Source organism: Grammomys surdaster, unplaced genomic scaffold (assembly GCF_004785775.1).
Source record: "Grammomys surdaster isolate TR1022 unplaced genomic scaffold, NIH_TR_1.0 126086, whole genome shotgun sequence".
Classification (NCBI taxonomy): Eukaryota; Metazoa; Chordata; class Mammalia; order Rodentia; family Muridae; genus Grammomys; species Grammomys surdaster.
Genome location: NW_021620894.1, coordinates 2,945,489 through 3,017,577, shown reverse-complemented (window position 1 = coordinate 3,017,577; position 72,089 = coordinate 2,945,489). Strand labels below are relative to the sequence as shown.

The window sequence follows — 72,089 nt, the reverse complement described above, 5'->3', positions numbered from 1 at the left end:
GGTGATAGCTACATTTATCTGACAAGGGTGACTCATGAACCATGAATTATTTTCCTAATTGGGCTAACTGAGGTGGAAAGACCCACCCTGAGTGTAGGAAGCACCATTTGATGGTCTTGGCCCTAGTCTGAATGAAAGGGATAGGGCCAACAGAGCACTGGCGTGCATTAATTCATTGGGAGCATTGGTCTTGACTGTGGATGTAAAGTAACCAACTCTCTCAAGCTCCATCGGCTGTGATTTCTCTGCCACAATAGGCTATAACCTGGAACTGTAAGCTAAAGAAACCCTTCCCCCCTGTATTGTCAAGCTATTTTATCAGAACAATAGAAAAAAAATAATAAGACACCATAGTAGACCCAGATTTCCCCAACAGCTGTGTGGCCAGCACCAGTCAAACACAACCCCCCCCCCAAACTGAAAGGAGACAAAAGGAGGGACCTATGTTCAGGTCTTTTGAGACCATAGCAAGACTTTCTTCAAGTTTTGCACTTCTAAAAGTCCTTGTAAAAGAATGTGACTATGTCTGATATTTTGCAAAGGGATAGTGATGGACAAACTATGTCACACCAAGAGCCCCTGAAGTATGTAGCTGTCAGTTCCTTCCTCATGCTTCAGACCCATTTTTCCCTTCCCACCATGATGACAACCCTCCCCACAGCTCCAATTACACACATATCTACTTTTGCCTGACAACCTTATAACTGGTTGTCTGTGATATCTTCTCAGAAGCAAAGATTTGCCTTCAGATTCCCACATGGACACATGAGAATTCACTAATGCTTTCCCCACAACACACAATGGTAGAGACAGACTCACCTTTTCTATGTCTGTATCCCTTAGGGAGTGGCACCAGGACTCACTCACCTTCTCAATGATGGAGGAACCTGCACAGGAGAACTGAAACGAGAAACTTAACTACTGTTTTCCTCTGGATAAAGAAATACTGAATTTAAAAAAAAAAGATAATTTTCATTCATGTTTGTTTCATTCATGTAAACCCTAGTAAAATTCTTAAAAATAAATAAAATTAAAGATGTTCATAGTCTACAGTGAGACTATGACATCAACAGTGAGAAGATGGAATATTCATCAGTAACTATGAAGACAAATAGATTAAACAGAAGATACATAGGACCAGGGAACAGGAAAGTTACACCCCCAGAATGCATAGTTTTATCCAAAACAGATCCTAAAACAAAGGCAGGATTTTGACAGGAAGTGTGATTCTAAAACCTAATGCTGTTTCCAGGAAAGTAGCATTAGCAGAATTGTATAGCAGGGGAAACGGGATCTGAGATGAGTGAGTGATTTATCTGAATGTGGCATACACAGTGAGAGAGATAAAGGTGGACTATGTTGGCAAAATAACTGGCCGTCAATGCCCATTTAAGGTTTGCTGGATAACGGGACTGAAAAATGATAGGAAAAATGACACGGTTACATGTATTTAGAAAAGTAGATCTGGAGAGAAATAGGGAAACCGGAATGGGAGAAAGAGAAATGACTGCAGTAGCAGTAGTGAGTGGGAAGTTGGGGACCAGTCAGTGTAGGATACAGGAAGCTGGAGAAATTTGATGTTGGAGGAATCATGAGGCTATCGTTCATTCAAGATGGTCACTGAGAAGATGTGCAGTAAAGGAGAAAGAGTCTGTCTCATTGTGGCAGGTTCAGGTGCAGCGAACATTCAATACTGACCACAGAGGACATTAGTTCATCACATATATGTCCTATCGAGATGATAGCTGGAGTGGGTTTGGGGTAAAAACATAAAGGTCTTGGGTATTATTTGGCATGATTTAGGTTTGAGATGCTGATGCTGCTCACGGCATTGTAACTGAAGTCATGGAAGTAGCGTTTATGAAAGAGACGAGGTTAGAGAAGATCTAAATTTAGTGGGGTAGAGGAAGAAATGGAGCCAATAACAGACTGATCAAAGTGATTGGAGATCAAAGCACTATGGCATCAGGGAGTAAGTTCAGAGAAGGTTCCCTGTCAACAGGAAGTGATGTAGCAAGGGGAAATTTGTAGACAAGATGCCTTAGTGACCTTAGTCACTCCCAAGTGACCTTAGGAGGAGTTGTGTAGGAGAAGCAGGAAGGAAGTACACAGTAAAGGCTAAACAAGAAGTGCTGGAACTGAACTCGTGGGTGCAAGTGGAGCTTTTCTATGTTCAGAACATTTGATAGAATAAGAAAAAGGACAAAGAAATGATTAGATCATAGGAGAAGTAAGGGATGACCGTATGGGCAAAACCGAGACAGAGAGGGAAAGATGGAAGATTCAAGAAAGAGAGAGCTGTTGGAAGGGCACAGTACTGGGTAAGGGACTTGGATCAAGAGCACCCACTGTGACTGGTAAGGCTCAGATTTAGGGATGGAGGAGGATCAGGAGGAGGAAGAACGATACACTGAGGTAGGAAGAGTTTGAAGTTACTCAAATGACAGAAAAAAAAATACGTCAGTGAAACCGTTGATAGAATCATCTGTCATGACAGGTGAGCAGGACAGAACTCAAAGAGAATGAGAATAAGATAGAAACCTTTCTGGAAAGTAGGAGGAGAGATTAATTAAAGGCCAATGAAGGTATTTATGAATCTCAGTAGACTCAATAGACAGATGGCTCTGGAGGTTCATCACCAACACTCAGGCACTACCCCTGAAGACCAGGGCAAACAAAGTAGGACACAACTTCAAAGTGTTGAAATAACCCAGGGTATTAGTAACTATATTTGTGAAGTAACTAGTGGTATTGAGCACCACAGAGATGATAGAAAAGGAGACTAGTGGGCTGAGGGACCTGGCTCAGTGGGTCAAACATTTAGTGTACAATAATGAGGACCTGCGTCCAGATTCCCAACACCCACATAAGAAGCTAGATTTGGTGACTCATGCCTAATCCCAGTAGTGTGAGGAGGAGGCAGAGGACCTCAGAGGCTCATTGGTCAGCCATTTTTGCCAATTGGCGACTCTAGGTTCAGTGAGAGATCCTGTTTCAAAATAGTGATTGATGATGGTGGTGGTGAAATAGAAAGTGGTAGATGGAAGAAGACATCACCCTGTATCACAGTTGCATAAAGAAATGTTTGGTATTGAAGGGTTAATAGAAATGTCACTTCTAGCAGACTAACAGTAGAAAGAGCCAGGAGAGCAGGTCGGCTAGTTCTAGGGCTTTGTGCTATAAGAACAAGAACTTGGCTGACCACAAAGTAGATGATGTAAATGATATGGTTGAATAAGACTGAGCCTTGAGAAAAAAAAAAAGACCTATACTTCCCCATGATTGTTCCCTGAACTCTGGCACTTTCCACAGTTACCCCTCCCCAATCCTCCTGGGTTGTGGTTTTTTTCCTTTAAATATCCTACTTTCCCTGAGCTGGGGGTCGAGCTCCTCTGCCCCTGGGTGGGGTATGGGGTCGCAGCCTCGGAGCGCTGATTAAAATATACCTCTTGCTGTTACATCAAGATCGGTGTCTCTGAGTCTTTTGAGTGGTTGTGAGTTCTCGTGGCTTGAGTGGGGGTCTCCCCTCCCCAGGGGGCCTTTCAGTATAAGGACAGTGAAGCTTCCATGAAGAATCTGTATGTGCACTTGTTCATCCATGTAAGTGCATATAAAGGCCAGAGGTTGATGCTGGGTGTCTCCCTCACTCACTTCTCTGCCTACTTTTTGAGGTAGACTCTCTCACTGAACCATTTTGGCTAGGTTGGCTGGGCCATGAGCCTTGGCCATTTTTATTTATTTATTTTTGTTCTTTTGTTGTTGTTGCTTTCTTTCTTGAAATTATAATATAATCACATCATTTGCCCCTTCCCTTTTCTCCCTCCAAACCTTTCCATATACCCATCAGTCTTAGTTAGGATTTCATTGCTGTGAAGAGACACCATGACAGTGGCAACTCTTATAAAAGAAAGCATTTAATTGGGCTAGCTTACAGCATGTATATAGAGAGATCTTTCTGAGTGGCTTTTGATCTCTTTTCTTCCTTTCTATCATCTCTGCTTCCCTTTCTTTTTCCCTCTTTCCCTCCCTCCCTCTCTTCTCTGGCCCCTCCCCTTTCTCCACTACTCCTTCTTCCTTGATGGCAGGAAGGAGGTAGAAAAACAGCTAGAAATCTATTCCAAGTGATGTAATCTATTTATCCTGCTTAGTGGCCTGTTGTTGATAAGCCCTGGCTTCCACTTCTCGACAGCCTGGCTCAGCTGCCTGGAAACCCCTAGCTCACCAACAGCTTTCCTGGAGTTTCCTGTCCAGGTGGCCTGGTGCTCATTCCAATGTAGTAAGGTAAGATGGGCATCACGAGAGCTGCCACATTGGAGGGCTTTATTTAGACTCCTTCTTTCTTCTTTCAATTCACATGACTTGCCTTGTCTCAAGAAAGGCTCCAGGCTGGCAAAAAATACTTGAGCTTTGAAACCAGGGCCACTGGTGGAGGGCATCTTTTTTTGACCCCATAACCACAATGATAAGACCCCAGCACCCCATCCTTCAGTATGACTGCTCCTCAGGAGGCTGTTGACAACACGTCATCAGACCTGGACACCTGCTACTTGTTTGACTTGGACCAGCTCTGGGTTCCTTTCTCCAGTACATTCCCATTCATGATGCCATCTGACCCTGACCTGGGCATTGCCTTTGTTAACCATCATAGAGGGAGGTAATTTGTTCTAGCATCTAGGATATGAAAGAGTCAATGTTGGCAGGTGACTATGATGCTCAGAGGCAGGAACAGTTGATCACCAATCATTTTCTTGTAGACATCAAAGCAAGAAGAAATGGATGGTAGACTATAAGCAAGTTTTTAACTCAGATACAATATAAAAACATTTGATTCTGAGAGCATTTTCAAAAGTTCAGCTTAATGTGTCTTGAGTGAGTGAAACCATAATCCTATGGCAAACGTTTCAAGGAACTTTTTTTCTGCTTTTTTTTTTTTAATTAAAAGAAAAACACGCATACTATTTTCTACACAAAAGAGCATGAAATTAGGGGAGAAAATACAATGATGACAGAGAAAACTATGGTGCACCCAAACTCTTTGCAGCCTGAAAAGTTATACTCTAAACATGTTTTATACATAAGCCTCATTTCTCCAGGGAGCAGCTGCATTTGGGCAACCGTGAAAAGGTCAAGGAGCTGAAGAGGGAGAGAGAGCATATTAATTCATTTTCCCATTTCTGTGAAAAATATATGACAAAAGCTTAAAGAAGAAAGAGCTTATTTCAGATCACAGTTGAAGGGTGCAATTCATCTTGGTGGGAAAGGTATGAGGGCATGGATTTGAGGTAACCGGTGACATTGCAGCCAGGAAGCAGAGACAGATGAGTGAGTACGCGTGGCTAGCATGCCCTCCCCCACCCCTAATCCCTCTATAGTGGTTTGAATAGGCGTGGCCTCTGATAGAGTCATGTGTTTGAATGCTTGGTCCATGAGGAGTGGCACTATTAAGAGGTGTGACCTTGTTGGAGTAGGTGTGGTCTTGTTGGAGGAAGTATGTCACTGTGGGATGGGCTTTGAGGTCTCATATATGCTCAAGCCATGTTGTCTTAGGGTTTTACTGCTGTGAACAGACACCATGACCAAGGCAACTCTTATAAGGACAACATTGAATTGGGCTGGCTTACAGGTTCAGAGGTTCAGCCCCATCAAGGAGGGGACATGGCAGCATCCAGGCAAGCATAGTACAGGAGGAGCTGAGGTTCTACATCTTCATCTGAAGTCTGCTAGCAGAATATTTACTTCCAGGCAGCTAAAATGAAGGTCTTAAAGCCCACAGCCACAATGAGACACCTATTCCAATAAGGCCACACATACTCCAACAGGACCACTCCTTTTATTAGTGCCACTCCCTTGGCCGAGCTTATACAAACCATCACACACGCCCAGTGTGGTTCATAGTCTCCTGCTGCCTTGAGATCAAGATGTAGACCTCTCAGCTCCTTCTCCAGCACCATGTTTGCCTGCACACTGTCATGCTTCCTGCCATGCTGATGATGGACTAAACTTCTGAAACTGTAAGCCTGTCCCAATGAAATGGTTTTCTTTGTAAGAGTTGCTGTCTTCATGTTGTCTCTTCACAGCAATGAAACCCTAAGACATTTTATCTCTTAAAAGAGTTTTTTAAATTTATGTGTAAGCATGTGTATCTCTGTGAATGTATGCTAAATGTGTTTGAGTGCCTGGAGGGACCTGTATAGGGTGTCAGATCTCTTGGAGATGAAGTTACAAGTATTTATGAACCATCTAACATAGGTTCTAGAAATAAAATTCAGTTCCTTTGCAAGAACAGTCAAAGTTCTTAGCTATTGAGCCATCTCTCCAGCTCTATTTTCTAATTTTAATGGAATGGTGTCCCCTTTTCATGAACCCAGTGTAGAAAATCCTTCACAGGCGTGCCCAGAGTTTTGTGTCCCTGGTAATTCTAGATTCTGTGAAGTTGGCAATCCATGTTAACCATTACAGAAGGAATGGGCACCACACTGTACATCCTGTACACTTCTCTTCACTCTTCAAGTTCCTAGGGAAAGTCTGTGTCAGTACTGTGAGTTGGGAAAAGTAGCTTTTCTTCCCCTTGAAGTGTAGGTTTGAAGAGACAAGTACAATGGGGCCCTAGTTTCATATGTCTGGACTAAACTTAAGAATAAATCTTCTTATGTATTCTAGACCCCAAGCTCAGACCCTGAAGGTGGATTATACAGCCCATGCTTCCAAACTCTTCATTACTTGCCAAAATATTTATCTCCTTAGGAACAAAGGAAGCTCGGCACTTCCTTATAATGGTTGCATTATTTCCAAAAATATTCCTATATATAGTGTTGAGTGGAATTTCCAGATGCACGGCAATGTTCCATTAGGCCACTTCGATGAGTTAATAGAAAGCAATAGTAGACACTTCACATATAAAATTTTTAAGTCAGTCTTTCATGACCCAATTAACTACAATCCATCCTATACTCTGTTCTGGGCAGTCGCTAACCACATTGATTTAGTAGTCACTACCATGGCTTGTGAAAGAGTTGTTTAAACTATGTTCCGTGTTCTCAAGGAACTTAGTAAAGACAACTTCAGCCGTTGCTTCTTAGATGCCACCTACCTTTTAAAAGACTGTTTTTAATTTATTCATTGACAAACAATCCATCTTCACCTCCCTCTGGGGTCCTCCTCCCACCTTCATGTCCTTTTCTGTTTTCAAAATTTTTATAGCCCCTAAAGTCTAATTAGTGATGCCTGGAGCAAGAGTAACCTACCAGCAGGACATGCCTGGGTGAAAATGGCTTCCTAAGCTAGGTGTGGTACCATTGCATTCATGAGCTCACAGTATCTATGATTACATGCACAAGACCCAAACAAGATCAAGCCAGTCCACAGTCTACTATGGATGTGGAAAAAGCTTACGATGCACTCTCCTCTCCCCTGCTCCCACACTGTAGCTTAGGTGTTACTGGTAACTGATGGCTTCACTCATCCTTCAATTCAAAATTTTTATACGCCCCTGCAAGACTGCATAGACAGCGTTTCTCAGCCTGTGGATCTCAACTCCTTTGGGGATCATATATCAAATAACCCGCATATCAGATATTTACATTAAAATTCATAATGGTAGCAACATTTACGTTATGAAGTAGCAATGAAGTAATTTGATGGTTGAGGGTGACCACAACACGAGAAACCGTATTAAAGGGTCACAGCACTAGGAAGGTTGGGAACCACTGGTTTACACCTTCCAGCACTTTGAAAACTAGCCATTAGGGAGGAAGCTTCCAGATTAGTTTAGTTTCATTTTTCTATTTCCTGTGTTGTGTCTTCAGCAATAAGGCCTTACTGTTCAGTTATTCTGGGCACTCAAGGACAACGGAAATAGATTTTATTGTTTTGCAGTCCTCTGGGCATCTCTGACCAACAACTCATAGGGAGGTAGCACACTCCAGCAACTGAGACTTTCATTTAATTATCCATGTCTTCCTGAAGTAGTGTCTAGTCAGACAAGCAACTCAGTTCAAACTACTACTATTTTTTCTTAGCCATATTTTTAAATTAGCTTAAAAAGTAGTTGGTTTCTATAAGGTTTTGACCCTACATCCTTAGTTATGGTTAACCTATTTCCTTACAGACAGGAGCCTAGTATAACTATCCTCTGAGAGGCTCCATCCAGCAGCTGAGAGAAGCATGCAGAGACCACAGCCAAATGTTGGATAGAGCTCTGGGAATCTTATGGAGGAGTTAAGGGAAAGATTGAGGGACCCAGAGGACATAGGAAGACACCACAGGAAGACCATCAGTGTCAACTAAAGCTGTTCCTTTTTAGGTTTCTCAGAGACTGAGCCACCAACCAAAGAGCATATACAGGCTGGACCTAGGGGTCCCCTCCACATATGTAGCAGATATGCAGCTCAGTCTTTATTTAAGTCCCCCAACAACTGGAGCAGGGACGGGACCCTAAATCTGTTGCCTGCCTGTGGATCCTGTTTCCCCTAACTGAGCCACCTTGTCTAGCCTCGGTGGGAGTGGATTTACCTAGTCCTGCAGACACTTGATGTGCCGGGCTGAGGGGAGACCCAGGGGTGGGGTCCATCCTTTCAGAGGAGAAGGGGAGGAGCGATGGGGGTGGTGAGACTGTGTGAGGAAGTGACTGAGAGATTGGACAATGATCAGGATGTAAAGTGAATAATAAATAAATTCACGGGGAAATATAAATTAATGGGGGAAAAATGGGTATCCATAAGGCTTTCGTTCATACATCCTTAGTTATGGTTAACCTATCTGCTCTCCTTCATCCTGTTAGTCCTCTTCTTCTTTTTTTTAAAGATAGTGTCTCTCCTGGCCTGTGACTTGCCAAATAGGATGGGCTGGCTGCCAGCAGGCCAAAGCTTTACCTGTCTCTGTCTCCCTGAGTTTCACACTCAAGCCATCCTGGTTTAACAAGGCAAGCTTATTACCAGCTGAATGGTCCCCACAGCCCCTAGGTATGTTTTTCTGTCCATGAGTATGTTGATCTTGCACAGGGCAATCTGGAAGTTCCGGAGGATTACTCAGAGCATAGGGATTTCTTAATGAGGAGCCTAGCTTCCTAGCCTCCTGGGTATCTGTCCTATTTGTACTAGGTCCCAGAGTTTCCATGGAGATTGAGATGCAAGTTCCGCAGAGGTGACTTTTCTCAACACACCCTTTATTGGCTTGATTTACTCCACTATCAATGAATAAGTTATGAATGCTCTAACTTGTTACAGGATTTGCTTTTCGGGGGTGGGGGGGGGACCCAAAGCACCTCACAGATATTGCCAACCTCCCCAGCTTCAATTCACACCAAGCCTTTCCTGCCCATTCGGCTCTCGTCCCCTTGTTCTCTGTGAGAGCTATTTTTCTCTTCTGTGTAGGATTAGCTCTTTCTGATCTTTCATGCTCATGCTTAAATGTCATTCCAAAGAGATTATCTTTCAGCGCCTCACTGAGAGCCGCTCTTCCACACTGCATCCTGGCTTTTGCATTCTTGGCATGGATTATCGTCTGTAACTGCGCGACTGTCTCTGTGTATAAGGACATGCGGTCTACTGCCTCCATGACCGTGAGCTCTCCAAATTAAGGAACGAATGCTCGTTTTTCCTACGATGCTTGCTTCATGTGGTACCTAAAGTACAGTTTGTAGTCAGTAAATATATGGGGAGTTGAATGAAGAAGCCTGAAACGCGAAATTGTTTGAGGACAGTATATTGGTCTCTTAAGTAGATTTTGGTAGCGTGAGAGTGGGAAAAAGAAAGACGTTCTAAAAGGATTTGTGTTGAGCTGCCCTCAGTCGTGAAGAATACACAGGATTTACTGAGGAAACAAGGCATCCACGGAGCTCTTGCTGTTTACCTGGCTTTGCTCCAGGAATTCTAGAGATGCGCACTGCATAAGGCAATGTCTGCAGCCTTGCAAGCTCGCAAAGATGGTTCTTTTTTTTTTTTTTAAATCGGAAGCACTATAAAGTCTAGACAGATTAAACATTGTTCCTGTGGTCACAAAGTTACTGATGAGGGTATTCTTCAGATCTAAGTCTTGCTTTTACTAAAAAAAAAAAAAAAAAAGAAAGTAAGAAAAAGAAAAAAAAACTCTTTTCAATAGTACCTCAAAATGTGTGTGCTGCTCACAGAAATGGTCAGGTGATGGAATCTGGACAAAGTGTAGCAGACTGTCAGGACTTCTGGGAAAGTCAGCCCCAGATCTGAAAGCTACAGTCGGCTACATAGTTTTCTATTACATCATTCTTGATGAACTGAAAGATCCCTGGGGATACCACAGTATCATAAACCCCAGAGACAACATTTCTGCTTCCATGAACATAGAAATTACGACACTTGCTTTCCTTAAGACTCAAATATGAAAAATCTGTCTGAGAGCACCTTATAAACTTCAAATTTCTTTTTTTAAATGCGATTTTAGCACAGAGTAGATATATTGGGTTTTATAAGACTGTACACATTAACATTTGCAAATAGTGTCTGTCAATGAGAAGTTTAATACTACAATAAAATCTTTCCATGGAACACAGAATACAGAGACGCTGCAGGACTAATCACTGAATAAACATTATCAAGAAAGCAGAATAGGAAAACTATACAATTGAAAAAAACAAGTCAGAGGCCTTGATTTTATCTTTTCTAATTTTATACCTAATTATAGATAAAAATAAAATAAAAACTACAATTGTTCACTAGCATACATAGAATATTTTTAAAACATCAATTTCTTTCATTTATTTATTTATTTATTTATTTATTTATTTATTTTTATTGTTTCCCAATCTGCTTTTATACCATTTTAATTACATGCAAGTATTAAGATCAGTTCTAGGTTGAGAAACTAACAATATAATAAATGCAAATAGTCAAGGAACAAGCAAGACAATGAACAAAGTTCCGTGATCATTCCCATGATCACTATTTCTAAGGGCTTATCAGGATAATCAAAATATCTGAGCCTACTTCCCTGTTCTAGCCCAACGTCATTTTCATGCCTGAAAGCCTACTTCTTTGTTCAAGCCTAAGATTTAGATTTCTGCTTGAAATTACTTCTTCTCAGAAGATAGAAAGATCTCCCATACTCATGGATTGGCAGGATTAATATAGTAAAAATGGCCATCTTGCCGAAAGCAATCTACAGATTCAAAGCAATCCCCATCAAAATTCAAACTCATTTCTTCATAGAGTTAGAAAGATCAATTTGCAAATTCATTTGGAATAACAATAAACCAGGATACTGAAAACTATTCTCAACAATAAAGAACTTCTGGAGGAATCACCATCCCCGACCTCAAGTTGTACTACTGAGCAATAGTAATAAAAACTGCATGGTATTGGTACAGACACGGGCAGGAAGATCGATGCAATAGAATTGAAGACCCAGAAATGAACCCACACTCCTATGCTCACTTGATCTTTGACAAAGGAGCCAAGGACAGCATTTTCAACAAATGGTCCTGGTTCAACTGGAGGTCAGCATGTAGAAGAATGCAAATTGAACCATTCTTATTTCCTTGTACAAAGCTCAAGTCCAAGTGGACCAAGGACCTCCACATAAAACCAGATACACTGAAACTAATAGAAGAGAAAGTGGGGAAAAGCCTGGAGCACATGGATACAGGGGAAAAGTTCCTGAACAGAACACCAATGGCTTATGCTCTGAGATCAAGAATTGATAAATGGGACCTCATAAAATTGCAAAGTTTCTGTAAGGCAAAGGACACTGTTAATAGGACAAAACAACAACTAACAAATTGGGAAAATATCTTTACCAATCATATATCTGATAGAGGGCCAATATCCAATATATACCAAGAACGCAAGAAATCAGACTCCAGACAACCAAATAACCCTATTAAAAATGGGGTACAGAGCTAAACAAAGAATTCTCAACTGAGGACAATCAAATAGTCGAAAAACACCTAGAGAAATGTTCAGCATCCTTAGTCATCAGGGAAATGCAAATCAAAACAACCCTGAGATTCCACCTCACACCGGTCAGAATGGCTAAGATCAAAAACTCAGGTGACAGCAGATGCTGGTGAGAATGTGGAGAAAGGAACACTCTTCCATTGTTGGTGGGATTGTAAGCTGGTACAACCACTCTGGAAGTTCAAAATTCTTTATAGACACAAATCATTACCACTGCTTTATCTTTGAGGATCGCTCACAACATTACCCTGCATGCATATGTATGAAGAAACACCCAGCATGTATCATATGAAGACAGAGCGGGGTAGAAGCTCCATGCCTTGAGAAACATCATAAAACAGGCATGGGAGGCCGGTGGTCATCACTTCATGTACTTGATGCTATCATTTTGGGAAGATCTACTAAAACCAACCCAGAAAGGCAAAGTTAAGACAATATCTAAAAGCCGGGTGGTGGTGGCACACGCCTTTAATCCCAGCACTTGGGAGGCAGAGACAGGCGGATTTCTGAGTTCGAGGCCAGCCTGGTCTACCGAGTGAGTTCCAGGACAGCCAGGGCTACACAGAGAAACCCTGTCTCGAAAAACCAAAAAAAAAAAAAAAAAAAAAAAAAACAAAACAAAACCCAAAAAACAAAAAAAAACCTTAATCTAGAAAATGTTTTAATATTAAATGATTTTACAGTAAAACAACCATGATAGCTGACAAAGATTGATGAAATTAATTTTAGTATCCCCCGGAGGAAGGCTTTTAGGGTGATCAGCTGAGTCATTAATTTTCATTTTCCTTTATTTCTTGATGAAATAAAGTGTAGGGACACAAAGTGTCTATGAATCTGTGAAAGTAAAACAGAAAGGGATGGCTCAGTTCCTAGTTTTACACATCTCTCAACATCGGCACCACAGGCCCAGCTGATCAGAGTACAGCTGACATGTCATGTTTTATTTAGTTCCTTGTCTCTGAGCATGTCTTAGGGCTCGCTGTATAGCTGCAGGCTCTTATGTGCGTTTGAATGTAACACTTCTTGCTTCCTCTTGCACACAGCTAGGAGATATGTTAGTGTTTAGTCAGGGAACTCTATTTTCCAGCGTTTCCTACCCCGTGTGGCAATTAGGTTTGTCCAAAAGAACCTGCGTCAAATGCAGGAGATCATGTGAATGAACAGCTCTTGCCCTAAGAAAAGCATCACAGAAATGTCATCTAGATGGAAAGGAAGGTTCCACTGGGGTCTCAGCTGGTTCTTTCTCACCTCTGACTGACCTGCATCCAGTTTATTTTTAGCCTACTGGCTCTGGTGAACAGCAGTAGCCCGATGCAGTAGCTGGTGTACTACTTCGCCTAACTCCTTCACGCATCTCTTCTCTGGTTCTCCCTCCTTCTGGACACAGCGTTTCCCTAGAATTCCCTGCAAGCTTTGACCTCCTCTGCTAGTGTGTTGACCTGCTGTGCCAGCTCCCTTCTTTAGTGGCTCTTTTTCACTCTTGATTCTTGAATGCTTCCTCTGACCCCACAGGTTTTATATTTTAAAGTACTATCTGCCAAGTTGGCTCAATCCATTGATTTGAGACATTCTGTATACAAGGTGATAATCACCATAATCAAATGGGCACTCCCTCTATCACTGATATGTTGGCTCTGTGTATTAGACCTTCAGTCTAATACAGGAACTCCTGTTACCTTTGGGTCATCTTGTTTACCCCAGAGCCCAGCTCCCTGTGACACTCTTTGAGTGACTTCCCTGCCTCCCTCCTCTTTTCTTCCCTTTCTCCTTCTCTCCTACTCTTTCCTTCCTTCTCTTTCTCCTTGCTCCATTGCGTTTTTCCCCCTCGTGATCATGAGAAATAAATTCAAAGCTTCACATATGCTGAGCATGCACTCTTGCTCAGATACACTCTCAGCTCTGTTTTAATCGATAAACTCTTTTCTGAAGGGAATGTTTAGTGTATTAAACTATGAGAATTTCATACGTGAGTACTGTGTTTACACCATTTTCACTTTATCCTTTCCCTTCCAACTCTTCTCATGTCCCTCATTGAACTCATGACTTCTTATTGTTATAAGTGTGTGTGTGTGTGTGCGTGTGTGTGTGTGTGTGTATTTTAGGGATGGCCATTTGGGATTGGATAGCCTATCAGGAGGCTTGTTTTTGGAGAAGATTGATTTCCCCTTTCTTAGCATCCATTAATTGCCTGTAGCTCTTCATTGAAGTTAGGATGGGTGATGGCCAGGCTGTTCGGGGACTTTCTTTTTGATGTATGGAGAAAGAATTTAACTCCTTGTCTAAGCCTGGCACATATTTGGAAAGTTCAGTAATGGCCTGGAACCAGGGTCTTGGGGGAGCTTCAGTTTTCCAGATCCTGAGAACTCAACCCTACTTTCCAGCTTGAAGGACTGTAGTTATCAATCCCAAGGTCACTGAACACTTGGTCTGAGATGCACTTGAGATATCGTGTGCTGCCTTGGTGCATCATTGCTTGATTAGGTCTCTGGGACTTCATGATTGTACAATAGCTTTTTGCTGTTTCATTCCTTCCCCTGAAAACCGTATATAAATTTTTCCTAAAGCTGTCCACAATCAAGAAAATGTCCCACAGGCCAATCTAGTGGGTACATTTTTTCCACTGAGGTTCCTTCTTCTCAAATGACTCTAGCTTGTGTCAAGTTGACATAAAACCAAGTAGCACACACTCTATGCCGAATACTGATACCTAGGAGGGTGATCCAAAACCAACCAACCAACCAACCCAACAAAAAACGAAAGCCAAACAACAACCAGAAACTAGTACTGTCTTCCATCCTTGAATACTGTATTCTTCCCAAACATCCAGGATCTTCCTGAGACTTGCAACTACGGAGTACGCTTTTGTAGGCAAGCTATTCAGGGTTTATGGGAAGGCCCCTATCCAGGTATAGAGAAGATGGATTATGGACTGAAGAGAGAGAGAGAGAAAGAGAGAGAGAGAGAGGGAGAGAGAGAGAGAGAGAGAGAGAGAGAGAGAGAGAGAGAGAGAGAGAAAAGGAGGGAGGATGGGAGGAAAACAAGAAAGATATGAGAGAGATGAAGGAAGCCAAAGGGCACTGATCTAATTATACTGACTAATGTAAAGCCCGTAAGTCCTCCCTTGTAGCTATACTTTATCACAAAAGCATTAGATGTGGTTAGAGATGACAAAAACATTCACACAAAAATAGAATTCCCCGGGGTAAAAGCACCTTATATAATAAGATGACAGAAAATGATTCCCAGTGGTAAGTGGAAGGGCTGTGACCACAAATCAAATGCATCGGTTTCCATGGTACTTGGAATTTGGAACTAGGTGACATTGCAGCTCAGCATAACAATCTAGAGCTGAATTTCCAGCTTTTCCCTCTCATTGATATGGGTTTTATACTCGGGCTAGTGACTACCACTCCCTGGGCTGATGTCTTCTTCTGACAGTTTGTCACTGTTTTACATGATTCTTTGATCCATCCCTTTCAAACATTCATTGAGTTAAGACATCAATCATCAAATATCTATGGAGCATTTGTGGTATGCCAGGCACTCTTCTTGGCTCTAATGACAAAGCAGTGTGGGTGACGATCTGCCCTCACCGGTGTGACTGTACACACCTCTGGTCAACACTCAGAAGGCAGGGGTAGGAGAATCACAAGTTTGAGGGCAGCCTGGGCTACATGACAAGACCTGACCTCATTCCTACCTTTGAAAAAACATGAGTAAATAAATAAAAAAAGCCATCTTTATTACTAGAGATACACCCTAATGAGGGTAGTATGTATGTTTTAAATACATCACAGTCTTAATGATGGAAACATTGCAGGGACTGTACAAGTTATAAGAGACCCGTGTTCTAGTCTCTGTTGTAAATCTGAGTTATTGCATCTCTTTTGTATTCAAAGATGCATACAGCCCAGGAATATTTATAAGACAATATATTCCAAATGAGAGACTGAATTCTGGAGAGAAAGAAGGATCTCAAAAGTGAGCTGCTCCCTCCAAAAGCTTTAGTCTGTAGGATTTATTTATTTATTTATTTATTTATTTATTTATTTATTTATTTGTGTGTGTGTGTGTGTGTGTGTGTGTGTGTGTGTGTGCTTGTCTCTCTGTCTGCCTGTCTGACTCTCTGCATGTCTGTATGTGGGGAAAATGTTCCCAGCAGGGCCCATTTTAAGCCTGCAGTGTGACGACTCTGAACATGGACTTGGGAAGAAACGCACATGTTGGTCTCAGGAAGCCAGCTCAGACATTTCACATACCATTGCTGCTATGGGTACCTCTAGCTATGACTGGGCTTCCAGGCCAGGCTCAAGGAAGCATCAGTGAAGTTCAGGGTTTGGGAATCAAAAGAGGTTTAACATTGTGTATTTGGACAGAAATCTGTTTGGGGGAACACTTGATATTTGTGGGGTACAGAGAATCTTGAAGGAGGGGAGGGGTAATGCTTTGTTTGGTCTGTGTACCACACCCCCATTCTCATCTTAGTGTGGCTGATCCATTTTAGTTCCTGCTTGTAGTCACAACATTATAAGGGGGAGGCGCTCTTTCTCCTGAAGGAGTTTCCATGGCAACCTCTTCCAGCAGGCAAAGAACAGCAGCTCTCTTAGCTTCAGCTCAAAGGTTGAGAGATAAAAATATACTCTCATTAATCCAGGATCCATGTATGGTTAAGACAGGAATTGCCTAAAAACGTCAAACCAGTTGGGGTGAATTTTGATATTTTCTTGTTTTTCTTAAGACACACAACAGCCCATCAAGGAAAGAGCTGGTGCTCTGCCTTCATTCAGCTCAGCTCCTTGGGAAGCTCCTTGGGAATGCTGCTTCCGCGAGGCTGGATTTTGCTGTTAGTGTTTCTCTCCGAAGATCTTGCCCCTGCACTTTCGTATTGCAAAAGATCCTGTGGCTTGGGTGTCAACCTGGCTGGACAGGAAAGCATGGAGTACAACTGGTAGTTCGGGGTTGATGATTATACTCTCACGACTCGAAATCAACCATTTAGCCACAAGCTTCACGACACCTCTGCATTTCTATTTTTTTTTTTTAGCTTTAAAACTCGACCTTCTCCGATGAACGTACAAACGAACAGTGAGGCTTAAATGAGGGCATAAATATGGAACATTTTTTGGGCCGTGGGGAAGCGTCTGTGGTAATGTACGTTGTGAGGAAGACTATGATTAATGTGCCTTGAGCCGGCTAAGGGAGAATGTGTGGGAACAGGCAGTGCTGCTCGCTCCTCTGTGTGGGAGGGGAAGCAGTTTTCCCTCACCAAAGGGATATTCGTTCTCAAACTGGCCCCGCTCACAAGGCAGAAATTACAGCCGCACCACCACCACCAGAAGTGCAGACTCTTTTCTGCCTGAAATCCAGATTAATTTTTCTCTTCACTCACCCACGCAGATGTGCTCCCTACTCCCCACATGGCACCCTCAGACCTTGGAATGTGTATTTCTTGTTTCCACACAAGCAGTCTCACCACACTACAGTGACCCTTGCTAGCGGTCAACCATCAGTAAGAAGTCTTTAACATCTTGGGAGATACCTCAGTTTAAAATTTTTATCTCATGCTGGAGAGATGGTTCAGCGGGCAAACGCTTGCCAGGAATGCCTGACCACCCGAGTTCAATTCAGGGAGCCCGTGACCTAGGAGAAAATCAACTCTTGAAAGTTGTCCTCTGCCGGGCAGTGGTGGCGCACGCCTTTAATCTCAGCACTTGGGAGGCAGAGGCAGGCGGATTTCTGAGTTCGAGGCCAGCCTGGTCTACAGAGTGAGTTCCAGGACTACACAGAGAAACCCTGTCTCGAAAAACCAAAAAAAAAAAAAAAAAGAAAGAAAGAAAGAAAGAAAGTTGTCCTCTGACTTCACACACCCAGTGAATACAATCACACTCACAAGCACCATTCACACAACAACAACAACAATAAATTAAAAGAAAAAAAAATCCCTCTTAATTTGGCCTTCAGTTTCTCTAACCTTTTAGAAACAATTCTCAGTTCTCTGGACTATATCCAAATATTGAGTCTGTGTGCTCTTTACCAGACTCCCAATGGGGACATCCTGGAAACTCAGGAAGACTGCTCTTGGTGCCAGTGTCAGCTATACTATGGACCTCATTCACTTGTCTTCATTTCTTCTTCTTGCATGCATGCATGCATGTATGGACTTGCCCATGCATGCATGCTTGTGTGGACTTGCCCATGCATGCATGCTTGTGTGGACTTGCCCATGTCTGCATCTGCAGGGGCTGAAGGCCAGGATTGGGGTTATCTTTCTTAATCCAACTTTCCAACGTAACTTCTTTAGGCAAATTGTCTCATTGACTGTGAAGCTCACTGGTTTGGTTAAACTGGTTGGCTGGGGAAGCTGTCTCTGCTTCCCCAGGACTGTGATTGCAAGCATATACCTTTTCCTTTGGAGTTTCCTATGGAGACAATGTCATTATTAAACTTAAACAATTTGTCTATTCCTTTCTCTTTTTTTATTGGATATTTTATTTATTTACATTTCAACTGTTATCACCTTTCCTGGTTACTCCTCTGTAAAACCCTTATCCCATCACCCCTCCCCCTGTTTTTATGAGGGTGCTCCCCCACCCACCCACCCACTCCCACCTCATGGCCCTAGCATTCCCCTACACTGGGGCATCGAGCCTTCATGGGACCAAGGGCCTTCCCTTCCTGTTGATTCCAGACAGTGCTATCTTCTGCTACCTATGCAGCTGGAGCCATAGATTCCTTCATGTATATTCTTTGGTTGATGGTTTAGTCTCTGGAAGCTCTGAGGGTCTGATTGGTTGATGTTGTCCTTCCTAAGGGGTTGCAAACCCCTTTAGCTCCTCCAGTCCTTTCCCTAACTCCTCTGTTGGGGTCCTTGCAAGCATCCGTATCTGTATCTGTATCTGTATCTGTATCTGTATCTGTATCTGTATCTGTATCTGTATCTGTATCTGTATCTGTATTGGTCAGGCTCTGGCAGAGCCTCTCAGGAGACAGCTATATCAGGCTCCTGTCAGCAAGTACTTCTTGGCATCAGCAATAGTGATTGGTTTGGTGGCTGCCTATGGGATGGATCCTCAGGTGGGGCTGTCTCTGGACAGCCTTTCTTTCAGTCTCTGCTCCACTCTTTGTCCCCATATTTCCTTTAGACAGGAGCAATTCTGGGTTAAAATTTTGGAGATGAGTCGGTGGCCCCATCCCTCAACCAAGGGCCTTGCTTAATTTTTGGATATGGTCTATACAGGTTCTCCCTCCCCTTCGTTGGGCATTTAGGCTAATATCATCCCCACTGGGTCCTGGAAGCCTCTTGTTTTCCTGGCATCTGGGACTTTCTGGTGGCTACCCCTAGTTCCCCACACCCCATTGCTACATACCTCTGTTCAGTTTCCTGATCCTCTGTATATTGCCCCTGTCTCCTGCCATACCTGATCATGCCCCCCTTTCCCTCCCCTTCCTGTCTTCCTCCCAAGTTCCTCCCACCCTCTACCTCCCATGAATATTTTGTTGCCCCTTCTAAGAAGGACTGAAGCATCCATACTTTGGTCTTCCTTCTACTTAAGCTTTATGTGGTCTGTGAGTTGTATCGTGGGTATTCTGAGCTTTTTTCCCCTAATATCCACTTATCAGTGAGTGACCGAGCCAGCTCAGTCAGTCAACAGGTTCTCCAGAACAGGAGAGAGGATTAAAAAGAAAAAAGACAATTAGACAACATTGTAGCATGACCCCAGCCAGTTCTGAGGCTGAAGCAGGATTGTTATTTTTCCAGTCTCCTCTTAAATCACTTTGAGCACATGCAAAATGCTAAGATCAGTTCTGGGTCAAGGAGCAAGCAAGGCAATAAACAAAATCACATAAACACTTTTCTAGGGGCTAATCAGGATGACCAAGACAAAAGGACTGCCACGAGTGCCTCAGCTGAGCGGGCTCTGAGTTTTGCATTAACTCAAATGTAAATGTTCTTAATCTGAGCCTATTTCCTGAGTCCTAGCCCAAAGTCAGATTCCCACTTTGAGCTTACTTAGTTGTCCTGGCCCGATGTCAAATTCCTGCCAAGTTTCTAGAAATGATCACAAAAAGCTCTCCTCATGTGAGTACATACCATGTGTGTTCTTTTGTGACTGGGTTACCTCACTCAGGATGATACTTTCTAGTTCCATCCATTTGCCTAAGAATTTCATGAAGTCATTGTTTTCAATAGCTGAGTAGTACTCCATTGTGTAACTGTACCACATTTTCTGTATCCATTCCTCTGTTGGACATCTGGGTTCTTTCCAGCTTCTGGCTATTATAAATAAGGCTGCTATGAACATAGCATGTGTCCTTGTTATATGTTCGAGCATCTTTTGGGTATATGCCCAGGAGTGGTATAGCTGGGTCCACAGGTAGTACTATGTCCAATTCTCTGAGGAACTGCCAGACTGATTTCCAGATGGTTGTACCAGCTTGCAATCCCACCAACAATGGAGGAGTGTTCCTCTTTCTCCACACCCTCGCCAGCATCTGCTGTCACCTGAGTTTTTGAACTTAGCCATTCTGACTGGTGTGAGGTGGAAATGAAGAGGTCAGCTCAGAGCCTTTGGAAAATTCTACCCACTCCCTTCCTGGGAGAGAGAGGTCAAAGAACAGGTAGGCATCCCTCCCCTCCGGAAAGGAGAGGATAATTAACATTCCTCAGACCATGGCTGGGGGGGGTGGGCTGATGGTCACCTGTGGGTAAGGGAGGCCCAGAGCATGTGGACACATTCTGCAGGACAAACCAACCATTGGCCACCTATACCTATAGACCAGGGAAGTCCTTGTTACCTCATTCCCTAAGGACCAATCAGTTTAAAAGTCACACTGTTCTGCCAATCACATTGTACCTAATGGCTGCTGCTCTGAAAACTGTATAAAAACTCGCCCACCCGCTGAGTGGGGTTGCCGCTTCTCTTTCGGGTGCAGGACAATGTGTTGGAACAATAATCGTCTTTTGATTTAGCATCGATCCCCAGATCCGCATTGTTCACTCAGGGGGTCCCCGGTAAGCCAAGGCTCATCAGAGTTTTACAGAATCTCAGGGTCCTCTTGATTTGTATTTCCCTGATGACTAAGGGTGTTGAACATTTCTTTAGGTGCTTCTCGGCCATTCGATATTCTTCAGTTGAGAACTCTTTGTTTAACTCTGTACCCCATTTTTAAATAGGGTTATTTGGTTCTCTGGGTCTAACTTCTTGAGTTCTTTGCATATATTGGATATTAACTCTCTATCAGAAGTAAGATTGGTAAAGATCTTTTCCCGATGTTTTATTTCCTGCTTGCTCTAATTGAGATTTCCTTTACTGTGTTAAATAACAGTGGACATCCTTGCAGAGTTTTGAAACTTAGGAGTGGAGCCTTCAGCATCAGTTAACTATGATGTTAGCTATAGAAATATTAGTATCCAGGTTTCATTTTGATTATGCTTACCTACTTTTATATTAAGGTGCATATGACTCATAAAATACACTGGGAAGTGTTTTCTCCTCTTCCATATGCAGTCTGGCCTGCTGCTCTTTCTTGTCTGTCCTATTTGTCCTCACGGTGTCATCAGTACATTCCCCATTTTATACGGAATGTAGGAAAACTCACCTTCATTTCACTACATATAACTCAAAGTCCCCAAAATGGTTCTTCCGAGTTGCTGCCATGTTCATAATCACACAGCTTCATCAGTGGAAACCCAGTGCATCTCAGCTCTTACGGGCTAGAAAAACTATTTTAGTAACTCTGCAACATCCCGGTGCCTGGTTTCTACTGCTGTTTTGATAGTCAGACATCTCTGAGTGGCCATACACAGAAAGTGACAGGTGCTTTTGATGTGTGGCCAGGATCGAAGATCAATAGTGTGGTAGTGTCTCTTAGTCCATTTGCACTGTAAGAGTAGGGCAATTTATGAAGACTGGGTATCCATTTCTCACAGCTCTCTGGAAGCTGGGAAATACAAGGTCAAGGTGTTTCCTTGTCTGGGGAGAGCTGATCTCTGTTTCCCAGACTGAGTTCGAGCTGCATCTTCCAGAGGAGAGTGGTACAGTGTCTTTTGGGAAGATAGGTGAAGGCCAAGCAAGCGTAGGACTATGGCAGAAGCTGAACAAAGACAAACTAACTTTATTAGTCAGCTAATTTGATGGGATTTCTCTGTGCATAATATTATCCAGAACCAACCAGGGAGATGGTCACGTACTTGTTTGAGGCCTGTTTGCCCAGTGGTTTTGGTTTTTGATCGTAGTCTTTCCAGCAGTGACATTTGAAATCTTTGTCTTTTGACAGCAGCTCTGTCGTGGATCACATTACAAGCACCAGACTGTGTTTTAACAGCCACTGCTCTGTCAAAAACACAGAGAAGTCACCATAGAAATATGTGGTCCCTAACTCAAGGGACCCATCTGTTTCTGTCACAATCTAGTCACACAGGAGCAGAGGGTATCCATACCCTGAAGTGGACCCCTACATCTGTAAATTGAAGCTGGAACTCCCAGTGTGGATGTTGTCACTTGGGGTTTGGGAGATGACTAAGTTGAGAGGCTCACAATAGGAATAGTGGCCTTGTAAAGAGATATATAGGAGTTTGCATTCTCTGTACACACACACACACACACACACACACACACACACACACACGAGCACTCCAAGAAGGTGGCCATCTGAAACTCTGAAAGGAAAGCCGTTACCAGAAACCAGCCATATTGGCACCTTAATCTTGGGTTTCTAGCTTCACAAAACAGTGAGGAAATACATTCCTGGCTTTTACAGGTGCTGCCATTTGTTACTGTCTTATGGCTGGCTGAGGCCAGTGACTTCACCATGACCGTCTCCCTTGAACTTATCCAGTGTCTCCAACCAGGGGTGATGATGGCGCCTGCTATAGAGTCACAAACCTGCCAGGTTCTAAAGTCTGAGCAGCAGAAGACCAGGATAAAAGGTTGCTGTCCATAATAAATGATTTCAGATGAATAAAAGCGGGACTAAGTAGAGCAGTAGGCAGAGACAAGTCTTAGGACTGGGGTTTGGGGAAGAAAGGTTTCTGAGAATGCTTGACGCTAAATGTGAGTGGTTACCACCATGTCCTCTCTAGAAGGAGAAAGCAGAGATTTCACCCAGTCAGTTTCTGAGCTCTCTTTTCTACCCTCCTGGAGCTGATTCTATAATTGTCTTTAAGATGTGAGGGAGATTTGAGGGTAGCTTTACCATATCATTAAAGTCTTTAAATTTAGCCTTTGCCGACATTGCTGTGTGTGTGTGTGTGTGTGTAGGGAAAAATGGCACTGTTGAAGCTAGCTGTTCTCTGCACACCTCTGGAAACTTTCTCCATTTAGATGAGCAAGGGGAGGAAGGAAGTATTGTGTTTCACTGGCTTATATTGATTTCCTGGTCATGCCTCATGTGTCTATGCAAAAGCTTAATGGCTGCAAATACGCGAGGCTTAGCTAGAAGACGAGAGGCTGAAAAAAAAATTACCTGAAGATGCATTATCTGTCACAGCCCAAACCTAAAACAAAAACTGAAAAAAAAAAAAAGAAAAAAGAAAGAAAGAAAAAATAATGTGGCTTTTAGGGATGCAATTTACTGTGACCCAGACGGGGTAGGAACTGGAGAGAACTTTATCTCTGGTCACTTGACTCCTCATTTTTGGACAAATGGCTTTGGGTGATATGTAGCGAGTGGCAGATGCTGCTCATGCTACCTCGTGGGGTGCACTGGAGGGTTGCAGTTGATAAGGTAAATTTGTCTCCATGAGCGGCTCCCTTAATACTGGGATACTGGACTTGAAGCAAGTGACCAGTAGAAACTGGATTATATCCTGGTTATTACTCTTTGTCTCCTCATCCATGCCAGGCCAAACATCTGACTTTAATTGTGTAATAAATGGTGCAACTCTGTCAGTGCCTCAGATGCACTGTCTTGTATTCCCTTTTCTACATTCCGTCTGTCAATCAGGCCGTGACCTTTTTTTTTTGCACCTAGGTACCAGGTCATGTGCTTTCCGAATCTCCCACACTCTCCTCATCAATGTCAGTCTACTTGCAGGGCTAGGCGTGGGCTCCAGAAGAGCAAGAGGGGTGGGTCCAGAATCCCCCTGGGACCGTGGAAGAGGCGGAGGAGTCAGATTAACTGAAGTAGAAAGTAGTGTGTGATTAACAAAACAGCACGTTCTGTGGATGGCTAGGCCCTGATTTACTTCTCGATGAGGAACTCCAACAAGAATAATATGTAGTTCTTTCTCAGGCAGGTATTACACAGCAATGAAGAAACTCCAGTTAGTCATTACCAGGACTGGACATGTCCACACTCACCACAGGGGCCCTAAGGACCAGAGGATGGACTCTGTGTCAGGGATTTGGATTCTGAAGGCCTAGAAGGAGGGATGTTAGATGTTGGAGCCCTGGAATGAAATCGCTAGGTTTTGTATCTCATTATTTTCTGTGCTACCTGTGAATATTTGCCAAATTTCCAGATGTTTCAGTTTCTTCATTTGCTGGGTTAAGATGATGATGGTGATGAGGACACACCTGGTATGGGTGTAGATATTACAGGAAGTAACCTTTGTAGCTAACACATAGAGGCATTAAATGAATGTTAGATATTACTCTTGCTTTTCACAAAATCACTAAGGCTGAACTCTTATATGCAATTCTGATATTTGCACATTTAAAAAAATGATTTAACTATATATATATATATAATATATATATATTACATATTGCTAAATAATATCTCTATCTCTATATATCTATCTATATGAATATATAACATCTATATCTAAATCTATCTATATCTATTTATCTATGTCTATCATCTATCTATCTATCTATCTATCTATCTATCTATCTATCTATCTATCTATCACTGCTGCTGTCTTCAGACACACCAGAAGAGGGCATAGGATCCCATTACAGATGGTTGTGAGCCACCATTGCTGGGAATTGAACTCAGGACCTCTGGCAGAGCACTCAGTGCTCTTAACCGCTGAGCCATCTCTCCAGCCCTGATATTTGCACTTTTGATGAATAAACATTGATAATTTCTTTTGGTAACACTAACCACGCTACCCCAAAGCATAAGGGTGTGAAATAAGGCTAACATCATCCAGTGGTGCTTAGATTAATCCTTTCTGTGATGGCATCTGTGCTTAAATCTATTGGACTGAGGAGAAGAGCGAGGCTCAGAGAATTAACCAGGTATGCTCCCTGCTAGAAGAGTGTGTTATGTGGCTGGCCTGGAACTATGGAAGAAATGTGAGGCCTTAAAAGCAACCATGCTCTCGGAATCACCTAGAATCAGCTGGGCAGCAAGAGCCCAGAAGTCTGGGATCTGGGTCCCAGCTCTGGTTTTACTACAGACTAACTGTGATTCTGGTTGAATCAACGAATCCTTTTAGGCTCAATTCCCTTCCCCAGGAAGTGCAAGTCGTTGCTGCTGTTGTTTCACTCTCCAGATCTGCTGGAGAGTGAAAGTAGTAGCTGTCAATCATCACTCTCACCTCTGTGTCTTCCCTATTCCATGGATACGTTGATTAAGGATGTTGTAGTGAGAATATTGGTTTCTTTAAAACCCCAGTCATGTTGTGTGAATATGGTTTGGTTTTAATCCCTGATGTGGGATAAAAGGCTGCTTCTCAGCAAGTGATTCTGATTTGCCACATGCACTAGCAATAGCGTGATATTTACCAACTGCAGATACTTTATCTGGAGTGGGTATAAATGCCAGAGTCCCAAGAGAGCCAGGGGCACTCCATAAAGGCTGCTGCTCCTCATTGCTGTTCGTTATGGTTTGACAAGAAGTTGGAGATATCCTGACTACAAAGATTGGACTTGCCCCAAGGAACCCAACACCCCAGATCAGCAGGAAGTAGGCTATTTTAATGGCTGAATGAGATCTATGCCCCATTTTCCCAAACCTTCTTTCTCTCCTTCCTAGTGTTGAGGGGGTTAGAAGGGAGATAGAGGTATAAGAACTCAATAAAACAGAAAAAATGCCAACAGGATATTTATGCTGTTCCTGTCCTGTGGTGGGCTAGAACATTTAGTTCTTATTATCTCTCTAAGATATACTCGCTGTTTTTATATTTGCTTAGCAATACTAGGGATTGAACCTAGAGCTTCCCCCATCCTAGGAAAGCACTGTACTCCTGAGCAACTGCGTACGGTCTACTTTTGATTTTTTTGAGACAAAGATTTGTCATGTGGCCTTGACCTCAGGATCCTTTCATTTCTTGAGTGACAGGACGACAGGCATGTGATTAGTTTATTCTGATTCTGTGGCTAAGGAAATGGATACCCAGTAAGGGACTCCTGAAGATTCCTGTTATGGTTTAGACATGGAATGACCCCTCAAAACATCATATGTTGATGCCTTTGTTCTTTATACAATGATCAAAAGTGGGGTTTGGGAAAATGATTAGTGAGGGCTCTGAGCTACTCACTGGATTCATAATTGATGGCTTCGCAATGTGATGGCATTATTGGGACATGGTAGGAACTAGGAGGTGAAGTCTAACAGGTCACTAAGGACATGCCTTTGAAGATTGTATCTCATCCCTTGACTGTTCTGTCACTCTCTGAGGTTCTCTTCTGGTATGAGGTGGGCAACCTCCTTTGTCTCATTCTCCCATCACCAACGGTCTGCCTGACCACAAGTCCATTAGCAGTGGAGCCAGCAGCTATGGATTGAAACCTTTGAAACCATGAACCAAAATAACTCTTACTTCCTTTAAGTTGGTTTTCTCAGGCATTATGTCATAGCAAGGAAAAGGGACCAATAGCAAATAGAAGTTCAAGTTGATGCATGTCTCTGAAATTCCAGCTGCTTATTGGTATTATGACAGTTCTGCATGTGGATTTTTACTGGCCACAGAGCCAATGCTCACTCCTTTGAAGGGTGGTGACTAAAGTGTAAGATGCTGTTTGAGCTTGTAACTCCGTACAGACTCACGGACAGCCAGCTGCCTCAGGTACCTATCAAATGCAGCTTTTCTGCTAAAAACTCACAGACAATCCTAATTTGGTAACACTCGCGTTTTGTTTTAATGTCTAATATTTGCATGACGGAGTGATGCCCTGCCCCCCAACATTCACTCATTGGCTCTCTTCTCTTAGCCTTTTCTGCTGGCTGGCCACCCTTCCCACATCCCCGGAAGGCTGATCAGAAAGCTGAGATGGGGGAGGCCGCTGACGCTGCCTCTGCAGCTCTAACATTGGGTTAGAGAAGGCGGAGATGTTCAAACTGAGAAGAAAGTACAGCTATATTTACTTGGGATTGTGGTTGGGAGAATAGAGAAAGGTCCCCTCGGAGAGCTTTGCTTTTAAATCTTACCACCCACACCCTGGGATCTGTCAGTCACTCACTCACTCATTTAGCCATTCAACAGTGTTCAGCACGTTCCTGTTCTGTCCAGTGTTGAACAGAATGTTATCACTCCTGTTCTTAGAAAATGAACATTATAGTGCGGAAAAAGTCATTTGGACATGTAATACGTAACTCAGTGTTGGGTATTAATGTCTTGAGAGAATGACAAGAGGACTTTTTAAAAGTACTGTGTCAGAAAGAAGTCTCTCTGAATAAGTGACAGTCATACAGGCACTTCCAGGAGATCAAAGGACAACCTGAGGAAACTTCTGGGAAAGTGAGTCCTGAAGAGGGAAAAGAAGGGGCTGGGTTGTGAGACAGGAGCATGGAACTGAGTGAGCAGTAGGAATCCAGCATGACTGGAGGGCGGGGAGCAAGCACGGAAGGACAAGGAAGTCACAGGAGCAGACAGCCATCACATTTTGACTTAAATGTGATGGGAAGCCATTGGATGGTTGGAAGGGAGAGGACCACCTGAGAATGGCGTTTAAATGATCTCCCCAGCCATAGCAATTGGAAGGAGGCAGGGGAACCGGTTGGAAGCCTTGTAATAATGTAAGTGTTAGTCTCCCTTGGACTAGGTGGTAGATAGGCATTCCAATAGCTGTAGAATATGGGGATCAGCAAAAAGATGACCAATGATGTTTGCTAAGAACATATGACAGGAGAAAGAGAGACGTCAGGAGGGGTTTAGCCTGGGCTCCTGTATTTGCTACATATGTGGTTTTTTACCTCTGAGCTCGTCCACCAGCTCAGCCACTGCTCTACCAAGAGGGTTTGTTTAGTTCTGGGGTATGAAAACTGACAGGTGGGTCGATGGGCTCGCCAATGAACCAAACATAATCCCTAGAAATAGTGAACATTGCTACATGTGGGAAAAAAGTGGATTCTACCTTTTATGGTAACTTAGATTATAAATTAAATATCTTACCCAGATTACCTGGGATTATCCAAGTGCGTCCTAAATGCCACCAAGTACTGAGACAGGGAGAGGGAGGTGACTCATAGCAAACAACAAGGCATATGCAAGTAGAGATTAAGGGACAATGATGTCACTTCAAGCCCAGGGTATCAGGCAGTCCCCAACCTCGAAGGGGAGAGGAATGGATTTTCTTCCAGTTTTTCAGAGTGCGGCTGTGCCAACTCCTGGACTGCAGTGAAACTAGTTTGGAGCACCGAGTCTCCAGAACTACGGGAAAGGAAATTTCAGATGTTGAAAGCCAGCAGAGTCCTGAAAGTTGCTGCAGGCGCTGTAATAACTCATACAACTGCAAGACAAGACCGGACCAGGGCAAGTGTCAAGATAAAAGGAATCAGCACATTAGACAACGGATGGATGGACTAAAAGATTGGCAGGTGGACTAGGGCCATACATGTTTCAGGAAAACCCAGGGAGGACATCTGCTGGAGAAGGAGGAGAGGCAGATAGGGGGAGATGGTTGTCTCTGGGTGGTGGCGCCTGGACCAGATAAGCATCTTGTCCCAGTGCTGAGACAGGCCTGCCAATTCGATCCAAATTGGATTTTTCATGCTTTAATTGGACTTTGCTGAAACCATGCTTTTCTTTTTCCATGTCTAATTTCGAGCCTCCAAACGATCCCTTGGTTTAAATTGGGTGCTTTCCCAATGCTGTTTTCTTTCTGTTCAAACAAGGTTGACTTTGATCGACTGGCAATTCTCAATTAGCTACCCAATTTGCTCTCATTTGTGCTGATTCAACGTGGCAAATGGCAGTCCCCCTGGCCGCCTCCCCTGGCCACTCACCTCATCCTTCCCTGTGGTGACAGCCTGGGGCTGAGGGTACAGGATACTTGTTCATGAATCAACATCTTTTATGCTTTGCCACTTACGTTCTCTGTCCTTAAAATAACTATTCTTGAACTTCCTATAATCTCACTGTGGTGTCTGTTTCTTTAAGAAAAAAGGAACCTAAGCTGGAGAGATCTTATATAGCTATAATTCTCCCCTACCCCCCCGCACCCCCCTGTCTCAGGCTACTGAGGCACACCAAAGGATCATGAATTTGAGGCTAGCCTGGGCTACAAACTATAACTCTAATTTATTCATATACCATATTATTGATGGATAGTTGAGTGTTTTCAGTGTTTTACTATTATATATAATTTTCCATGAGCATACTTATGCAGGTATTGGGCACATAGAGTCATTTTATTTCTTCTGAATAGCACGCAGAAGAGAACCTCTGGGCGACAAGTATCTGTAACTTGCTTTTAGCAACTATTATAAAGAATTCTCCAAATGGTTACATCAGTCGCCACTCCCCAGGAGCAGGGGAGAGTCTGGTTGCTCCCCATGAGCTACCATTGCTGGGGGTTCTGAGCCCTTCTCACTGTAGCTATTCTGTCGGGGTATAGCAGCATCTCACTGACCTGATGGCTTAAAGTTTCTTACTAACTGACAACGGTGCTCCTCCGTCCTTGTGCTTTGTACCCATTTGCATATCCTCATGTGCGAAGACGTGTCCGTTTGGATCTTTGCTCCCAGAAGACGTTATAGTTTTATGTCATTGTTGTACTTCTAAATTATCGATATAATTCTTCAACCTCGTGGATCATAAGCTCTTTCATACCCAAGATCTATGCAGTATTCATTAATTTCTTAGTGCGTACTAACGTACGCCTCCCGCTGTCTACTTACTGAATACAAATAACAGACTCGCTCCATGATGATAAAATGTCGCCACCTTCTGGCTAGAGTGAATGAGCGGGAGGATGCAAAGTCAACTGGCTTATTCAAGTTCATTCTCAAGTTCTCCCTGTCTTTCTCTTTGTCTCTGTCTCTCTCTGTTTCTGTCTCTGTTTCTCTGTCTCTCTGTCTCTCTCTGTCTCTGTCTCTGTCTCTCTCTCTCTCTCTCTCTCTCTCTCTCTCTCTCTCCCTGTGTGTGTGTGTGTGTGTGTGTATGTGTGTGTGTGTTGAGACAGGGTCCCACCTTGTAGCCGGGGCTGCCCAAGAATTCACTAGCTAGTTCCTGTCTTGGATTCACAGCAATTTTCCTACCTTTGTCTTCTGAGTGTTGGAATAACAGGTACAACCCCCCGTGCTTTGCTTTGAGCTTTCTTTTATACGTGATATTTTAAGAAAATACATTGCACATCTCCACATACTTATTTTTTCTTTAAAATTATATTCTTATTTTCATTTTGTTGAAAACATTTTAAGTTTAGGTGTGTGTGACTTTACTTGAGCAGTTGATGGCATTTAAGAAAGTCGAGTGGTGTGTACTTAGATAAAGCAGTCAATCAGTATTCATTGTATTCTAACTGTGTGGCAGGTGCTGAATACACTCTGAGATACATTCAAAACGTTTGACATTCTCAGAGGCTAAAACGTAGAATGATTCAAAAATTAGGATAAACTATTATAGCAAAAAAGGCCTGAAAAACCCGGTGTTGACTATTCATTTATCAGGCCGATTGAGCATACACTGTTGAGCATTTGCTGTGTGCCAGACACTACAGCATATGTTTAAAACCCAAAGGTGTATGCTCCAAACCCTGGCTGCTCCAAGGAAACCTACATTAAAAATAAATTTGTTTGCTCTGGATTCGGGATCTTTGTAGTTTTGCCTGACTATAAATCCCTGCAGACTGAGCTTGCTGTGTGACACTCTCTTCCCGAGAGACACAACGGGTGGGTCTATTCGCCCCAGAAAGAGAGGAAGTCCATAATGGATCAAAGTAATGATTGCACCAGTGTCCAATTTAGTAACAGGACTATGGAGGAAGGGTTACTTAGAAACAGCAGGGATAATGCAAAAACAGCCACTTTACCAGAAGGGCCACCGGACGTGAGAACTGCATCCCTTTGCAGCTTGACCTGCCCAACATCTCTTCCTTAGTTTGGCTGTTAAGAGTCTCCACTCCAGCAACTGTTTATTCCATAAACACACACATACACACACACACACACACGCATACATGTTAAGGGGTGTCCATGAGTCAAATTCTTGTTTTCATCTCCTGTTTACTCCTGGGGCTCATTAGTCTCCCCATCATCCTGGGGCAAATGTTTCAATTCGAAGAGGCTGTTATAATTGGAGGGAAATGTCACACAACCTGGAGACCCAGATTCACTTCGGCTTACAGGTAGAATGAGGTGGTCCTAGACAAAGGTGGGAGGGAGGCAACAAACTTCACCGATCCTCTCACCTCTTTCTCCCTCCTAGTCACTCATCAGGCCACTATTAGGGTGAAAGGCAACAGTGGACTGATGGGGTTTAGAGACATCACGTGTGCTTTCCCCTGTGGGTCGCTTCTCTGTTCAGGTTATAGGCTAATGGTCACATGGGTGTGGTCTTGATGTCTGTGGGCATAGTTATTCCCTTCTGACAAAGAACAATGGGAGGTGCCTTAGATCTGTTATGATCTGAGTACTGGTATTCATACCTGATAGACTCTCTTGTATCTGCCAGGATTAGATGTATTGTGAAAGTTTTCTATGACAGAGTGGTAAGAACTTGGCCTTAGAATTGTGTGTGTGTGTGTGTGTAAGCAGAATGTGGTGGTAAGCTAGTATTGTGGTTGGTGTTGGGACCAATGTCTCAACTGTCTTACTTTCTTCTCTGTACCTTTCTCTCAAATATTTGCTTTTAAAATGTATGTGTGTCCTGTTAGGGTCTGAGAATTGGACTCCCCAGACTCAAATAGCATGCAAAGCAAAGGGCATTTACTCTCCAGAAACAACCAGCACGCAGGGGTCAACCGTTCATCACAATGTCGATGACCAGAGGAGCTGGCAGGGCTAGGGGAATTTTCTAGAAGGGCTAGATAACCTATAACACCATTGGCTAGACATACAGCAGCAGAATTAGTACAAGTTTGATTGGTCACTTTGTTAGTTTTATTATTTTTGGTGAGGCCTTGAATAATTTCAAGAACCGACCTAGCTCTGGCCTCATCATCTTTTTTGTCTAGATGTCTGTCCCAGGAATTGACTCAGCGCTGGGCTTATCCTTCCTTTCCCAGTGTCAGGACGGCAATTGATCAATGCCCCATTGTTCATGGTTCCCCCAAGGAACCTTCTTCATTTCCCTGGGAAACTGAAAAAATCTCATTCCCAAGGTATTTGGACCTCTCAGTGCATGTGTATATGTGCATAAATTTATGTGTACCACGTTGAAGCAAGTACCTGTGGAGACCAGACAGCATCAGATTCCTTGGAGCTGGAGTTGTGAGCCACCTGCTATAGCTACTGGGAACCAGACAAATCCAGGATCCCCGGAAGAACATCAAGCATCTTTGTATGGATTCATTTTCCCACTCTATCTGCCTCTCTCTCTCTCTCTCTCTCTCTCTCTCTCTCTCTCTCTCTGTGTGTGTCTCAGCTCATGTGTGATGACTGGTCAGAAGAAATAGTTCCCTGGTCTCTCCCAAATATTTCATTGAATTGTTGAGTAAGAGGTGTCTTATTTCTATCTTCCGTTATACCATATTACAAAGCGTGTCTGCAGCCATCAAATTATAACCACATAGACTATTGGAGATTTTTTTTTAAACATGAAATTACTATTTGATGAACATGGGTGCTTTTCTAAAATGAACTAAAATTGTGCTTGGTACTGGAAAAATGATTGACAGTTGCTTTCTCTATTTGAGAAAAGTAACAAGATTATGACGTACACAGGGCTGTGACGGACGTATGTGGAGAGGATATGAAAGATCGCTTCTTGAGGGAAGTGAAGAGTGAATTGAAAATAGCGAGGAGCCGGGCGGTGGTGGCGCACGCCTTTAATCCCAGCACTTGGGAGGCAGAGGCAGGTGGATTTCTGAGTTCGAGGCCAGCCTGGTCTACAGAGTGAGTTCCAAAGAAAAAGAAAATAGCGAGGAACTGGCCAGCAAGTGTAGGTAAGAGCCAGGAGACGGACAAAGATGTTTCCTGAGGGAAGATCTTACAAGCAAAGACAAAGTATCCATATCTCATGCCAAGCACCGGGCACAGCCATTGGACACTTTTATCCTGAGAAATAATATAACAAATTCAATATTTAACAATCCCACTGCCAACTACGTAATGAGAAGTAATGGGGCACAATTCAATATTGAAGTATTACATAATGGGTGAGTTAGAATGAGGTGCCTCTGAATGCAGTGGCGCCTGTGAGGACGCCTTCGGGATCAGTCACAGGATGGCAGGGAGCAGGGAGATGTGAGACAGACCTAGATGTGGGTCCTTATAAATAATTCAAAATTAGTACCATGGATAGGTATTCAGAGAAAGGGAAAGGAAGACACTGTCACAAATCACACCCTTGCTTTAGGAAGATGGCGGCCAGCCATTCTCGGGGAGAATAGACAGGGAGAAGGGAAAAGAGAAGGGAAGGAGAGGGAAGGGAAGAGATGGAGGAAAGTGGGGCTCAGAGAGGACTCTTCCTCTCTAATTTCTTGTCACTTCTAAGGAGGACTGAAGGAGTTCTCTGTCGCGTGTTAAAAGTCCTGCAGCGCTCTGACTGCTTTGACTATCTGTTTAGAATTTTGTCAGGTCAGAGTGCCACAAAGAAAAATGTTACCTAACAGCTTAGTTGCATATGAGGGGTTGGGTCCAGACATCTACTTGGTCGTAAACAGCCAGGCTTTGTATGTGTGCTTCTTGAAACTCTGAGATGGTAGAAGGATGCTTTCAGGTTGCTTTTATTTACGATCCCAGACATTTCCCTAATCCCGGAGTCCCTGAATACGGAGTAAACCTCCTGCATTGGGAGCTGCCCTCTAGTGGTCGTATTTCAAATTGCTAGTAGGTCTGCAAGGGAGTAGGCGAGCCCTTGATGGAACTGACCTCATTTTCTTTGGGAAGACACGCTCACGCTCAGGGTTTAGTCCTTGGTCAGAGTTTATTAAAACTTGTTTCCTTCTAAGTGTGTTATTAATATCCCCCATTGTATCTATTTGAGAGTAGATTAACTTAAACACCGTCATTCACACTTAGTAAATTTGCTGATGAAAGGAGAATTTGAATGCAACCTGAAAGACCATTTGTTTCTTAAGCACTTACTGTACCTCTCTCTTGTCATCAGAATCTCGCCAGGAAAAGATGGAAAGCCCTTTTCTGTCTAATACAGCCTACTGAATCTGTTTAGTGTTGCTTGTATGTATCTAACGATTTCAGAGCTTGCCGTTTGGCATTGGGTAACTAGTTGGGGGAGGGGGTCACCTCTGGGAGAAGACCAAGTCTCCCTCTCTCAGTAGCCCTTAGTTTCCTGTAGTTCTTTGTCCAGGGGTGGGGCCCCAACAGAGTTCCTGCTTCCACACTAGCGTGCCTATTAATATTGTCCTTGTTCAGGTCTTGTCCAGGCAGCTGTATTGTCGTGTTGTCATGGGTGTAGCTTTCCTGTCATTTCTAGGAGACATAATCCAATAGCAAGTTTCCTAGATAGCTGACACTTACAATCTTTCTGTCCCGACTTCTGTGATGTTCCCTGAGCTTCAGGTGTAGGAATTGTGTTGTAGATACATCCACTGGGGCTGGACACCCCATGGTCAGCTGTGTTGTAGATACATCCAGTGGGGCTGGACACCCCATGTCAGTTGTTCTGTGAATTTTGACCAGTTGTGATTTTCTATGATGGTCTTTGTCTATTGTAAGAAGAAGCTTCTTTGATGAGGCATGAGAGCTGCACTTGTCTGTGGGTACAAGGATCAGTATTTCCAACACACTTAGGGATTACGCTGGTCTAGAGAAATGACGGTAGTAGGTTCTCCTTTAAGATCCTTGACCTCAGGCAGTTGACGATGTTTCCAGCAACAGGCACGCTTTCTCTCTTGTTGAGGAGGGCTTACCTTCAACTAGAGAGCTGCTGGTTGGCACCGAGATATGAGTTCCACTATTGCTCCTTTAGAAGAATCTTGCAGGGCTAGTCATTGTAGTGTTTGACGTCACAGCTGGGTGGGAATATTGATTACTTCCCTCCATTGGATGCTTGCAGAACACCTTCTGATACTAGGAAATCTGGTCTCTAGGGCAGAGGTTTGCAGGTCAGATCCAGATCAAATGTTCTGAATCCTGTGGCCAAAGTCTTCAGCAATAGAGACTTACCCACAGCCTCTAGAGGCATCTAAGGGTGGCAGAAACAGCCTGTATTGTTTGGGGAGTCTCTTGGACTCTTCAGACCAACTTGAAAAGAGATTTCTCATGCTTGGTGCTGTTTTTTGTTTGTTTGTTTTTGTGGTTTTTTTTCACTAGATGGTCTGAGACTCTTGAGGGAGAGCTGTCAGTTCCAAGAAATAGCACAACTTCAATATATATGTATAAACACATTATATGTATTATATATAATTTTAGGTAAATATAAAACTTTTCCTTAAAGCTTCCTCAGACTTCTTTAGTGGATCCCTCCTCCCTCCCTCTCCTTCTGTATTGACCTCCTTTTTCCCTTCCCAATTAAAACTCCCCTCCTCATTTTTTTCATCTCCCCCCTCACATCATCTGTATCTTGCTCTTTTCCTCTTTCGCCACTCCTCATGGTCTCTTTTCACTCTCCTGCCTTTTGTCCAGGTTTTATTTTTACACTTGAGGATTTGGAGCTGGGAAGCAGAGATGGGAGAGAAATGCAGTGTTTGTCTTTCTGGGTCCGGGTTACGCCATTCACTATAAACTTTTCTAGTTCCATCCATTTACCTGAAAATTTCACAACTTCATTTTTCTTTCCAGCTTAATCGTACTCCACAGTGTATAAGCACCACATGCTCATTATCCAGTTGTTAGCTAGAGGACTTTAGGTTGTTTGCGTTTCCTGTGGTAGAGCTTAGCATTTAGCTTTTATTTTAGCTTCTCAGACTTCCAGCTGAAGACCTCCACAGAGGGGAGACCCTCACTCAAGTCTCAGAAAGTCTCGACTACCCAGTAATCTGCTCGAGACACCGTGTACCAGAGCAATAGCGAGGTTTATTAGGGCATGTGACAGCTAGCTGCCGGTCAATTCGTATGCCCACTCAGGAGCTGAATTGACCCTGACAGCCAGTTTGAGAGGGGTTTTTAAGGGGAAAAACCACAAACCAAGGAATGGGGAGGGGGATGAGGGGTTGTTAAGGTGGCATAACATAAAAATAGTGGAACATTCCAAAGGAACTCCACCTACATGAGTCAGGATCAGGTGAAAACTCTGTACGCTTATCTTTCTCAAGAATGTGGTCCTGCCCTGTTACTTCGGTCTTGCCCTGTCACTGTGGTTTCCAGCTTGGTTCCCAGCTGGCTAACTTGCATTCTAGCCAGTTCCCGTAACTAGCCTGTCTACATTCTTAACTTGCTTCATGGCTCTGTTTCTCAGAAAGTTTTCCATGTCCTTATAAAGAAAGCCTAAAGAATATTTTATATGTCTAAAAAAGGATTCTATATACCCAGCATCTATAATTTTTCACTCTACACGGCAGAGGATTCTTACATCGGTTTCTGGGTGATGTTGCAGAGTTCTTGGATATCGTGTTCTTGCTCATTTATTTTTCTTTCTACTTTATTGATGTTTGGATGTAGTGTTTCCTTTTTTTTTGATCTTTGGTTGTTGTCTTCTTTATCTGTAGGAGTTATTCTCCTCAGTCTATTGGTGCCTCTCTCCCTCGAGGTTTGAATGTGATTCAGTGAGTTCTTTTCATTTCCAACACTCTATGTTCAGCACCTCAGTTTCCTTCCTGAAGTTATCTTTTGGGTTGTGCACGCCAATGGTGTTTATTTCCTCATTTATTTTGGGGTCTTTTTTCTCTAGTGTTGACTTCCCCATCCTGATCCTGGATGGAACTAATTTGCTTGTTTGTACCTTGAGGTCATTGACCATTTCACTAGGGAACTTTTGCAATATTTGTCTGTTGTTTTTGTTTTGTTTTTGCTTTTTGTTTTTCTTATTTCAGGTTTTTTGAAACTCAGTAATTGAAAAATTTTGATATTTTGCAGGACAATGTCAGCTAGCTTTTCTTTTTCACTGTTTATGTTTCTGTGTTATAGTCTGTCAGTTTGTATGTCTCTTCTGGCTCTATTTGTGTAGCTTCTTCTTGGTCCTCCTCCTTTTGAGGGCTTAATTCCCTATATCTTCAAAACAGGAAAAAAAAAAAAGAACTACTAAAGGAACAACATCATATTGTACAAGGTAAAGAATTTCACTTAAAATTGATTAAGTCCCACTAAAGTATCATCAATACTCATAAAACAGAAATACCAGGATGAACAAAGAATGTTCTATGAAATAAAAAATAATCATTAGGGTAATCACAAAAATGACAAGCGGATGTGACAAGGAAAGGAATCAGAGAAGGGGAGCCTTATGGAGAAGCAGGCTAAAAAAGCAGGCTAAAGAAAGAGGAGCGGTAAAGAGGCCTGTTAGCAAGGAGAGAGGAAGAGCAGAAATCCAGAAAAATACTTCACATTAGTTAGAAAGTTCAAAGCAAAATAAATTTTGAAAATAATATCTAAGTACCACCAAAAGCACAGTAGAGAAGAAAAGTTGGGGAATATAAGGGGCTAGGGGAAGAGATGAAAAAAATAAAAAATGGGCTCAGGAGATGGCTCAAAGACATGCTTACTGTGCTAACAGGAAAAGTTCAGGCCAAGCCCACATAAAGAGCTGGAGCAGCAATGTGTGTCCCCAGAAAGGACTTTCTGGCCAATGAAAGTGCAACTTGATTTCAGGTCATTCTCTTACACTTTGTAAATCACAAAATGGTAATTGTTGTGCTCAATTTAAATCAGGTAAAAGAGTCTTTTAATTGGACAGAAAGGGGGAAGTGTTGTGGTTAGTCTTGTATTTTGATGCTAATTCCGCTTTCCCGGGAGAGGCTGCAGATGTGGAGTGGATCTGTATACGGGAGACTTGTGGACCTTCCTCCCACCTTAATTTGTAGAATAAAGGCTAGAGCCGGTGATTGAGCAGTAGAAGGGGAGGTGGAGCCAGAGTTTTGAGGGAGAGAGGAGGAGGACGACCAGGAGGAAGGTGGAAGGACAATGGAGGAAAAGCACATGGCCTGGAAAAACTGTAAGTTATAAGGGATCTCACGGATGGGGAGTAGACTACTGTAGTGGTAAATCTGCCCAATCTAGGCGTGCAGTTAGTACTTACAATATTTGAGTTGCGTTTTTATTGATCGGGCCTTCAAGTCAGAGTGGCTCACACTAAGAAACTAAACAAGAGATGATGGTGAAGATGCGGAGGAAGAGGAACGTTTCACACTAGTGGTGACAATACAAGCGAGTGTGGCCGCTGGGAAAATCAGGGGCACGCTCCTCAAAGGCGTACAAAGATAACTGCTGTATGAATTGCGTGTATCACTTCTGAGTTTATACTCAAGGGATATATACATGAGCACGCCGTGGTGATAGCTACATATCTATGTTTGCCACGCGCTGTGTGCAATACTGTAGACAAGGATTAGCCTAGAATGTTCTTCAACAAGTAAATGGATAAGGAAAGTGTGGTCATATACACCAGACCTTATATTTCACTTTAAAAAAAACTAAAATATCGTTTTATTTTCCCTCTTCCCTATCCTTCCTCCAACCCCTTCCTCTTGAATTCATGACCTCCGTTTTTTTTTCATTCAAACATAAAAATAATGGAATTTTATGTCGTTTAAAAAAATTTGTCATTTTTATGGAAATGGATCTGGGATACATGTTAAATAATAATAGATCAGGCTCAGAAAGACAGATATTCTGTAGATTCTCTCAAATGCATAGATTACATATGCAAATATGGGACTTACGTATATATTACATATTACATATATATTACATATTACACATATATTACACATTACATATATTACACATCACATATATTACATATTACACATATATTACATATTACATATATATTACACATTACATATATTACATATTACATATATATTACATATTACACATATTACGTATTACATATACATTGCATATTACATATACATTACATATTACATATATATTACATATTACATATACATTACATATTACATATATATTACATATTACATATATATTACATATTACATATGTAAATATGGAAGAAGGCAAGATTATGCAGGGAGGGGTGGGTGAGGGATCTCAGAGGCAGTAATGGGGGAATGATGGGGAGAAAAATACAAACGTTGTGCGCTGTTGCGTGCAGAATCATGGTATGAAAGCCAAGAGCCGCTATTTGGAGGCAGAAAGTGACCATTGGAAGTGGTGGTGGGGTTCTCAGAGGGTGACCGGGCTGGATCTGAAAACGGACTGTGATATGAATAAATGAAAATATCATAGCGAAACCTGTATTCGGTCTACTGAAACGGGTTTTAAAAGCTGATTCTTTTTAAACTATATTTTTATATATTCTTTGGGAATCTCACACATACGGATGCTCTGTTTTGATCCTGTCCATTCCCCCACCGATCTCCTTTAACCCCTCCTCAGTTGCCCCATGATGTTTCCCAATTTCATGTTCTCTGTTTCTAACTCACTGAGTGTAATTTGTTCTTCCCATGTGTGCATGGGTAGAGGGCCACCTGCTGGAGCATGGGCGTTAGAGGAAAACTTCGTAGTCTATAACCATTAACTGAAAGTTTCACTGATTGGTAGAATTTTGTGAGTTATTTTCCTGGTTTGTTTAAATATTGAGAAATCTCTCTCTCTCTCTCTCTCTCTCTCTCTCTCTCTCTCTCTCCCCCCCCTCTCTCTCTCTCCCTCTCTCTCTCTCTCTCTCTCTCTCTCTCTCTCTCTCTCTCTCCCTCTCTCTCTCCTCCCTTTCACCTTCTGGATTTAGTACTTCATTAGTTGAGATGTTTGATTTTTTCCTACTTCTTACTTGTATTTTTTTATCTATCATCTATCTATCTATCTATCTATCTATCTATCTATCTATCTATCTATCTCTTTATCTGTCTCTCCCTTTATCCCTTGCTGTCTCAGTCAGTCTGTCTGTCTGTCTGTCTGTCTGTCTGTCTGTCTGTCTCCCACCCTCCTTAGGAAATTTATCCCTTGCCAACCTCTCATATTCCTCTTTGTTTCGAATTCCTTCAAGGATTGCCCGCAATGCTCGTTTAGCCCTCATAAATTGCTTAGTTTATGCTTATCTTACAAATGTTATTTCCTCACTGACTGTGAAAGTTGACTTTGTTGAACACACTGATTTTGGCTGATAGCTTTCTACTCCCAAGCCCTGACGTATGCACTCCCTACTTTTCTGGCTGTTAGTTTTGGCCAGGTTGTATGTCAATTTGTTAGTATGGCCAGGAGTATGTCAATTTGGAATTCTAAATGTCTTCTGTTCTTAGATGTTCGCATCAATTCTTCCATGCTATAAACTCTATAACTAGGAAACAGAATTGAATATATAGAAACGAATACTGTTCCTATTATTTTAGTGAGCAGTTTAAATGCATTCACTCCCAGTTTTTGATAGATGAAGATAAAAAATAAAGATACATTACATATTTACATAACAAAATTTAATAACTTATGGCGTAAAGACTCATCTCTTTGAATTCTATAGTATATATCACTTTATGCAGACATGGAACATTTAAGATTAGCCAGTTCAAACCTGAGAATCTAGCTACTCACGAGGCAGGGGCAGTAGAGTTTCTGTGAGTTTGCCATCAGCCTGGGCTACATAGTGAATTTCAGACCAGCATTAACTGTTGAGTGACAGAGAAAAGAAACCATTTAAAATTATGGCTAATATATGGAAGAATAAAATCTTGAAGTATCAAAGGATGAGTGTAATAAGGCCTCTAACATTTTATGTGAAGATTAAAAAATGAAGCCCAAACCAAAACCAACCATTGTCATGTTTGGATATTTTGGATTCCTTTATAAATAATCCTTGCAACAAAAAGAAATACTAATAAATTCTGCAAACACTACTGCAGCAAAATCCCACCTATGAGAATTATTAGTAAGATAGTCGGAAGTCAGTGCTGAAGGGGATTAGAGAGTAGAAAAAAAACTTCAAAATTTAATGAGCCAAAATATTGACTCAATAAATTTACAAAACAATCAATATAAAAAGTAATGACAAAAAGAAAGCATCTTAACAAACCAAGACAGTTGGTTCTTTGAAAGGATTACTAAACTATCTGCCAATACTGATCATAGCGTGAAACCCAGTGAGCACTGAGTCACAGAACAGGTAAATATTTTGACAATTACATCAGGGTTGATTATATGAAGCAAAAAATCATGTCTTGTGAAAATACACAGCAGCAGTTACACTTGAGATGGAGAAAATGGACAGAGTGTAAATGCTTGCAGCTTAGGCATTCCTGAAGAAGTGGTGAAGGACTATTCTGAGTTTTGGAGAACGGGAGTCAGGGGTATATACTGTGATGTGTAGGGTAACCACTAAAATGGTGTCTTAAAGATACAGTTGACCAGTCAATAAAGGGGAGATAATAAAGTAGTAAAATTATTAATGCATGCATGACCAGCTTATGATGGCCTCTGGGGCCACCTCCCTAATACATGTTGCTTGCTTCCTACAGGAATAGAGACTGGTCCCAGGCCCAGGTATCCTCAATGTAAGAATCTTCTCGTCTTTTAAGGGTGGCTGTAGTTGGGCTGGACCTGAAAGCAACAAGTGTGGCAGGCAGTGGACTGGTTTCCTTAATCTCTTCCTCGCTATTTGAATCTTTTGCTTCATTTTGCCCCTTTGTAGTGTATTTTCAGTATTGTTTAATTCCTTTGTACTATTATTATCTTTAACTTTACATATTTTCTCTAGTGTAGAATCGCACTTGAGCTCTTGTGTCTTTGTGAGAATTTTCTGTCCTTGTATTTTATTTGACCCCTTTCCCTTTTTACCATTACTATGTTTCCTTCATTTGCTATCATTACTGTTATGGAAGGGATGAAAGGGAGGTTTTCTTTTTTAACTTCAGAGATTGCACTACTTGTTTTTGCATTTTCTTCGGTGGGTGCTGGAGTAATTGGCTTTACCTGGTCTTTATTATATTTCTATATCCAGCTTGGGTTCATGTTGCGGTTATATTTTTATATCTGGCTCTTCTCACACACTTATTTGTTGCCCTGGCCCGCGGGGCTTCGACGAGACCTTAGGGAAGGGGGCGAAAGAATGAAGGGACAAGAGACACAAAGAATGAGAGCAAGTCTGGGGTTCTGATCAAGCTCTGAAACTTTAATTTCGGGTGCAGGTTATAAAGGCACAGCAAACCAGGAAGTTTGGGCGATGGTCATTGCTTAGGGCCATCCCACTGTTGAATGCTTATTGCCCTAGACCATCCCACTGTCTAACCGGCTCCTAGGAAATGCCAGACGTTCTTTAAGTTCCTGGGGCCTGAGACCCGTAGACGTCCTTTCTTAACCTTGCACTGACTAGGCTTTCAAGAACAGCAGGCAACTTCCTAGGTTCTCTTAGGACAGCAGGTAGTTTCCTGGGTTTGGCTCCCAGCAATTTGTAAGAAAAAAAAAAATCAGGTGGCTGAAGCTGCCTAGCTTTATACTTTGGATCTCTATTCTATTCCACTGATTTACATATCTACTTTGTGGCAGTATTATGTTGTTTTTATTACTGATATTATTCTGTCAAATGTAAACAATATTAATCTAACTCTTAATGACTAGTGAATATCTCAACCCTGACCAAGAAGCTTCCTCCTCCTCCTCCTCCTCCTCTTCCTCCTCTTCCTCTTCCTCCTCCTCCTCCTCCTCCTCCTCCTCCTCCTCCTTCTCTCCTTTTTCTGTAGATGGTTATTGACACAGTTAGTCAACATGTATAGAATTAGAGAGTGTGAAATGGTCAGCCCTAAATGGAACATCTTTATCACAACTCTCTTCCCAAGTCTTAGGGATCATTGCAGAAGAGGGTATGGAAATAAAAGAGTTGGAGGAAGTTGATGACGAGAAAACAGTATTTTCTGGCCTCAGCGGGGCAAATTTCCACATGAATTCATAGTGGTTGTGACAGTATGCAAAGACTTGCATAAGTTCAGGCCACACAAAATCCCTGAATGGAGAGAGAAGGTGTGTATGAAGTCCCACCCTAGTGGAGGAGCTACCAGCAATTGATAGTGTCTGGGAGAGGGAGAGTCAATTCTCTTTAAAGGGATGGTCCCTGGTAGGTCAACCACATTCAAGTTTATAGTCATACACCCAAGCATATAGGCAGCACAAACTGGACTTGTTGGACTTGAAAGAACACACATTTTTGTGGGTAGGGAAAGTAAGGATGAGTCTAGGAGGAGTTTGAATCTGATAAAATATATTGATGAAGTCCTCTATGAACTAATCAAATTTAAAAAGAAGTCAATATCTTGCAAACTTGTCAAAAAGGTCCTTATTCAGGATCAGCCTGGTTTCATTCTCTATGTTCAGGAATAGTTTAGCGTAGGCAAGTCAGTAATTATGTCACACAAATAGACTCAAAGACGGAACCACATGATCACCTGAATAGGTGCAGACAGGGCTTTGACAGACAGCAGTTACAGCATCTTTTCATGATAGCATTCTGAAAATGTTATGGATGCAGGCCATGTAGCTAAACATAATGAAGGCGCTACATGGCAAGCCTGCAGTGAGCACCATGCTAAGTAGGGAAAAACTGAACTCAGTTATACTAACAGAAGGAATAAGACAAGAGGACCCACTCTTTGTGCTTTAATTCAGTATGGTGCTTAAAGTCTTTGCTAGAACAATAAAATCAGAGACAGATATAAAAGAGATACAAATAGGACAAGACATCAAAATACCTTTGTTTGTCAGCGATATGATTTTATATACAACGTGCCCTGAAATGGGACTAGTTAAATGGGACTAGAGCAGGTAAACACTTCCATCGATGCGGCAGGTTATAAAAATAGCACGCAAAATCTGTAGTCTTCCTGTTTACTAGCTAGAAACAATCCTGAGAAGGAAATCAGGGAAAACAACGTCATTCACAATAGCCTTGGAAGAGTACCTTGGGAAAAAAAATCTAAGGAAGGAAGTCATAGACTTTTATAATGACAACTTGAAAATACTAAAGAAAGAAATTGACAAAGACCCCGGAAGGTTGCAAAGACCTCCTTTGTGGGTTGGAAGAGTTACTATTGTGAAAATGGCCATCTTCTCAAAATCAGTCTACAGATTCAGAGAAATTCCTATCAAATATCCCCTTCCATTCTTTACAGAAACAGAAAATAATCTTAAAAAACGTCCTGGGGAAAAAAAAAGGAATATTGCTTCACCATGCATGATTTAAAGTTATCCTACAGAGCAACAGTGATAAAAACAGCATGATGTTGACACGAAAATGGACACGTACATCAGTGGGATAGAACAGGTCCAAGTGGAAGGCGAGGCAGCTTTAGGCAACTGATTTTCTGACAGATATGAACGTGAGAAAAGTCAGCATCTTAAACAAATGGTGCTGGCGGATGCTAGATATCTACATGTAGAAGAATAAAAATAGATTCTTAGCTCTCACCCTGCCCCCCCAAAAAAACTCACCCCAAGCTTATTAACAGCTTTCACATAAGACACCTGAAATCCTAAAAACTGCTAGAGCAATGAATGAGTAGTGAGATCACTTCAAGACATTCTCATAGGCAGAAACTTTTGGAATAGGGCTATAGTAGTTCAGAAAACATGTCCAATGTCCGACAATCATTGAGAACCGTGTAACTACAAGCCTCTATACATCAACGGAAACTGTTCATTGGAGAGACACCATACACAGTGGGAGGCTATCTTTACCAACTATACATCTGATAGAGTAATAATACATAGAATATAAAAATAACTCAAAATGTAAAACGAGAAAAAAACTGGACTAAGGAACTGAACAGGGCTCTGGAAATAATAAAGTGGTTAGTACATGTTGTAAAAATGTGTTCCATGTCCTAAGCCATCAGGTAATGCAAATTCAAACGATTTGGACAGAGGCTGGAGAGACGGTTCATTGGCTAAGAGCATTTGCTACTCTTGCAGAATTTCAGATTGGTTTCCAGAACCCTTGTCACCTGGCTTACAATCACCCATTAACAACAGATATAGGGGGATCTAATGCCCTCTTCAGGTCACTGCAGGCACTTGAACACATACACACACACACACACACACACACACACACACACACACAGACAGACACGCACGCACCCCTTAAAGTACTTTGGAATTCTTTCTCACCCCAGACAAAATGACTATCACCTTAAGAAACAAGTGGTGGCAGATGTTGGTGAGGGTGTGAAGAAAGGGGAGCCCTTCCTTGCACACTGCTGGTGCAGTGTAAGCTGGAACAGCTCCTATGGAAGGCAGTGGTGAGGTTTCTCAAAAATAAAACGATGCAGCTTCTACACGATCCAGCTATAGCTACTACTCCTGGATGCACGCCCAAAGAACTCCATATCCTACTAGATAATGCACGGCCAGCAACAGTTCATGCCTGCTCCAGTCACATTAGTAAGGGCACAGGACCATCCAAGGTGTCACTCAACTGATGAATGGATACTGAGAAAACGTACACAGACATATGGACTTCTATTCTGTTGTAAGAAAAAGTGACATTTGCAGGGAGAAATGGATGACATTCTAAAAATACTGAGATATTCCATGCTCAGAAAGATTAATGCTGCATATTCTGTCTCGTTTATGTGTGTATTTTTATACAGGAATAAAAGTATGTAGAATCCGAGAAAGTAGAAAGGGGGAAAAAAAGAGACTCTTTAAGGTGAGAGGGGGTAGCAGAAACATGTAATGTGGAACTGGAAGGTGTAATTCTTCGCACGAAAGGCTGACCGAGAGACAGTGGGGGCAGGGAGATGGGGAGGAGGTGGGTAGGGACAGTAGATCAAAACTGACAATGTGTGAAAAGGTCATGAGAAACTCTGATACTTGATAGGTAAGCAAAAATATAAAATAAAAACCCAAAGGAGTTTCAACGTGGTTCAAGTTGCTCTTAGGAGCCAAAGATTATTATTTTATTTTGTTTTATTTTACATGAGTGTTTTACCTGCATGTATGTCTGTGTACTGTATGTGTCTGGAGTCCACAGAGACCAGAAGAGGACATCAAATTCCCTGGCACTGGAGTTATAGAAGATTATGACTGGACATGTGAGCCCTGGAACTCAAACGGGCTCTCTGGAAGAGCAGCCAATGCTCTTAACGGTAGTGCCCTCTCTCCAGACCCAACCCATAGATTATTATATGAAAACTTGTGGGTACAAGGTACCTTACTCTGTGTTGTTAGGAAGGCCCCTGTAGTCCCCCAAAACAATACAGGCAATTACCACTGCCACTGGTTGCCCACTAGGCTGGAAACATCCTTCCTGCTGGTTAGCTTCAGTGCCAGAAGATGCCATTCAGGCTATTAGGGGAGAACTGTCATTAGCGGTTTTATTCATCCATGGTCCTGGGTATGATATTACTTCCTGAGCCTACTGATACAATAGTGTCAAGCCTGTTATAGGGATAACCAAACACTTTGATTGTATTTAATGTCTATTCCACAGGAAGGAATTCAAGTCTGGTAATGTATACTCAATCAAAGGCCTGTATGTGATGAACTGGGAAAGCTGTTTTTTTTTTTTTAAAAGGTTTCTTTATTTTATTTATGAGTACACTGTAGCTGTCTTCAGACACACCAGAAGAGGGCATCGAATCTCATTATGGATGGTTGTGAGCCACCATGTGGTTGCTGGGATTTGAACTCAGGACCTCTGGAAGAGCAGTCAGTGCTCTTAACTGCTGAGCCATCTCTCCAGCCCTTTTTTTTTTTTAAATGTACTTGATGTGCCTGTCAAATTGCCTTCTAATTAAGTTTATGTTCATATATTAAGACTATTGTCAGCGTTGATCAGAGAAGCTTCTTTTTGCAGAGCCAGAGGTTAGTACAGGTTCATACTCGATCAAAGTGTGGAGAATGAAATCATTGTTGCATGCCATCCATAAATGATACATTTACACCTTGCTTCTATGGCTCAGTGAATCACAAAAGGGGCAGAAGCAATCTCTATGTCAAGGGCAGATGGTAGTGGTTTGGAAAACCTACCTCCTGACATGAATGCCCATTGCACTCTTAAACTCAAAACAGATGGGTACTTATACAATCTTGGCTTGTCAAAACTTGGTCGTGGAATGAGAAGAGGTTCATGGGCTCCCAACCCTTCATAAGTATTTACCTACAGTGAGTGGTTGATGGGACAGAGACACTTTCTTCAGCGGTGTAGCCACTGTAAAGGTGCTCATGTTCCAAAAACCATCCTGATGAATGGGATACCCCCATTCATGAATGGGATGCCCCCCCAGGCCCCACCCACATGAAAATGAGACAGGGACTAGTTGAGAAAAGACAAGGATTAGCAGGAGTGGGAGGGAAGAAGGAAGGACAATACACATTGATATGATCAAAATACGTCACGTACATGAATGATGAGACTGGTGTGTTTATGTGCTAATAAAACATACAGTATCGGTGGGGAAAGATTTCAGAATGATTAATCCGCAAAGCAGGCCACCAGTTGCTATTTCTGTCTCGCTTTTGTTCTACAAAGCCATGATGGGGCTCCATTCACTCTCATTTGGATTGTCCTTCCTAGAAGCCTGGTTAATGAAAACGCTCTCTAAATGTATCTCACAAATACCTCACTTTCTCTTGCAGCAGGGCTGCTCATTCCTAGCAGAAAAATCTGGAACACATGTTGTCTGCCAGCTTCACAAGAATCACTAAGGACATTTTGTGTTTTTTCACTTAGTGGAGATACTACACTTTTTCTGAAATCTATCATTTGCCTTGGAGTCTGGAAGCAGCAAGACTTTAATGTAGGTTTTAGGTCTAACAACTTGATGCTAGTACAATTTTCAGAAATTTCTATAGAGTTCATGTGAATTCATCAGCTCCTAATTTGGAGCCTATTTTCTTTGCTCTCTTGGTAATTTTGTGGTGGTAAAGTTGAATGATTCCGAGTCACTCCCACATCATTCGTCAGCCTCAACCTAGACATTCTGTTTAGTTTAGCAGACTACAGCTTCTTCCATATAACACCAAGTCTGCCTTTCTGTCTTTACAATCAACACTAGACTTCACTAATTCTAGAAGCATGCCTTGGGGAATGAACATGCTACACTAGGCCTTAGGGTCAGCAGAAATGCTGTTTCCTCTTATGAGGCTGGCTGGCCCTGATGTTCCTCTGTGGCTGTGTTCAGACTTAGGTGCTTAAGTGTCTATCCAGAAGTCTTAGAAAACACAGCAATTTACAAAAAAGGACCAGAGACCTCTATCCGCATAGGAAACTTTGCAGGGAGAATAGCAATAGAAATGCCATTTCACCTGACTACGTGTTTCAAATTTTTCTTCTGGAGAATTGTCTTGACAGATTTTGATTTACTGAAATCAGGCAGACAAATCAGAGAAAAGCCAATTAATTCCCTTTGCAGTGTGTTCTCTGGTCCTTAAGAGATTAGTATGAGATCCACAATCTTTCAAGTGACATTTCTAATAGGACAAATTCTGCTTACACTTTAGATACATGGATGAAAAAATTATTCTCTTGTGAGAACTTCAGGCTTGGCCCACTTCGTACACATTCTACCCAGAGCTATACTAACCGCTCCAAGGCTTCACTAGTGTGGCAGAAACATTGTCCTTCCAGATCTCTTTAGTTATATAGTAGGAATGGCCTTCAGAGGTTCTCAGAAACCTGGAGCTCTGGAAAGTGAATAGACAAAATGTAAATTGGGGTAATTGGCCGCAAGTGTCACTTTATTTCTTATATAGCTTCATGACAATGATTGACTGGCATTAAAATTTGACTAGTCCATCATAAGAGAATTTCCCTATTGGGATATGAGAGCTGGGAAGATGCCCTGCCCACCCACCAGATTCCTGTGATTGTAAAATAAGCACAAGAACTCAGGCATAGAAGTGTTGTATCTGCCTTCTCATGCTTTAATCCCACATCCTTGCCCCGTTTGTGGAGCATGTCCTCAGTCCTTTTCAGATGATCAGACATGTGAGGTTCATCAAATTTCAGCCCCCTGGGAACTTAGAACAGGTAAAAGACCCGTAGGCCACCAGGAGAAACTACTTTTTAGTTCACAATTACATGAAAACAAACTTACACATGAAAATCCAAGTAACACAGACACATAAAAATCCCTTTACTTCTGATTAATTCTCAGGGTCCCAAATACTAGGGTGCATAATCTTCCCAGACATTAGAGAACTGAGGCAGGAATACCAAGGACTAGGTGTCGGAATTGTCCTAAATAGTCTTGCCAGTGGCAACAGCTGTTTCATAGTCTTCCAAAGTGGTTTTATATCTTCTCTAGTTTCCCTCAGTCAATTATGATTCCGCACTGGATACAGTGCCTTTCTATGCTATCAAGAGCGTCAGATCCCCTCTCATAAGCCAAATGAAGGACAGGCTTAAAAATTATGTGGGAGTGGAGTGGATTTCACCATGTCTTACTTATGCTTTACTGAATTCTATCTTCAGCACTCCAGGACTGCATCTCTTTAGCAGTAGGCATGTAAGGGACAAACTGACTGACTAGGAGAAAAGCTAAAGACAGGAGTACTCAGACAGGGTGGTGCACCGCCAGAGGCTTCTGATGAGGCCCGCTTTTGTAGCAGTGTGTGGCACTTAGTATCATTCTGACAACGGGGGAAGGAGCAGCCTGTCAAAATCCTTGTGACGGAGCCTTAAGGATTTGTCCTTCAAAATTCTTCCCCTTTGTCTCCAGCATCAAAGGAAAGTGTACAGTGAAGAGGCGAGTCAGTGTGTGGCAAATCTATCAGAACCCAAACCTCCTATCTTGAGTTTAGGGCTGTGTGCTTTAAGGTTTGAGCCCAGTAAGGACAGACCCTTTTAAGTCAGTCACTTATCAGACCTACATACTTATTATCCTTGACCACACTGAAGTTGAGGCTGTCAAGTAGTCTCCAGGATCTAGAACAGCCTACGGGTCTCAAAATATAATGACCCAAATTTCCTTAAGTCTCAAATCTCCTACATCACACCTATGAGGTAGAGGCAGGAGAATGCCAGTGAAATAGAAGCCTCAACTGAGAAAAAGTTGAGTAGTTCTGGATAGGGCTTTTGTTTGGTAGTTGGAAGAGGTGATATAAGGTACAGGCAGGTCAAAGAGATGCCTCAGAAAAGTTCTTCTCAGGTTGAACACAGAACCCATCCCATCTCAGTTGGTGGCTGAATTAAGCTCTCCACATATGGCCCCTAGCTAGGTCTTGGTCTTTCCTGTGTGGACTCTCTGATGCCGGATTAAGTGATATCCTCTGCTGAAGCTTTTCCCACAGGTAGCACAGGTGAAAGGCTTTTCCCCAGTGTGTGTTCGCTGATGTCTGACAAGGTGATCCCTCCTGCTGAAGGTTTTGCCGCACTCATCACACCGGCAGTTCCTCACTGAGGCATGGCCTTTCAGGTGCTTGGCGAACGCTGCACTATGGTTGAAGGAGCGCCCACACTCACTGCAGAGATGGTGCTCCTCAGACACGTGTGTCTTCCGGTGTGTCAGATACTGCTTCTGCTCACTGAAGTTCTCTCCACAGTCCGCGCATGTGTAGGGCTTGCCTCCAACATGGATTCTTTGGTGTGTCGTTAACACAGATTTCTGGCTGAAGCTTTTGCTACAAATAGTACAGAAAAAAGGTTTCTCTCCTGTATGTGTCCTCTGGTGCCTGACCAGGTCTGACGTCCAACGGAAATGTTTTCCACAATCATCACAGGTATATGGTTTCTCCACACGGGTAGTTACCTCAGACTGGACCACAGAGGCATCCACAGCTTTCCGGTTTGGAGGATGTTTATGAGGCGTGTTCATCTTATGAACTTTCTGGTGCCTGGCTAGATGGGAACTCCGTGTGTAACTTTTCCCACACTCCATACATTTGTAGGGTTTTTCTCCTGTGTGAGTTCTTAAGTGCCTAATAAGATGAGAATTACATGTGAAGCTTTTTCCACATAGAGGGCAATGATGCTGCCTCCCTGACTGGGAATGCGCAGGCACAGTTTCCCTAATATTTGTCAGACTATTAACTTTGGAAACATTGGTACGGAATCTTTCATTAAGTCTACTGGTGTTATCCTCAATGACTATCTCCCAGTCTGGAGTCTGGTGAATTTCTGTGTTTGCCAAAACAGACTTGTGTGTGTCTTGTTGCTCAACACAGTCTTCCTCAGCTTCGCTCACGTCTCCTATAGAAGGGGCAAGAACAGAAAAGGAGAAGTTAGAACAACAGTAGTGTCTTTTATAGGAGAGGATTCTGAATGAGTTTTCTAAGAAATGGTAGGAAGAGTGAAGGGGAGGGTAATGGCAGAAGAGTCTGCCTTTCAGAAGAAAGCATTAGTGATGGGTGGCATATAAGAAGAACCAGTGAGTGGGCTATGGGGCAAGTCTGTAAAGTCAGACCAAAACAAAAAGATCAAATAATAAACAGGACCAATGAGAAAGAGACACACTCACTAGAGGGAACTGCCCAACTATGGTGCCCAGACTTGTCTGATACTCCTCACCTGTATAGGTAAAACTCAGGATTTCTGGTTCTGCAGGCTCTTGAGACTCATGGACACCTGGGACCTGAGGCTCTTCTTCTCTAATCTGGGATGTATCATCTAGTCTGGGAATTGGAAATGCTGCTCAAGAGATGGGAAAAAAGGACATCATGATTGGCCCAATACTTCCTTGAGTTAAGAGCATCTGTCTGGACTGGTAGATGGCAGAGCGAAGGCATGTATGTTAAGTGTCAGACATCACTACTCTTCAGCTCGGCCTGTCTCCATGCTGCCCGTCTAGAGCATTTCTGGTACTTTCACCTGAGCCTCAGTAATTAGAGTACTTACTGTGCTCCTTGCTCCTTCCTCTCTTGTTGAAGAAAGCAGATTATCTTCGTTTTGACTGTTTCAAAACTCAGATGCTTACTTCAAAAGTTAAACATTAAACTCAGAAAAACTGTATTTTCTCATCTTCTATTCACTTTTTTTTTCCCAAGCACCTTCCTTTCTTCCTTACTGTTGGAAGGGTATTATCTTTTTCAGCTAACTGATCTTTCCTCTCACTGTGGGGTAGGCATGCATTAGTGAAACTTTAGTAAATGTAAATTCAAGGTCTTTGACTCCCTATATTCCAACAGGAAAAAGATATTTGCGGCTAGAATGCTCTGGAAATACATGCAACTCCTTACACAGAGAGACCACAATTCCACAATCTTCTTCCAAGACATATTCTCCATAGAATTCTTTTTGTGTTGGATCCAGATCACTCCACTGATCCTGTGAGAAGCACAGAGCCACATCCTTGAATGTGACCAGTCCCTGCAATGACACAAAGATCCAATCAAGACGTGATGCTTCAGGTAGCCTATGATGTTTTAAGGTAGGGTCCATCCAGAGACAAAGGGAATGGGGAAGAGGGAGAATGGGGGGTGGGGAAGAGCCTATTAATGGCGTTGCTTCTGAACCTTCAGCACTTGAGGAAAACACTGGCCTTGCGTCTGCTTCTCCAACACATTATGATTCTTCAGGCCAAACTATATTTTTCTGTTTAAAGCCCAAGATGGGCCTTAAATCAGTCAACTCCCTAGTTGGTGTTTTAATGGGAGGTCTTGGTGAAAACCATCTTTTTTCTAAGAATTGTTCTCAAATGAGTCCATCTACGATCATCCATGGTCAGAACAAGAAAGAACTTTTCCCCCACTAGACGACAACTCTAAACCAACAGTGAATTCTACCTGCTTTTCCCAGCCCCATAATTTCAGATCAAGAGGGTTAGCTCATAAGTATTACAGCAGTCATGCCAGGCATTCTTACAAATGATAGAACCCAGGCCCTGTTCACTTAATAACTTCAAAGTTGTACTGAATACTGCAAAATGATCACACTTAGTGCTTTTAGTCAGTACCTCTGGAGCTGTAGTCTAGCTGAGGAAAAGAACAGTTAGTTAGTGCCTCTGGCCAATGACGAGATGAGGAAGGCTGGAGCTGAGAACCGGTTTAACTGTACAGTTTCTTCCCCTATCCCGCATCCCCACAGAAGGAACAGAAAACTTACTCTAAGCATGCAAACTTGCATCCATTATTGTTCAGCATATGGCTAACATTCAACAAATCCTCAAATATGTATTTTGAGCTAGGATTTACCTGAGAGAGAGCAGTGAGAAGAGCAACCATCTCTGGGTGTCCAGATTCTTGTTCTGTGGGAAGGTCTATGTCCTGGGACACTGGAACCTCTGAGAAACAAAAAGGAGGTCAGCAATGTGAGTGTAAGACGCTGAGCTTCCTCTACTAGAGTGGACAGAACAGAAAGTGGCCTTACCTTCTCTATCTGCTAAGAGAACCAGGAAACTGAGCTAAGGTGGACAGAATTATCTTAATGACTATAACCCCACTGACGAGCACTCAAGAATACTACTACTCATACTTGGCCCCATTTGTAGGCAGGTTCTAGCTGGTTCTTTCTGTTCTCAACATCAACATTCTGTGTTTTCTATTAGAACTGGTCCAGCTTCTGTGGTATAAGAGAACCCCCCATTTCTTCTTCACTTTGCCAAAATGTCTGCTCTCGGCTGAGGCTTGTTCGTACCACTTTCCAGCAGGGGAGGGTGCTCCCCTTCATGCTGCAAGCTCTCCTGTTCCGGTGTCCCCATGTCTGTGCTTCGGAGTGCTTCCTCATGGGGCTGCTCAGTGGTCAGGGTCTGTGTTGGCTCTTGTTGCTCGCTGGAGGAGTCCGGCTCTAGCTCTAGGTGTAGTGTCTCCTCTGACAGGACTTCCTGGCCCTGAACATGGACGGTTACCTGGGAATAATTTTAACTTCCAGTCATGATGGAGTCAGGAGGAAATTTCTGCTTACCATCAGGGGTATTTTGGGAGGAACACTTATAGCGGAAACCAGGCGAGGAGAGGAAATTCAAGTCGCAAAGGCACACGAAGAACCAGTTATCTTTAGTAAGACAAGGCAGGGGACACACTAGGATGGCCCTACTTTTCCACTTCTGTCAACCTTTAATCCCATCACCTGGACCCCCAGGTTTCCATCTATCCTTCAGGGCTGCTCACTGTTTGCTTCCCCAGATCACCATCCTAGGAAAGGGGTCTTGGGATTATGGGTCTAGGTCAATCTAGAGGAAGTCATAATAGTTGCTTTCTAAGGACCTCAAGGTTCAACATCCAAAGAAATTTAAAACTCAATCTTTAGGTGGCATAGGCAGATGATTCAAATCTTAGAAAGTCACACTCGCACACATCCATTCCTGCCCCACTGAGTTCATGGATCTAGATGTAATCCAAACACAGAACCAGTAAAATTTAAAGGATAATTTACGAGACCCTCATACTCTCCCCAGATCCAGCCTTTCAGGAACAGGCCCCCTCCACATCACACAGATCAGGACTCCCCCTCCTCACCCACCGCCTTGGTCTCCTGGGTTGTTTCTGCAAACCCTCCACCAGCGTCACTGCCTCCTCGCCACTCTCTGGCCGTTGGCCTCGCACCCAGCTCTGCAGTTCTCCAGGCAGGACAGTAAGGAACTGCTCTAGCACAAGCAGCTCAAGGATCTGCTCCTTCGTTCTCCTCTCTGGCCTCAACCATTGATGACAAAGCTCTCGCAGTCTGATGAGGGCTTCCCGAGGGCTAGATGCTTCCTGGTAGCGAAAGCGTCGGAAGTTCTGGTGAGAGGTCTCCAGGACAGGATCATCGCCCTGCAAGGCGGATTCTGGCCCGCAGGTGAAATCATCCTCCAGTTTCACCATTAGAACTCCTTCTTCTTCCCAAAGATCTTGGTCCTCTGGCTCCAAGGCTGCTGCCATTTCCTGGCTCTTGGGTGTTAGTTATCACACCATTTAGCCCTCACACTGGCAGGAATGTATTTTCGACTGGGTACTTCAAGGGCTTCCTTGTAAGCAACCTACGGTAGGGAAGTAAAGATGAAAGAGAACAGAAACCTGCAGTTATGTAGAGACAACAGTCTTGGCTTAGTCATCCTTTGTATACTTCTGAAATAACTCCCCCTTTTCCCAGTCTCCATAACTGTATGTTGCAATGAAACCGAGTTAGGACGGGATATCCATGGCCTACTAAGGTCCTCTACCCTCATTTCCTAGGGAAGGTTCCTAGTCCATAAAACAGCAGTATACTGCTCTATCTGCAGTAGTGTAGATCTGCCTCCCAATGCCTTTCTTTTACTTCCTTCCTGCTCAGTTCTTTAGTCTGGCTTCTTCATTTCCTGTCTGTACTACAGCCAGCACACTGTGAGCTCCCCACAGTACTTACATGGCTGGGAGAAAAGATGCTCACAATGTCTACAAACAGTGCCTCGGCGGCCATGATTTGCTTCACAGGCACACAGTGTGCATATTCTGAGCTATCAACAGGGTGGGTACAGGTTAAGCAAGGCTGCATTATGCTAGTATTAATCTTTGTAAAATGGGAACTGTTGGAGATTTAAGCACTCCAAGAAACAACAGTGAGGAAAGACTCTTACCAGTACTGCCCCAGAAGCCTGCCTTTATCTTGCTAAAACCCATCTTTAACCAGATGACTTACTGACCCCTCAGTGCTCAAAGGACACGCAGCAATCATTCTAGCCTTGATGGCAAACTTACTTTCTTCCTGCCTTGGCAGGGACCAACTATAAAGAAAATACTTAGTTTAGTTATCTGTGGATTCAACTTTTTGATTTTATTTCTCATTGTTTAAAATTTATTAAACCAATCCTACCTCTTAAGACTTGTAAATGTTTATTCCTCTTTCTCCTTGCTATTCAGTGTGGTCCACACCACCTTGCCTGAACTACAGTCATGACTTCCTAAGTGTGCTCCCTGCAGTACTCAACAATGAGTAAAAGATAACACATTAGTTGTTAAACTAATTCTGGTTCAGTATGTCTAGACAGTTATATCTTTACAAGGGCTACTTATCACTCTAATGAGATCCCTGGTTGGGTAATATAAAGGGAAGGAAGGGAGACTAAAAGTGCTTACATTTGCCTGCTATCACTTAGTAGGTACGGGATAGGAGTGCAGCCCAGTGGGAAGTTTTTTTTTTCTGTAAATGTATTTTCTCATCAACAGAATACTTCTGTTAGAATAAATTTGAGATCGAATATCTTACTGTTTTCTGTGTTCAGAAGGGAGGTGGAACTTCAATGTTAACTATTAACTTTCTAAAGTATTTTTCTAATGCTATTACTTAGTTTTATAAAAACGTGGTTTAAATGTAAGACCATTCTAAACTGCAGGGGATGCAAAGTGCTTTATAGTCTATCTTACCATTCTCTGTAGCACCTGCTGTAGTGACTGCATGAGGGCCCACAGCCAGCATGGCTTTTTAGGCTGCCCTGCCTTTTGAAGAATGTACCTGTGGCACACACTCTACTCTGTCTTCTTTTCCCAGCTACAATTTGTGTGTGGCCTTTTCTTAGTGTTTTCCCTTTGTCATTTCCTTGCTCTGATGATGCCCTATGCAGCTTTCATCTAGAAAACTGTAACTGCCACTGCAGTTGCTATTCCAAGTCACCATTTGTTAGCAGGCATGTCTTTCTGCAGCCTGTGGGCCACACATTTCCCAGGATAGTTATGAATACAGTCCAACACATTTGTAGATGACATTATTTTTCGGTGTCAAAAGTTTGGACACCCCAGCTTACAGTGTAACCAGTGCTGGCTGTCACAGTAAATCTGGTCATGTTCTTTAATCATTCCTGCTTTTCTCTTAAGTGAGTAAGGTTAAGTATATCACACACTAGCTGGCCTTACTGTTATCATTCCATTTGCAATTCTTTATAGCCATGCCCCCATTCCTGAACTGGGTGCATACAATCTTTACAAGTGTCCCATGGACTTGGGAGTTGTTAAAATTCCTTCCCAAGGGAAAACATAAGCAATATCTATCCTTTGTCTCAAGTTCCTAATAAATGAAGGCATGATTCCACCAAAATTCACTCTAGAGAACAAAAGAATTTATTGGGCATTCTTATGGAGTATAGGTGAGGGGTTTCTTACAGGATGTGGTTATTCTTCCCCCTAAAAGACACACCTAGAAAGCTTTACCCAGTAGGGATGCAAGGCTTCCCCAGAGCTGCAGAGATGGAGGCCCTGCTCTAGCCTTCTCTTGTGTGACTGTGTGTGTATTCTGGTCCCTCCTGCAGGGGAGATGCAGAGTTGCCAGCTGGTAGGAAGCAGCTGGATACATGGGTTGGGGGTGAACTATAAACATGCCCAGCTGGTATCTTTTGCAAGCAGGCACAGCTGAATGCTCCAAGATGGTAGTTGGTTGGCTTGGAGAAAAGTCACACATGACTCTTTTGTACCTGTGGCCTTTAGTTAGGCTAAACTTGACTTATTTTTTAAGACAGGGTTCATGTCTTCTGAGATTTTATTTGCTCCTATTCTCTCTACCCTTATACATGGTTAGAAATTGCCGAAATGGGTCAAAAGCAGCCTTGGTCCATCGATTTCATTTCCTGTCCTATTACATAGTCACTGCTTATTTTCCTCGAGAAACTTGATGTTAGCAAATGTGATTTTTACTCTCTAAAGCCCATTACAAAGAACACAATAAATGCATCTAAGCCCTATGAATCTCTGCTCTTCTATCTGCTTGCTACCTTAGCAACCATAGCCAGTCTTTCTCTACCTATACTCACACTTTGCTGGGTCACTGAATCTTGTTAATTCTGTCTAACAAATGTCTTTCAAATTCATCATGTCTTCATCTGCATTAAATGCTCTAGGTGAGAACTACAAGCTGCCATATTCCGAGAGACTGAAGTCTCAACCCCGGAAAAGGATTGGTCTGTGTCAGGTACTATGTGTCAGCAGAGTGAACCATTGAGTTAAAATTTTACAAGGGTCTTGGCTCTGTCTTCCTCCAGACAAGAATGATAGCCAGCCAGGGATCCCTTACTGGCTAGTCATGTTGTACTGCACTGCAGTTGCCTGCAGTCAACGCTCAAGGTTATCTATCACTGGATCTCACCAGCTGTTCCTTGACTGTTGGTGCACTTTATATGACGTATAAAGTGTCATGTATAATAATTCTATAACCATATTTTCCAAAATTCTCTTAATCTAAGTTATATGCTTATCTTTAGTGAAGCTTTTTTGTTCTTGTTTTGTATTTTGATAGAATTAAAAGTGGTCAGAATTTCATTTGTTTCTAGCTCAGCACTAATGGTTTTAGTAATCTCGGATTGGTTTTAATGTTAACTTTTCATGGTATTCCTGAAAGAGTTTTAGCTTGTTATTTGAACCTCTGCCCTCAAGTCATTTTTTTTTTTTTTTTAAAAAGAAGATTGTGATTTAATGTATGCCTGAGGATACCAGACGAGTTACAAGTAACTGACAGCTACCTGACATTTGGTGCTGGGAACACCTCTGGGAGAGCAAGAAGTGTCCTTAACCACTGAACTGTCTCTTCCGTTTCCCAAGGGATTTTTGGTCCCACCAAAGAATTTCTTTGATACTCAAAATTCAAGACCAGATCTCTTTCTTTTCTCTTTTCTACTGTGAGTGCCACTTCCATGACAGCCATCGCTCAAATTACTATTCAGCATCTCGTTTCCCTTTACCAAGACTTTCTGAGCTTCTCTATGAACTTTCCTATCCGTCTGATCTGCTTTGAGTTTGCCTTATTGAATCCTCCCAGATGATGACTAAGAACATGGGTCTCCCCAGATCCTAGTATACGCTGTTCCTCTAGGGGCAGAGTTACTCATGAGACTATAAGATTCTGAAGGGAGGAACATGCTGTACCCTGTTCAAAGTCGAGCAAAAAAAAAAAAAAAAAAAAAGGTACTTGCTTCATAATTGGCGAGGGCAGAGAACATTTACTGAGTTTCTGTCTCTGGGAAAGATAGCGACCATGTCATTTGAATTAGAACTTAGTCATATGTTCAGCAAAATGTGTGTTGGATAAGTGAATAAAGAAAAATTTATGTTTGCATGATACATAAACAAGACATTCCCAGTGGTTTTAAGTGTGATAAAGTCATAAGTAATCTTCAGGTCACATTGGGGGATAATTCAAATGTACATTACACTTTTGAAAAAATAGTTTTTTGAGATTTCAATCAGCTTTAGTAAGCACCAACCTGACATTAAATAATTTAATGTCAATATTCACTATTTACCCAGATACATATCCCTTTATGCTAACATTCACCTGTAAGGCAGATAAACAGAGTTGCTATACAAGGTTAACTTAGCTTAATAAACAGATCTCTATTATTTTAAAAGTCTGAGAACCAGATCAGTGAAGTAATCTAGAAATTCCCCTGGTCTTCAAGGAGCATCAGGTCCAAAAGATTGCATACATTGTGTGTTCTGAAGGAAGGAATCCTGCTTTGAGTGGCTTTACTCTTCAAAGCAAAAAATTCATCCATGCAGCCATGTTACATAAACCCTGCCAGGGTGTGTAAATGTTCCACAGTTGATATTCCTGCTGCTTACTTTGCATTTACTTTAGCAATCTCAAAGAACAAGATGGAGGGAAAGAGGTCAGCAGCAGTGGCAATGAAGAGGGGAAGGACTCCTTACACTGGCAGGAGATGGGGATGGGAGAGGCATGGCAGCTGGGTAAAGCTATACATCATGTTCTGAAAGAACCATGTTCCAGCTCCAGATTCACACACACCAGAACCCCTGTAAAAGGTAAAGTCCTCTGTAGATAACTACTTTAATGCAGTGGAATGGCATGAATTAAAATCTGCTATGCAAATGTCAAGCATTAATAATAGAGACAAGAAGAATCGGTTTTCACTGTTCACCCTACAGATCATGGCGTGTGCAAGGTCACATGCATGCTGCCTTCAATGTTTTGGCCTTCCAATTCCATTATCTTTCTTTGGTGTCCTTGGAAGAGTTCCAGAGCAAGATAAAACCCTGGCATCAACCCTGGTGGCTCTGTAGCAAGTTCCTGGGGTCGCTTGCTCCTCTACCCAGTGTCCACTCCCCATCCCCAGTGCCCCTGTAGCAGCTGCTCTGAAGTGGGCCATAGCTCTTGGCTAACCCATGTGGGAGTCCATAACTAGGTCAGGAATAGTAAATGATTTGTTTAGAAGAGTCTCTAAGAAAATGTCTACAAAGACACTTCGTAAGATGGGGGGGCAGCCTCATGACCTGGCCTCATGAGTATACATTGCTAAGTACACAAGAGATGATTCAGAAGGAGACAAGGGGAAACTAAGATCTTTTTGCCATTCTTGGCTTAGCTTTCTCTATCTCTTCTCTGAAGATGTCACATGACAGAGGTGGCTAACTCAGCTCTCTTGAACACAAAGAATAAAAGACATAAAAGAATTCTCAATTTTGTACCCTAAAAGACATCTTTTGTAGCTATAGGAAAAAGAGTGATTGCCTTTTTACTGGAAAATAGTCTTCAGACAATTAACTCGCAATTTGGACTTAAACGATGATATTTAGTAGATTCAGATATCCTGTGTGTAGCCACTTCCTTTAAGTTGAAACATTCCCGAGGAAAGAGTGAAGCTCAAAAACCCTAGGGAGCTAATGAAACAAGGCTTAGGATGTCCACACAACTTACAAAACTCAGGAAGCTCAGGAAGTTGTTCCATTCATCAAACCCAGTCTCCAAGGTTACATAAAGCAGCAGGCAACTGCTGTGAAGAGCACGCTCCTTGGTGTCACTGCTTTTAAGTTAAGAAGAGGCATCCAGGGTGATAGTTTTACAATGTCACTCATTCTGGGACAGACCTTTCCAGTGATGCAAATGCCGTAGATTAACCCTGATAAATTCATCAGATCATGAAACTGAATCTGACAGATCAGCGGTGAGTTGTTGAGGAGCAGCTGCAGTGACTGAGACAGGTGGAGGCAGGAGATGTAACACTGACCTGAGACCAGAGTACTTACAGAGGCAACTGCATCGTGAGGACCTTTCCCCATGTGGTAGGAGACAGTGAGCTTCCTATCTGTAGTGGCAGCTTCATGCTTCCACTAATGTGGGATAAGACACACCATGAAGGTAAAGCCATTGAGAATGGAGTGTTCCTTGAGGGAATGTCGAGTTCCCCATCTTATCTACATGCTATGAGGTGACATGCTTCCCCAGTGAACCAGGCCAACCAGGCAACTTTGGGGGCATTCCCCAAAATGCTAATGAACTTGAGAATTTATGCCAATCCTGAAAGTACACGCTATATGGTCATAAGCAGGCTATAGCAGTAATTTCAGCTACTGTAGTGAGTGAAAAGTCACAGCTAAGCTTAGCTGTCTGTCTGGAAAGCACTTGCCCATGTAAGAGGAATTCTGATATGAAAAAGACACGTGAATGCTATCCTCTGATTTGGTAGAAGGTGCAAAAAGCAAGCAAACAAACAAACACACAAAAACCTGGTAAGATAAGATGGGCTGCTGCACTGTCATTTCCTGCATTTGGCAAGTGCAAGGAAGACAATACAAATTAGACCCCTGCTAAAAGACACTCTACTCCACCCACGTCTAAAACACTAGAATCCCAATGGGGAAATAAGTTAGTGAAGAGGGCAAAAGTAAGGCAGAAGTAAAAGAAGATACACCTCAGTTCCAACCTTTAGTACAAAGGGGAAATTCAGATTCAGTATAAGGCACTGCGCTGACTAGTGGCCCAGTACAGAGTAAGTGAATGCTCTATGCGTTCAGTTTTAACTGAACAGATGTTAAAACCAAGAATGAGACTGTCTCTCAGAGCCTGACTCACGAGGCTATGAGACTCAGGTGCAGATGGGCAGTCCAAGTATCAAAGAAGTAGAGAAACAGAAATGTAAGTACTTTATATATATATATATATGTGTGTGTGTGTGTGTGTGTGTATGTGTGTATAAAACCTAAAGCAATATGGGGAAAACAAGTCTCTGAAGTACAGCTCATATTGGCTCAGATTATCATGATTATCAAAAACTGTAAAACAACAGAGGAAGGGCAAGCATTTCTGAAGGAACTGGGCATGTGATAAGGGGCGGTTGATACCCAGCTCACTAGACTAGACAGGGCTGCCCCAGCAAGGTTAAGAGGCTAACTTAATAGGGAGCTTGGGACTGGTCTGGAGCTGGAGGTCAACTTATGAGTGGGTACTCCCAGGAGTCATAAAACTGTTGAGTGAAAGTTCCAGTGTTACAAGTGATTAGCTATGAGCTTTTGGCCAAGGAGACCCGAGTTCCCCGCTCACCTCCTACCCCACTTCCCTAGAAGTTACTAACACTGCTGTTGGTTTCACATTAGAAGCACATGGTAAGACTCTATTACTGAAGACACTGAACACTTTGCCTATGCAACATGAGAAATCAATCTGGGAGCTGGGAGGGTCTAACCTATTGGATGGTTTTCATAGTGCCAGAAGGTGCTATGCAGTCTGTTGTACTGACATCTATTTCTGTTAAGTAAAAGCAAATATTTGTGGCTACAGAGGTCAGGAAGGCCAAGGGTTAAGAAACTAACTACTGTTTCTGTTTTAATATATGAATGTGATGTACCTACCTGTCTTTGAAACAGTCATTTATAGTCACAGATTTCTGCTGTCATCAGCCTCTAATATGGAAGAAAAGGCTGTCTCCTGAAGTGAATACTGCAGAACTGCAGAGACTGATACACAATCTGTCAAGCTGTCAAGTAACTGTTACTATGGACCCTATGCTCAGGCAGAAATGGAAGAAAGTATCCAGCCATCTTTTTTACCCCTTCCAAGGGTCAGGGAACATCTTGGAAGATAGAGTGGAAAGAACATAAGAACCACAGGAGTGAATTCCATGCAGCTATTTCCTTACAAATCAAACATCCCCCTTAGGAAAGGCAGTGGGGTATGGTTCATAAGTCTCATAAGGAATGACACATAGGCTCAGACAGCTCACTGACTTAAGAAGCTCATACACAACATTCATGAGGCAAACATGAAACAAACAGGAAGCAACTGGTGGTGAAGACGCTGGTGGAGTCACTTTCAGACTGAACAGGGGGCTATGGACATGTAGGGAACTATGGGCACGCAGCTACAAGAGTTGTTGTCCATGTTGGGGTGAACCTTTCGGTGACATAGATACCTCTGTGCCTATGAGTAACGCTTTACTCAAGCTGTTACTAATGAACTCAGTGACTTACCAAGCTCTATGGGTGGGAGACTTTCTTTGATCTGTCATTTATGTCTTATCTTGTGGGGATGTTTGGTCACACATCTCCAGGAAAAGTCACAAAACACAAGTGACAAATGTAGCCCCATAATCTGGGATTGTGAATACAACTGCTCACTAGAGCTTACTTGGGCCTTCAAGCTGTTCTAGATTTCAAACTAAACCAACCAACCAACCAACCAACCAACCAACCAACAAAAAACAAACTAAATTCTTGACTGTTTTCTCCAATCCTGCTACTCCACAGAATTAAAGATCTCAACAACTCGGCCTTTCCACTAGCCAAGTTCTTGCCCGTATTTCAACTGCTGTGTATACAGATGCACACCACTGCCTCCCACGTAATGGTAACATGGCTTTGGAATCTTGAGTATGTATCTCTACTCTCATGAGCCACATGGTACAATTTCTCTGACTCTCAGGTTACCCTTGAAATGTGGTTAACACGCCTATCTCACATGCTTTCTTTGTGGAGTAAAGGATAGAATTTGTATCAATCTCTTGGCTTAGAATCTGGCACAAGGTAGATGCCAGTCTGGCTCATTACTTTCTGCTTCAAGATCTTTCATGTTCTTTTGAGATATGAAGATTTAAATAATAAGCACACGGTCCACTTTATTTCTTCATAACTACAAAAGAAAAATGAGGGAAAGGGTTGGTCTGTTTATTGTCTTAGCACAAATGAAGTGTTAAATTCAAACCAAAAAAGCAAACAGTCCTTGCTCTGGAGGCACTATAAATTGAATTAAGCAAGCTGTTGGAACACAGACGGGACAGGACCTTGGTGACCTTGGTGATAGAGTATTTAACTATAGATAGAATCAGCAAGGCTTCTACTTACCAAAAGCAAAGCCCCTTCCCTTTTTGCAGTTGGCAGGACACATGTGATTCATATCCAGTGAGGATGTCAAGTCCTGTGAAAGTTCAACACGGAAGGCAAAGAAAGTGAAAGCAATGCATTCCCTGGCTTTTGGCCTTCAAGCATGTCATGATCAGTGTGCCTTGAACCATGCTGAAAAACTGGTTTTATTTGGAAGTGCTGGGATGGAGTCCAGAACTCTGCATTTTGGGCAAATGTTCTACCACTGAGCTATAGCCCCACCTTGAGAAATGCTTTGTTTTGCCACTTTCTCCCCCATAAAAATCATATTTGAGAAGCAAGAGAATATTGGCTCAATGCTTATTACAATAGATTTTAAGAGACAGAATGAGGAATGGAAAAGGAGAAGATAGGAAGAAGAGGAAAGGTCAAATAAGCACTGCCTACTACAAGAAGGGCAGTGTGGGCAGAGGCTGAACTACCTTCTACTCTGAAATCTGACAGCCTTTATAGTCAGCATCAAGGTTTAAAGTGGATAAAAAATGTCACTGACAATATGATAAATTGAAAATATAGAATTCATAGCAATTCAGTCTCTAATAAAATGTTTCCTCATCCATACAGATGTGGGTAGCAATGATAAGAGACAGAAGACTCACATTCTATACCCTGCTCTACCTTGTAAGATGTGGCATCCTGGACCAGTTGTATCAGCTCGCTCTGAAGGAGACAGTTTTTCTATCTAAAGGCAATGAACTGGCTCATCCTTTGAGAAAGCTTTCCAGATTTAGGATGCCAAGGAGGGGCTTCAAGAGGAACAAAGACAAGCATTTTGTTTACTGTTTGATTCACAGTGGATCAGTGTGGGCTGATGAAAGAGGTTTATTTAAGAACTGAGATAGGCTGTACTTAAATACATATTTTAAGAGACAAAAACCGCATTATCTGGCCATTAAGATCATGTTCATTAACCTCCAACTTGAAGTGAATCTTCCTACATTTAATGGGTAGTACCCAGAATTAGTTACTGACTTAAATAATGTGGGTCGATCTTTAAATACATATTTAAGACAAAATGCCACAAATTAATCTGAAGCTGAAAAAGTAAGGGACACCATCACACTTGACACCCACCAGGAAGAGAACAGCATTTATTATTTGGCAGCCAAAGTTACGCAGATATGTTTAAATTCCCACAACAAATACAGTCAACAATAATCTCACAACAGAGAAACAATCCCTTAATAGGAAAAGGATAAATAACAAGACTATAGCTGGACCCCAAGGGTGGATATAGGTGTCTCAGGACAATTACTTTCTATGTGTATACAATCAATACATCCTGGCTACCTACTGCTCTATGCTGGGTGACTTCCTTTTGGCTTGGTCTGAGGCTCTCGTGCCTATATATGAGGACAAAGGTTGGGATCTCCATGGTTTGACCTAGCAGAATCTGAGAGCACGGGAGAAATCCCAGCAGTCATTCCTTGTGGGCAGTTCAGTGTCTGTTTTCCTTGGGAAGCTGGGTCCCCTAGGCAAGGATATGTTCCTAGTCCTACCACTCTTCTAGGTAGTTTGTAGAAAGAAAAAAAAAAAGCTCAATAAATACATTCCCCAACTTGGATACAGAAGCACTGAAATTAGTGGGTGCCAGGGCTCTCTGGTAATAAGTCCTTCACGGAGACAGCTGGAATATTTATTGATACACCAGGTGGTTTATCAATAAAGTCTACCCTGGTTTATTGTTCAATAGAGACAGACTGCTGTAGTATCAATGGAGAGAAACTTTGAGGGGAAAAATGCACAGACTTGATTCAGTTCGTAACATACACTGAACCTCAATCTTATACCTTATACTATTCCATGTGCTAAGTAGGAAGGGGAAGAAGCCGAGAAGTTAATCGGGAAACAGCAGGGACTTTAGCAATACCAGGAATTCACATTGAAGCCTGGGATACGATGTGCCCTGTGATCAGAGTGGAAGCTCTTTATCAAGGGAATCAAGAAAATCAAGGGGGCTGGGTGAAAGCCTTTACTCTCAGCACTCAGAGGTAGAGACAGGCAGGCCCCTGTGAGTTCTAGCCCAGCCTAGTCTGTACAGTGAGTTCTAGGACAGCCAAGGCTATATAGAGAGACACTGTTTTAAAACAAGCAAGCAAACAACAAACCAAACCCAAGCTAGGAGGAGAAAACCAAACCAAAAAACAATCCTTATCAGTATTTTATCTTAATTTTCCATAAAAGATGATACAGCATTTGGCTTTCTGTCTTAAAGGCATTTAATTTCACAAATAACTCAAACTCGAATGGTAAGATCACCCATCAAAGATTATTCAACACTAGTATTAGCAAGTCTTTGGCCTCAAACCAAAGGTGCCATGAGGGAGGTCTGGCCAAACAGTAGTTCTCAAAGTGATCAATACAGAACACAGGGAACCTTTAGCCTTACATGCAGGTTCAGGTGTGTTAAACTCAGTATCCACTACCTGGGCAAAGGAAGTAAATTTGAGGTTTTGTGCAGAAAAACACAAACATATCCAGTGACGTCTACATTCAGGTGAGAAGAGGACAATAAAGCAGAAAGTCTAGAGCAGTTCTATGCCTGTGTCAAGTGGCATAGTCACCTCACCTGTATATTCTGCAATGACAGGAATCCCTCAACAGTGATGTGGATCCTGCAGTGGCCTTGGAATGACTGTCTCCTGCAATTATACAGACAGAATGCAAAGGGTATGTATACAGGAGGCAGGAGGAAAGGCCAGAAGCTGGGCTTAGAAGAGAAATGTACCACCTTCCTCCAACCCTGTCCACCCTTTTTTGTTAGGCAGCAATGGCAGTAAGCTACTCAAGATGGATGGTACCAAAGTATTCCACTGTCACTTGTTTCTCCCAACAAGCCTCCCAGAGCCACCCTGACACCTCATTTGAAATTGTTTTCTGGATTCAGGTCCATGGGGCTGCTTCAAAGAAAAGCTGCAAAGAGAGATGCCTTGTGACTTCCGTGTCACAAGCTTCCCTGGCTTTCACCTGCAGACTGTGGACAGGATAGCCTGTCAGCAAAACCCTGGATGTGGCACTTCTGGCTATGACCAAGACAGTTCAAGATCAGCTGGGTTTCCATACCTCCCTTTGGAATAGACAGCATTATCCACGTGTAAGATACAAGACAGCCATGGCTCAGGGGGATGGAAAGTGTGTGAGAGGACCAGGAAGACCATGGGATACAAACTAGCAAACTTTCGGTCCACTATGAGAAGTCCCGCAGACGGTGATCAATGAGGCGAAGAGGTCCCTGAACTGGTTGTCAGGGGTGGGAAGAGAGAAGCTGCCAGGTGCAGACAGTAGCCTCTAGCCCCACAGGGAAGTTCCGAGCCTGTCACTAAGCCAGGTGAGAGCCACAGGGCTAGACAGCTAGCTACACCGTCTCGGACGACTGGCAAGGCTCACAGGTGATAAGATCGCATGCGAAGGGGGCGGGGTTCGCGAGGAAGGAGGGAAGGCAAAACCTGCCGGGAGGGATCTGGAGCGAGGAGAGACGCAGAGCGAAAAGTCTGATGAGGAGGGAAGGTGGGTGTCAAGGGGCCTAGACTACTCCCCACTGGCTTCTAGGCTACGGGAGCGGTGGGCACGGATGCAATCCGAAGGGGGCACAGTGCAAGTCCTCAGGCCCCAGGAGGGGGCGGAAGGAGGTGGCTGGGCAGAGAAACCTGGAGCGCCACCCTTGTCTCGGGACGTCCCGGCTCCGGCCGCGAGGAGGTGACATGGCTACAACGCCCAGGCCGCGGGGACCCCGCCGCCACCCCTTCCCCGGCAAGCGCTGTCCCCCGGCGCCGCGGGGGCGGGGTCTGCTGCCCCTCCCTACGCTCCCGCCCTTCTCGGGTCCTCACTCCCCGCCCGCTGCGGTGCCCGCTCGCCGGCCAGCTCCCCGACACTCACGTCTCCCGCGGCTCCAGCGGCTCCTCCCCTGCCCGGTGCTCCCCCACCCACTCCCGGCCGAAAGAGCCGAGCGGGATCCGAGTCGCGCGGGGCCCAGCGGGTCGGAACACGTGGGGCCTCTGCGCCCGGAACCGGAAGCGACTGTTCGCCCCACCTCCAGGCGGTGCTGGAGCCTGTCTAGGCTGTAGGAGGTTTGGTCCACTCGTTGTGTTGGTTGAAGCCTTGGGGCTCTTCTAGTGAGACCCATGGCGGAGAAGCATTCCCTGGACTGCTGCCCTCTATGGCCAGTCCCTCTTTGCGGCAAATCAATCAACCTCCTACGCTTGGGCTTCATTGCCTGCCTCCAACAGGGTTTTGTTTTCATCTTTCATGTTGGTTTTGGTGTCTACATCTCCACAAGAGAACCCCCTCCTTCCCACGCAGTTTTCTTTTCCTTTAAGCATGGAAGAATTAAAAAAAAAAAAAAAAAGGTTTGGGTTTGAATGCTGGCTCCTTCACGCACAGCTGTTGCAGGACCGCCAGAACATCTGCCTGTCAACTCTGTCCATCCTGAAAAAAGGCAAACTCTTGGTCTTAGAACTAACATGTAGATGGAATTTAGACAAAAGCTCAGTAAGAAAATGGAGATGTTCTCTATTGGCCTTTGTGTGCTATTTTGTTGCCTCTTTGACACTGTCTTCCCTGATCCGAGTTGCTCATTTTTTTTTTTTTTTTTTTTTTTTTGTCTTCGTCACTGACATTTCTATACTCAGTTTTGCCCTGAATGTCACATAGTGACAAGTGCAAGCCTTCTCCTTCCAGCCACTTGAAAACCATTTCAGTTTATGGAACAAGGTGCTAGAGACGGCGTAGCATACTTTGAACTGGAGATGTCAATCGCTTTTGCTAGAGAGCTAGTTAATGGTTCTGCAGAGAATATTACAGTACCCTTGATCAGGGCTCTATTGAGGCCCCAACAGGAAAATTGTTTTCCTTTGGTCAAAGGAGTGGAATCTACCTCTAGCCTGGGTGGAGACCAGGCAATCATGAGAGTTAATCCGTTTATGCCCTGACAATCACCCCTCCAGAATGCAGGTTCACTTAATACCATGATAAAAGACAAGGGAGTTAATGAGAAATGTACTTTTTCAGAAACCTAATTCTGTTCAGTTCAGGCAGAGCTAGGCAGAGCTAGGATGGGCAGGTCTGCCCTTCTGAGTTTTGACTCAAGTCTAATTTGTCTGTTTTCCTTCTTCTCCTTCTCCTCCTCCTCCTCCTCCTCCTCCTCCTCCTCCTCCTCCTCCTCCTCCTCCTCTTTCTCTTCTTCCTCCTCCTCCTCTTTCTCTTCTTCCTCCTCCTCCTCTTTCTCTTCTTCCTCCTCCTCCTCCTCCTCTTTCTCTTCTTCCTCCTCCTCCTCCTCCTCTTTCTCTTCTTCCTCCTCCTCCTCTTCCTTCTCCTCTTCCTCCTCTTTCTCCTCCTCCTCTTCCTCCTCCTCCTCCTCCTCTTCTTCTTTTTTTTTAATTAGGAGAGTGGCCAGAGCCAAAGTATGTTCTTTCTGTTACTTTGAGCCTTTCCATCATTTCCTGAAGTATCCCCCCTCCCCCACACTATGTGACTGCTTACAAATGACAGATTTCCTCCGTTCCTCTTGTCTATCTTCCTTCTCTAGGCAGGTGCAGAAATTTACAGTTTGCCTGCTCTGGGATTTTTTTTTTTTAAGTCAAATAAAATTGTCTTTGAGGTTTCTTCTTAGTCAATTTTAAAATTCTATTGTCAATGAGGCTAAGTACCCCAAGAAGGGTACTAACGAATGAAGACTTAGTATGAGAATTTGCTCCTCCGATTATGGACGCTGAGATGGTACAGTCTGTGTGGACTGGAGAATGGAGAATTGAGAAAATGGTGGTCACATTCAGCCCTAGAACAGATAGGTAAAGGTGGGGTGTTACTGTGAACCCCGGCATCAGCAGGTATGAGAGTCAGGTTCTTGGTATATCAGAGTAAAACAATGCCTTGCCTTAAAAGAAATATTTTGCTCTCTCCTGCCTTTCTCTTCTGTTCAGCCCTCAACAGATTGACTGAGACCCACTGATTCAAGTGCTAATAAATTCCACACTCACACATCTAGCAAGGGTGTGTAAGGGACATGCAGATTTTTTTCAGGTATTTGGGCATCCTTTGGCATGGTGAAATAGACACAGACTTTTCCTCAATCATGTTTAGTCCTTCGTTTTCTTTCTTCCATCACCACTACTTTATTGTCTGTAGACTGTTAAATATGACTCTAGTTTTTTTTTTTTATTCAAGGCAATTTCAACTATTTTCTAGATGGCTTTGGGTAAAATCCATTGGATTATGCTTTCACTTTACCTTCCAATGACCATTTCCCCTCATCAATTCCGATGCAGCTGCTTTTCTTATTGAACATAGGTATAGCGACTGAATATATATGGGTTTTTTTTTTTTGGTGTTCAATTTAATACCAAAAGGAATGTACAATAATCCCTTTAAAATGTTGAGTTTTGATGGGCTTTAAATGATGGTCTTTGTCGTTGGGAAAAGGGCATATGTAATACTCATTGTCACAAGCTTCCTCGCTGGGGTCATCACTAGAGTTTTGATGGATATCTTGCTCAAGTGTAGGTTTGCATCTTAGGGGCTCTGCATGCTAAATCTGCAAGTGCCTTCACACTCATGAACTTCATAGAAACCAGAAGTGGAACTTTCCAACAAAACTCTCAGCAACATATGCTCTGAGATACCTTTTGTTTGTGCCTCTTCTTTTGTGACTAAATTCTAGAAAAGGAAATAATCCACAAAATCGAGATTGGGAACTTTTTACAAGATGCCCTCGAGTGTTTTGTACTACTTAGGAATGAATCCCTTTCATCTTGTCTAAAATTGTGTATCATGTCAATCAAGGTAGAGAGGGGACCTTATTAACATCTGATCAGACAGAAATCGGATTTGTCTTAGACATTTTTTGAAAGACCGTCAGCGTTGATAAGGAGACTCCAGTGTGTTTCTCTCACGACAAAGCTATAGGGCTGAGAAAGCGAGGCATGGGATGTCTTGTGCGAGGGGCAGCAAGATCCAGTTATGGTTAGAACGTCTCTGTGATGAAACAGGATTCCTAGGAGATCACAGATGACTTTGCTGAGCCTCACAGTTCAGCGCAGAAAGGAATGTCTGTAAAGACACTCGCCCACATAGCTGATCTCCCTTGGGCTAATTCTTTCAGGATGGAGAGACGTGCAGCCCCTATGGCTGCAACTACTTCCTCATTCCTAGTCCCTTACTCTGCCCCTATAAAGGGTCAAAACCAGCTTTTATTTTCCCCTTGGCAGACCCCAAGATTCCCTTGGGAGAGAGGCTGCCCCTCACTATGTGTCCTAATAAACATAGCCCTGTTTATGGACATCCAGACTTCCTGTCTCTGCTGCTGCAGAAATCTAACAGTTGTCAATAAACGAGGGAAACAGGATTCTTCACACCCTTTAAAACTTACTGACGTTTGTCTTACTTTGCTCTTTTCCCCTTCGCTTATAATTAAGTGAGTCCTGAGTTCTGCCTCATGTATCCTAGAGAATTCTAAGACGTTTTGGGTAAAAATTTAGGAGACTTTTCCTCTTTAGGGAGAAATCCCAGTTCATTTATATGTAACTACTACAAATTCGTTTTAGGTCATTTAACGGGGACCCTACCTGTTATAGTTTGCCCTCATAGCTCTGTCTTTGGATAATGCTGTCCTGGAGTTTCTGATATGTAGGGGGAGACCTTTGTCAAACTCTTCTCCAAGTTTGGCTCACTATCAGCTCTTGTGTTAATGTCTGCATTAGGCTCCTTTCGATGTCCTGAAGGTTTCACTTTGCATGATGCGTGTTTGTACAAGTAATGGCCTTTCTCAGGGCCCCCTTCACCTCTTTGTTTCTAATGGTATAAATGAAGGGATTAAGAAGGGGCGTAAGGATAGTATTTAGCACGGACACCACCTTATTAATCTTAAAGGAGGAGTGTGCTGTGGGTCTCAGGTACATAAAC

General features: G+C 42.8%; 2 protein-coding genes across 2 annotated transcripts in view; both read right to left on the bottom strand.

Annotated features, from left to right (window-relative positions):
- Window positions 1–48,927: 48,927 nt before the first annotated feature.
- Window positions 48,928–68,099, bottom strand: Znf202 (zinc finger protein 202). The gene is made up of 9 exons (XM_028755779.1): window positions 68,070–68,099; window positions 66,763–66,835; window positions 64,155–64,227; window positions 54,600–55,099; window positions 53,779–53,989; window positions 53,337–53,425; window positions 52,383–52,512; window positions 51,715–51,834; window positions 48,928–51,396 (listed from the first exon to the last, which is right to left on the bottom strand). The coding sequence occupies exons 4-9, from the start codon at window positions 54,999–55,001 to the stop codon at window positions 50,423–50,425; spliced, it is 1,926 nt and encodes a 641-aa protein (XP_028611612.1). The 5' UTR covers window positions 55,002–55,099; window positions 64,155–64,227; window positions 66,763–66,835; window positions 68,070–68,099; the 3' UTR covers window positions 48,928–50,422.
- Window positions 68,100–71,883: 3,784 nt separating this feature from the next.
- Window positions 71,884–72,089, bottom strand: part of LOC114611131 (olfactory receptor 6X1) — a 999-nt gene continuing 793 nt past the window's right edge. The window contains exon 1 of the mRNA XM_028755780.1: window positions 71,884–72,089. This exon is cut by the window's right edge and continues 793 nt beyond it. Within this exon, the coding sequence (XP_028611613.1) occupies window positions 71,912–72,089 (178 nt within the window). The 3' untranslated portion in view covers window positions 71,884–71,911.

Coding starts and splice junctions, on each gene's coding strand:
- Znf202 (XM_028755779.1), bottom strand. CDS start 55,001: ATGGCAGCAGCCTTGGAGCCAGAGGACCAAGATCTTTGGGAAGAAGAA. Junction 53,426..53,778: donor CCCTCCCCTGCTGGAAAGTG/GTACGAACAAGC, acceptor TTTGTTTCTCAG/AGGTTCCAGTGTCCCAGGAC. Junction 51,397..51,714: donor CCTGAGTTTTACCTATACAG/GTGAGGAGTATC, acceptor CCCCTTCTATAG/GAGACGTGAGCGAAGCTGAG.